At 36.2% G+C, this 72,089-nt stretch overlaps 1 protein-coding gene across 1 annotated transcript; it reads left to right on the forward strand.

The window, feature by feature from the left end:
• The first annotated feature begins 23,467 nt into the window (after positions 1-23,467).
• On the forward strand, positions 23,468-47,875 carry P2RY10 (P2Y receptor family member 10). Its single transcript, XM_007189001.2, has 3 exons — positions 23,468-23,485; positions 33,570-33,604; positions 46,840-47,875. Exons 2-3 carry the CDS (start codon positions 33,582-33,584, stop codon positions 47,873-47,875), a joined length of 1,059 nt encoding a protein of 352 aa, XP_007189063.1. The 5' UTR covers positions 23,468-23,485; positions 33,570-33,581.
• Positions 47,876-72,089: the final 24,214 nt, after the last annotated feature.

A 72,089-nucleotide genomic window follows, 5' to 3' on the forward strand; every position in this document is an offset into this window, starting at 1 on the left:
GAACAGGGAACCCTCTTACACTGTTGGTGGGAATGTAAATTGATACAGCCACTATGGAGAACAGTATGGAGGTTCCTTAAAAAACTACAAATAGAACTACCATACGACCCAGCAATCCCACTACTGGGCGTATACCCTGAGAAAACCATAATTCAAAAAGAGTCATGTACCACAATGTTCATTGCTGCTCTATTTATAATAGCCAGGACATGGGAGCAACCTAAGTTTCCATTGACAGATGAATGGATAAAGATGTGGCACATATATATAATGGAATATTACTCAGCCATAAAAAGAAACGAAAATGAGTTATTTGTAGTGAGGTGGTTTGACCTAGAGACTGTCATACAGAGTGAAATAAATCAGAAAGAGAAAAAATATACCATATGCTAACAAATATATAAGGAATCTAAAAAAAGAAAAAAAAATGGTTCTGAAGAACCTACGGGCAGGACAGGAATAAAGATGCAGATGTAGAGAATGGACTTGAGGACACGGGGAGGGGGAAGGGTAAGCTGGGACAAAGTGAGAGAGTGGCATGGACATATATACATTACCAAATGTAGAATAGATAGCTAGTGGGAAGCAGCCGCATAGCACAGGGAGAGGAGCTCAGTGCTTTGTGACCACCTAGGTGGGTGGGATAGGCAGGATGGGTGGGAGATGCAAGAGGGAGGAGATATGGAGATATATGTATATGTATTGCTGATTCACTTTGTTATAAAGCAGAAACTAACACACCATTGTAAAGCAGTTATACTCCAATAAAAAAATTTTTTTAAATATGCAATACCTATGAATTGACCTATATAATTAGACAAAAACCTGTACCCAGGAAACTGTAAGATACTGATGAAAGAAATAAATGATGACACAATTATTGGAGAGATATACCATGTGCTTGGACTGGAAGAATCAATATTGGAAGAATGACTATGCCACCTAAAGCAGTCTACAGATTCAATGAAATTTCTATTGAATTACCAATGGCATTTTTCACATAATTAGTACAAAAAATTTTACAATTTGTATGGAACACAAGGACCCCGATTAGCCAAAGCAATCTTGAGAAAGAACAATGGAGCTGGAGGAATCAGGCTACCTGGCTTCAGGCTATGTTACAAAGCTATAGTCATCAAATCAGTATGGTACTGGCACAAAAACAGAAATATACATCATTGGAACAGGAGAGAATGTCCAGAGATAAACCTCCACACCTTTGGCCACCTAATCTATGACAAAGGAGGCAAGAACACACAATTAAAGAAAGACAGTCTCTTCAATAAGTGGTACTGGGAGAACTGGACAGCTACATGTGAAAGAATGAAATGTGAACCCTTCTTGACATCATCCACCAAGATAAACTCAAAAGGGGTTAAAGACCTAAATATTTAAAGCCAGACACTATAAAACTCTTTGAGGAAAACATAGGCAGAGCACTCTTTGACATAAATCGAAGCAAGATCTTTTTTGACCCACCTCCAAGAGTAATGAAAATAAAAACGAAGGGACTTCCCTGGTGGTGCACTGGTTAAGAATCCACCTGCCAACACAGGGGACACGGGTTTGAGCCCTGGTCCAGGAAAATCCTACATGCCACAGACAACTAAGCCAGTGCACCACAACTACTGAGCCTGTGTTCTAGAGCCCACGAGCCACAGCTGCTGAAGCCCACATGCCTAGAGCCCATGCTCCACAACATAGAAGCCACAGCAGTGAGAAGCCCATGCACCGCAACAAAGAGTAGCCCCCTCTTGCCGCAACTAGAGAAAGCCTGCACCCAGCAATGAAAACACAACACAGCCTATAAATAAATAAATAAATAAATAAATAAATTTATAAAATAAATAAATAAATGTATAAAAAAGAATAAAAATGAAAATAAACAAATGGGACCTAATTAAATTTAAAAGATTTTGCACAGCAAAGGGAAACATAAACAAAATGAAAAAACAACCCTCAGAATGTGAGTAAATATTTGCAAAAAAAGCAACCAACAAGGGATTAATCTCTAAAATATACAAACAGCTCATGCAGCGCAATATCAAAAAAACCCCAAACAACCCAATCAATAAATGGGTGGAAGATCTAAATAGACATTTCTCCAAAGAAGACATACAGATGGCCAAAAAGCACATGAAAAGTTGCTCAACATCACTAATTATTAGAGAAATGCAAATCAAAATTACAATGTGGTATCACCTCACACCAGTCAGAATGGCCATCATCAAAAAATCTACAAACAATAAATTTTGGAGAGGATGTGGAGAAAAGGGAACCCTTCTATACTGTTGGTGGGCATGTAAATTTGTACAGCCACTATGGAGAACAGTATGGAGGTTCCTTTAAAACCTGAAAATAGAGCTCCCATATGACCCAGCAATCCCAATCCCACTCCTGGGCATTTATCTGGAGAAAATCTTAATTTGAAAAGGTACATGCACCCCAATGTTCATGACCACTCTTTCCTGATAAAAATTCTCAACAGATTAGGAGTAGAAGGAGACTACTTCAGCATAATAAAGGCCTTATACAAAACTCCCCCCCACAACTAACATCATACTCAATGGTGAAAGGCTGGCAGCTTTCCTCTAAGGTCAGGAACAAGACAAGGGTGCCTGCTTTCACCACTTCTATTAAACATATATTGGAATGCTTAGCCAGAGCAATTAGGCAAGAGAAAGAAACAAAAGGCATTCAAATTGGAAGGAAAGTAGTAAAGTTATCTTTATTCACAGACAATAAATTTTGTAGAGCACCTAAAGATTTCACACACACACACACACACACTACCTCTCAGAACTAATAAATAATTTCAGTAAAGTTGCAGAATATTAAATCAACCACTAAAGTTAGTTGCATTTCTAGACACTAACAATGCACACTATGAAAGGAAAATTTAAAAACAATTCAATTTACAATAGCATCAAAAAGAATAAATACCTAGGAATAAGCTTAATTATTGATTTTAAAAACTAGTACAATGAAAGCCACCAAATGTTGCTGAAAGAAATTAAAGAAGATACCAATAAATAAGTGGAAAGACATTCTATGTTCAAGGATTGGAAGATTTAATATTGTTGAGATGTTAGTACTACCCTATGTAGTCTACAGATTTAACACAATCACTATCAAAATCCTAATAATATTTTTGCAGAAATAGGAAAATCCATTGTAAAATTCATATGGCACCTCAAGGGACCCAACATTGCCAGAACATACTCAAAATATTTTTTAAAGTAGGAGATCTCACACTTGCTGATAACAAATCTTACTACAAAGTCATAGTAAACATAACAGTGTTTACTGGCATAAAGACAAACATTCAGACCAATGGAATAGAATAGAGAGCTCACAAATCAATCCTTATATATATTGTCAAATGATTTTTTGACAAGGGAGTCAAGACCACTTAATGAGGATAGATAATTCTTTCAGTGATTTGTTCTGGGAAAAGTGAATATCCATATACAGGAGAATGAATTTGGACCCTCATTTTGTACCATATAAAAATTTACTCAAAGTGGATCAAAGAGCTAAATAAAAGTAAAACCTAAAATTATAAAGCTCTTAGAATAAAATTTTAGGAACAAGTTCCTGACATTGGATTTTATGATCACTTTTTGGGTAAGAAACCAAAGCAAAGGCAAAAAAAATATTTTAAATAGATAAGTTGAATTTCATCAGAATTAAAAACTAGAATAGACACAACAATCAAGTGGGGGAAAAAGAACAAAATTGGAATTGGAAATTGAAAGACTCACCCTTCTCAATTTCGAATTTACCACAAAGCTACAGTAATTAAGCCTGTGTGGTGTTGATATAAGTATGAGCATATGGATCATTGGGATAGAACTTAGAACCCAGAAATAAATCTATACATTCATGATTAATTGATTTTCAACCAGAGGGCCCAAACATTCAACAAGGGAAAGAATGATCTTTTCAACAAATAATACCAGGACAACTGGATATCCACATGTATATGATGAAATTTCACTTCTTCCTTAAAACATACACAGAAATTAACTCTATGTGGATCATAAATATAAATGCAAGAGCTAAAATATAAAACTACTAGAAGAAAATATAACATAAAATATTCTTGATATTGGACATTTCAATGATTACTTGGATATGACATGACAATCACAGGCAACAAGAGTAAAAATAGACTAAATGAAAATGTGAACCTTTTGTGTATCAAAGGACACAATCAATTACCTTTAGAGTAAAAAGGTAATTCACAGAATGGGAAAATATTTGCAAATCATATATCTGATAAGGGATTAAAATCCAGAATATATGATTAACTCCTCCAACTCAACTGCAAACAAACAACACAATTTTAAATATTGCAAAGCACTTGAATAAAAATTTCTCCAAATACAAGTGACCAAATAAGTACATAAAAAGATGTTCATTGTCACTAATCATTAGGGAGATGCAAATCAAAACCACAAGGAGATACGATCTCACAACCATTATGAAGGCTACTATCAAAACAAACAGAAAAAAGTAAGTGTTGGCAAAGATGTGGAGAAATTGTCATTCTTGTGCATCAGTGATAGGATTGTAAATGGTGCAGCCAGGTTGTCAAACAGTATAATGGTTCCTCAAAATATTAAAAACAATTGCTATGGGTTCCAAAGATTTCACTGCTGGGTATATACCCAAATGAATTGTGAGCAGGAACTTGAAGAAATATTTGTACATACATATTCATAGCAGCATCATTTACAATAGCCAAAAATGGGAGCAACCCAAGTGTTCATTGACAAATAAATAGCTAAACAAAGTGTGGTAATATAAATACAATAGAATGCTACTTAGTTTTAAAAAAGAAGGAAATTCTGACACATGCTACAACGTGAATGAACTTTAAGGACATTATGCTAAGTAAAATAATCCTGTTACAAAAGGAGAAATACTCTGATTCCACTTGTATGATTATCTAGAGTAGTGAAATTCATAGAGACAGAAAGAATGGTGGTTTTCAGGGGCTGAGGGAGAGGAGAATGGGGAATTATCGTTTAATGTTTATAACATTTCAGTTTTACAAGATGAAAAGCGTTCTGAAGATGGATGGTATTGATAGTTGCTCAACAATATGAAGGCATTTATGTCACTGACTGAACTGTATACTTAAAAATGGTTAAGATGTTAAATTTTATGCTATATGTACTTTACTGCAATATGAGAAAAACTTTCAAGGTCATGAAAAACAAAGAAATACTAGAAAATTGCAAAATAGTATGGGAGACTAAGGAAACATGATGACTAAATGCAATATGGTTCCCTGGAATGGATCCTAGAACAGAAAAGGGACATTTGTATCAATAGTGGTGAAATCTGATTAATGTATGGTCTTTGGTTAATTATATGGTATGAATGTTAACCTCTTATTTTGACAAGTGTATCATGGTTATGATAATATTAATGGAAAATAGATGTAAGTTATCTAGGAACTCTGTACTATATCTGCAACTTTGTAAATTTATTTCAAAATTAGAAGTTTGTCTACAAATTATTTAAAAAAAAACATAGGAGAAAACCTTCAGGACCCAGGGCTAGGTAAAGAATTAGACTTAACACCAAAGGCACAATCCACAGAAAGGGAAAAGTGATAAGCTGAACTTCATTACAATTAAAACTTTTGTTCTGTGAAGGACCCTTTTTATAGAAAGATTAAAAAAAAACAAGCTACAGACTGGTAGTCTATATCTATAGAATATATATCCAACAGAAGACTATTACCTAGGACATATAGAGTTCTCAACACTCAACATTAAAAAAAAATAATTAAAAAATGGGAAAATGCTGAGCCAACACAACACTGAAGGGTGTATACAGGTAATAAATAAGGACCTAAAAAGATGTTCAACATCATTAGCCATTTGAAAAATGTAAATTAAAACCACAATGCAATATCAGAATGGTAAAATTAAAAATTAATAATAGCACAAAATTCTGGTGAGGAGGTAGAGAAATTGAATTGCACATATATTGCTGGTGGGGATGTTAAACAGTATAGTATAGCTTCTTTTGAAATAGTTTGGTGTTTTCTTATAAACTAAACTACATTTATCATACAACTCAACAATTGCACTTTGTAAAATTTGTTTAAAAGTCTATTCTTTCCTCATTGATTTTTCTTGACAACCTGGTTGAAAATCAATTATGACATAAATGATCATTTCTAGTTTCTCAACTCTATTCCATTGACCTATATATATGTCTATTGGTATGTCAGTTATCTTCATTACTGTAACTTTGTAGTAAGGTTTGAAAAAGGAAGAATTTCTTCATCCAAAGTTTGTCTAATTTTATTGATCTATTTCAGGATTGTTTTGGCTATTCTGGGACGCTTGTCTTTCCATATGTATTTTAGGATCAGCTTGTCAATTTGTGCAAAAAACAAACAACAACACTCCTGGGGTTATTAGTGATTGAATTAAACTTGTAGCTCAGTTTGGGGAGTATTGCCGTCCTAACAATGTTAGGTGTTCTGACCCATGAACATAAAGTGTCTTTCCATTTATTTACACATTCTTTAACTTATGTCAACAATATTTTGTAGTTTTCAGTGTATATATCTTCCATTTCTTTTGTTAAATTTACTCTTAAGTATTTTTCTCTTTAATATACTTGTAAAATAATTGTTTTCTAAATTTTTTTGGATTGCTCTTGTATAGAAATACAATTGAGATTTTTAAAAATATTGAGCTTTTATCCTGAAACTTTGCTGAACTTGTTTACTGGTTCACAAAGTTTATTAGTGAATTCCTTAGGATTATTTGTATGCAATATCAGGTTATGTGCAAATATAGTTTTACTTCTTTCTTTACAATCTGTATGCCTTTAATGTATTTTCCTTGTATAATAAATCATCTAGAAATTACATTAGAATGTTGAATAAATGGGGCAAAAGTGGACAAGCTTATGTTTTTGGTGATCTTACATGGGAAGCATTCAATCTTTTACCACTAAGTGTAATGTTAACTGTAGGAAGTTTTCGTAGGTGCCTTTTATCAGATTGAGGAAGTACCCATCTATTCTTAGGTTACTGAGAATTTTAATAATGAAAGGGTATGGAATTTTGTCAAATGCTTTTTCTGCATATATTAAGAAGATCATGTGTTTTTTTGTGTGTTTTATTCTTTTACTTATTGATTTATTTTCATATTTTGAACCAATTTTACATTCCCGGGATAAATTCCACTTGGCGGTGTTGTATAGTCCTTTTTGTATGTTCCTGGATTAGGTGTCCTAGTATTCTGTTGAGGATTTCTATATCTGTATTCATAATGGATATTGATCTATAGTTTTATTTTCTTGCAATGTTGTTGTCTGGTTTCTTTCAGGATAATATTGGCCTCCTTGTAAAATTAGTTGAGAAATGTCCTCTCATCTTCTATTTTTTTGAAATGTTTGTGAAGAATTTGTGTTAATTTTTAAAAAATGATTGGTAGAAGTCACCAGTGAAGTCGTCTGGGTCTGGGCTTTTCTTTATGGAAACATTTATATATTTATTTATTTATTCATTCATTTATTATTTATATTAAGTCTATATATGTTAAAAATTCAACACCACTTTGTTATTATTATCTATTTTTTGTCTTTTAAAAGAGCTGAAAGAGGAGAGCAAGTATATATCTATAGAATTTTTATATTATCCTTCTTATTTGCAATGTCTGGTTATTTTTGTTTCTTCTTGTGGATTAGAGTTACCATCTGATGTCATTTTTCTCACTCTATGTATCTGAGTTCCCATCTATCTCCTTTGTGCTGTTATTATGACATACATCTTTTCTGTATGTTATAGCCCAACAATACAATTATCTTAATATTGTCCTTTGCATTAATTAAAAAAATCAATTAAGAGATTAAAAGGTGAAGAAATATGCAATTATGTTATGTCTTTCATGTTTACCTACATTTACTGGTAATTTTTTTTAAATATATGGATTTAAATAATTGTCTGGTATCACTGGTGCTCTGTCTGAAGAACTTTAGTATTTCTTATATGGTGGGTTTACTAGTAATGTATTCTTCCACTTTATCTTAATTTCTTAAAGATAGCCTTTCTTTATATGTAATTTTTGGCTGACATGTTTCTCTTAACCAGTTTGAATATGTCACTTCACTGACTTTTGGCCTCTGTAGTTTCTGATGAGTTGTCAGCTTCTAATCTTATCAAGGGTCCTTTATACATGAGGTTCTGCTTCTCTCTTGCTGCTTTCAAGACATTCTTTGTTTTTGGCTTTTGCAGTTTGATTATGATGTGTCTAGTATGGATCTCTTTGAATTTATCATATTTGGAATTTATTGAGCTTTTTGGATATGTGGACTAATGTTTTTCACCAGATTAATGTTTTCAGCAATTATTTCTTTGAATATCTTTTCTGCCTTGTAGTCTCCTCTCCTATCTCTCATTATGTTTTCATTTGCATTCTTGATGGTGTCCCACAAGTCTCAGAATCTTGTTAATTTTTCTTCATTCTTTTCTTCTGTCTGTTTCTCAGAGTGGAAAAATCTCAATTGTTCAATCTTCAAGTTTAATGCTTTTTTTCTTCTGCCTGCACTATCCTGTTGCTTTGTATTTTTACTGAATTTTACTTCAGTTTTTGTACTTTTCGACTCCAGAGTTTCTATTTGGCCTTTAGAAAAATTCTCTTGATATTTTATCTTTGTTGAGACATCATTTTCACACTCTTCTTTAGTTCTTTCTAAAGATATGGTTCCTTTTAGTTTTTTGAACATATTTATAATAGCTGAATTAAGCTTTTGTCTAATATGTCTACTCTCTAGAATTCCTCAGGGAAAACTTCTATTGATTGCTTTATTTTTTCCTTGCATGTGGCATACTTTCTTGGTTTTTTATATTTCTAATATTTTGTGTTGCAAACTGGATATTTAAAATAATATATGGCTATCCTAGAACTTAGATTTTCTCCTCCTTTCAGTTTATTGTTATTACTGGTTGTTGTTGTTGCTGTTTGTTTGTTTACTGACTTTTTTAAACTAATTCTGTACATTTAAAAAAATAATTTTTATTTATTTATTTATTTATTTGCTGCATTGTGTCTTCGTTTCTGCATGCAGGCTTTCTCTAGTTGCAAAGAGCTGGCACTACTCTTCGTTGTGGTGCATGGGCTTCTCACTGTGGTGGCTTCTCTTTTTGCAGAGCACAGACTCTAGGTGCGCAGACTTCAGTAGTTGCAGCATACGGGTTCAGTAGTTGTGGCACATGGGCCCTAGAGTGCACAGGTTTCAGTTGTTGTGGCACATGGGCTCAGTAGTTGTGGTGCACGGGCTTAGTTGCTCAGCAGCATGTGGGATCTTCCCAGAAGAGGGATTGAACCCATGTCCCCTGCATTGGCAGGTGGATTCTTAACCACTGTGCCACCAGGGAAGTCCCTAATTCTGTACATTTTTAAGGCAAATTCTGTACATTCTTTGCTGTGTCTGGCTACTGAAATCTCTGTCATGTTAGCCTCATGATCATTGAATGATTGAACAGAAATTGCCTGGAACCAAAAAGGTCTCCCAGTTTTTGCTGAGAGCATCTGGGTGCATGTTGTGGCAACACTAGCCCGATAGTTTCAAATCTACCTTAGACTTCACTTCTTTCTTATCAGAGTTTTAAGTTTGATCAGAGGTGAGAGCTCATTGTCTTCTCAGGTCTTTCTTGAGCTTGTGCACAGCTCTGGGCATGCACATAGACCTACACATGTGTATACTTCTAGATTTTGAGAAATATAGTTCTAGATTTCTAGAAATTTTCAAAGTCCCTTTTGGACTTACTATTCCATAACTTTTCCTTCTAAACATTTTGATTAGGTTATTGTCTGTCCCAGTTGATATTTACCACTTGAGGCACATGTATTCTTAAATAATGACTGCTAATATTTCTGAAAAAATGTTCCAGGGAAAATGCTGTTCACACTGGGAGATCTCTGGATCAGTTTAAACAAGCCCTGCTGGTGGCATTTTCCAGGGAATGTCCAGACAGATCCAATAGTAATAATTCTCTGGGAATGTGGCTTTGGAAGGCCCCAAACCTTAGCCTGACCTTTCTAGTAGTGGCCAGGCTGCTGGTTTCCACTGTGGTTCCAGGTTATTCCAGGTTTTCAAGGGTGCTGCAGATCTCAGGAAAGAGTTACAGAAACAGAGCAAATTAAAACATCAGAAAGCTCACTATTCTTCACAAGAGTTAGCCATTTTTCTCTAAGAAATATTCCGTGGATTGTTGCAAGTCTTTAGTCAATTTCCAGAGTACTGAAAAAGTTGGTTTTGACACTTTTTCCAATGTTCTTATTGCTTTTATCCAGGAGAGCACTTTAAGAGGCCCTTATTCTGCCATTTTGAATCTATTGTACTTAGAATTAATCAGTCTTCTTAAATGTGTAGATTGATATTTTTCATCAAGTTTAGGACATTTTCATTCATTGTTTCTTTGAATAAGTTTTGGCTCCTTTATCTTTCTTCTTTGTTTCTTGTATTTAATTATGTGTCATGCACTTAATAATATCCCATATTTCTCTGAGGCTCCATTCATTTATCCTCCTTTTTTCTCTCTGTTCTTCAGATTGCATAATCTCTATCAGTCTATCTTCAGTTTTACTTATTCTTTTTTCTGCCAGTTCAGATATATTTTTGAGCTCCTGTAGTGATTTTTTTCTTTTGTTTTCACACATCTTATCTCCAGAATTTTCATTTTTAATATAATTTCAACAGTTTACTGATATTCTCTATCTTATGATAGAAGGAAAGTCGTCACACTTTCCTTCAATTCTCTCAAAATGTTTTCCTTTAGTTGTTTGAATATATTTATGATAGCTGTTTTGAAATATTTATCTGCTGAGTGCAACATCTTGCTTCCCTCAAAGGAAATTTCCATTGCTTGTTCTTTTTACTATTTATGGGACACATTTTCTTATTTCTTTGCATGTATCATAATTTTTTTAAACTGAACAATTTTAAATAATATGTTGCAGCAATTCCAGATGCTGAAATGGCCTCCTCCTTCGGCCTTGTTGTTTGTTTGTTTGATTGCTTAATTTTTTTAGTGACTTGGCTAAGTTAGTTCAGTGAAGTCTATTTTTATTGCAGTGTGAAGCAGAAATTTTTCTTCAGAAGACACAGCTTTAGGCATGCATATTGTCTTCCTTACCAGTAGGACCACTTTAGATTTTTAGCCTAGAAAATTTGGAGGATATCACATTAATCAAGGAGTAGACTCACAGAGGGCATCATATTCACTGCAGTTTGGGATGCATTGACTCTTAAAGGAAGCTATATTGTAGATAATTTTGATAAATCTATTCTGGAGTTATGTGTTTATCATAAGAGTACAGATTTTAATTTTGATGATATTACCAAGGAGCAGTAAAGAGAAAAGAAGAGAGGTTTAATGATGGTATGTTTTTTGGACACTGAAATTTAAGGCTTGAAGGAGGAAAAGGAACCAGCAATAGATTTTTTTTTCCAAAGAGCAATGAGAGAGGTAAGGCAGCTTCGATAATGCAGTTATGAAACCACAGAGAGCATTTCATGAAATGTGGAGAATGATAACTAACATTTGCTGCAAGTTTATTGTGTTAAGGCACTTTAAATGAGCAACTGAGCAATTACATTAAGTTCTCAGAATCGGCCTAAGAAGTAAATGAATTATCTCTGTTTTATAGATGAAGTCACTGAAGCTCAGATGAGTAATATAACTTACCTATGATAACCCAGCTAATATGTGGCAACAAAGGATTTGAACCTAGGTCTATCTGAACCTAGACCTAATTTCTTGTCCATGGTGTCTTCATACTGGTTAACCGTGTCAAATGTCAGAGAGTTCAAGAAGGTATTGAAGAACGATCCATCAGAATGGGTGATTATGATGCATTTGACAACTTTTAATAGACCAATTGTAGTACAGAAGAGGGAGTAGAAACCAGATTTCGGGGATTTGATTTGTAGAATGAGCATAGAGAATGTTGTTGGCATAAGGAAAATGGAATTATTCAAGCGAGGAAGAAAAAAGTTTAGCAGTATATGATTGAAATAACTTTGGAGCCAGGCTATACTGAGTTCAAATACTGTCTTTCCCAGTCATTTAATCTTGGGCTCATTAACTAACCTCTTTGAATGTCAGTTTCCTCATGTGTAAAATAGAAATTCTTATCTTGCAGTTTTGTTGTGAGGATTACAGATAATGGATGTAAAATACTTTATATATTAGGCATTTATTCATTGAAGGAATTGAGATAGGATTTAGGATGCAAAAGGGGCTAGTGTTATAAGAGGAGGTAGTCTAAAGTATTTTACCCAGTAGCTATTATTATTATTATTATTTCCAGTAGTGGTCCTTATGTTTTTGGGGAGATCCCATACTTCTTTCAGAATTTGATGGAAGCTTTGAATTGTCTTCTAGAAAATTTCATATACACACATGTTAAAGATAATTTCTGTGGCTTCACTCATCCAATGAAGGTTAAAAAATAATAATTTACATGTATTGAATGTTTACTATATGTCAGATACTACTATAAGTTCTTCATATACATTAACTTGTGTACATTTTAAGATGAAGAAATAGGCTCAGAGAGGTTAAGAAACTTGCCTAAGGTCACACAGCTAATAAGTAGGATGGTTAGGATTCAAACCCAAACCACTCTACTATGTTGCTTTATAAATTCATATGTTGAAAATGCCACATGTAAAATGACATTATTTGCAGAACAATTTTCAACAGCAAAAAATTATAAACCACCTAAACCACCAGTAGAGAAGAATTAAATTAATTATTAGACAGTCATAATTGTCAAAAATTATTGGTACCTCCTTATTTTTACAGATAGGCAATTATGTCTAAGATAATTTACTAAGTGGAAAATCAAGGGGCAGATGAATGTATATAGTTTACTACTTTCTTGTATTAAAAATGAGAGAAAACATATATATGTATGTGCTTGTATGTGCATAGAGTATCTGTGAAAGCGTAAATAAGAACCTAAATATGGTAGTTGCCTCTGAAGGAGGGAAGCTCAGTAAATCTTATCTCAGCCTGCATTTTATTCTATCACTAAGTATATACATCCCTAACTTTCTAAATTAGATTTTAAATTCCTTTTTTTTTTAAACATCTTTATTGAAGTATAATTGCCTTACAATAGTGTGTTAGCATCTGCTTTATAACAAAGTGAATCTGTTATACATATACAATATGTTCCCATTTCTCTTCCCTCTTGCATCTCCCTCCCTCCCACCCTCCCCATCCCACCCCTCTAGGTGGTCACAAAGCACCGAGCTGATCTCCCTGTGCTATGCGGCTGCTTCCCACTAGCTATCTATTTTACATTTGGTAGTGTATATATGTCCATGACACTCTCTTACCCTGTCACATCTCACCCCACCCCCTCCCCATATCCTCAAGTCCATTCTCTAGTAGGTCTGTGTCTTTATTCCCGTCTTGCCACTAGGTTCTTCATGGCCTTTTTTTTTTTTTCCCTTAGATTCCATATATATGTGTTAGCATACTGTATTTGTTTTTCTCTTTCTGACTTACTTCACTCTGTATGACAGACTCTAACTCCATCCACCTCATTACAAATACCTCCATTTCATTTCTTTTTATGGCTGAGTAATATTCCATTGTATATATGTGCCACAGCTTCTTTATCCATTCATCTGTCGATGGACATTTAGGTTGCTTCCATGTCCTGGCTATTGTAAATAGAGCTGCAATGAACATTTTGCTACATGACTCTTTTTGACCTATGGTTTTCTCAGGGTATATGCCCAGTAGTGGGATTGCTGGGTCGTATGGTAGTTCTATTTGTAGTTTTTTAAGGAACCTCCATACTGTTCTCCATAGTGGCTGTATCAATTTACATTCCCACCAACAGTGCAAGAGTGTTCCCTTTCCTCCACACCCTCTCCAGCATTTATTGTTTCTAGATTTTTTGATGATGGCCATTCTGACCGGTGTGAGATGATATCTCATTGTAGTTTTGATTTGCATTTCTCTAATGATTAATGATGTTGAGCATTCTTTCATGTGTCTGTAGGCCATCTGTATATCTTCTTTGGAGAAATGTCTATTTAGATCTTCTGCCCATTTTTGGATTGGGTTGTTCGTTTTTTTGTTATTGAGCTGCATGAGCTGCTTGTAAATCTTGGAGATTAATCCTTTGTCAGTTGCTTCATTTGCAAATATTTTCTCCCATTCTGAGGGTTGTCTTTTGGTCTTGTTTATGGTTTCCTTTGCTGTGCAAAAGCTTTTCAGTTTCATTAGGTCCCATTTGTTTATTTGTGTTCTTATTTCCATTTCTCTGGGAGCTGGGTCAAAAAGAATCTTGCTGTGATGTATGTCATAGAGTGTTCTGCCTATGTTTTCCTCTAAGAGTTTGATAGTGTCTGCCCTTACACTTAGGTCTTTAATCCATTTTGAGTTTATTTTTGTGCATGGTGTCAGGGAGTGTTCTAATTTCATACTTTTACATGTTCCTGTCCAATTTTCCCAGCACCACTTATTGAAGAGGCTGTCTTTTCTCCACTGTATATGCTTGCCTCCTTTATCAAAGATAAGTTGACCATATGTGTGTGGGTTTATCTCTGGGCTTTCTATCCTGTTCTATTGATCTATATTTCTGTTTTTGTGCCAATACCAAACTGTCTTGATTACTGAAGCTTTGTAATATAGTCTGAAGTCAGGGAGCCTGATTCCCCCAGCTCCATTTTTCGTTCTCAAGATTGCTTTGGCTATTCGGGGTCTTTTGTGTTTCCATACAAATTGTGAAATTTTTTGTTCTAGTTCTGTGAAAAATGCCAGTGGTAGTTTGATAGGGATTGCATTGAATCTGTAGATTGCTTTGGGTAGTAGAGACATTTTCACAATGTTGATTCTTCCAATCCAGGAACATGGTATATCTCTCCATCTATTTGTATCATCTTTAATTTCTTTCATCAGTGTCTTATAATTTTCTGCATACAGGTCTTTTGTCTCCTTAGGTAGGTTTATTCCTAGATATTTTATTCTTTTTGTTGCAATGGTAAATGGGAGTGTTTTCTTAATTTCACTTTCAGATTTTTCGTCATTAGTGTATAGAAATGCAAGAGATTTCTGTGCATTAATTTTGTATCCTGATACTTTACCAAATTCATTGATTAGCTCTAGGAGTTTTCTGGTAGCATCTTTAGGATTCTCTATGTATAGTATCATGTCATCTGCAAATAGTGACAGCTTTACTTCTTCTTTTCCGATTTGGATTCCTTTTATTTCTTTGTCTTCTCTGATTGCTGTGGCTAGGACTTCCAGAACTATGTTGAATAATAGTGGTGAGAGTGGGCAACCTTGTCTTGTTCCTGATCTTAGTGGAAATGGTTTCAGTTTTTCACCATTGAGGACAATGTTGGCTGTGGGTTTGTCATATATGGCCTTTATTATGTTGAGGAAAGTTCCCTCTATGCCTACTTTCTGCAGGGCTTTTATCATAAATGGGTGTTGAATTTTGTCAAAAGCTTTCTCTGCATCTATTGAGATGATCATATGGTTTTTCTCCTTCAATTTGTTAATATGGTGTATCACATTGATTGATTTGCGTATATTGAAGAATCCTTGCATTCCTGGGATAAACCCCACTTGATCATGGTGTATGATCCTTTTAATGTGCTGTTGGATTCTGTTTGCTAGTATTTTGTTGAGGATTTTTGCATCTATGTTCATCAGTGATATTGGCCTGTAGTTTTCTTTCTTTGTGACATCTTTGTCTGGTTTTGGTATCAGGGTGATGGTGGCCTCGTAGAATGAGTTTGGGAGTGTTCCTCCCTCTGCAATATTTTGGAAGAGTTTGAGAAGGATAGGTGTTAGCTCTTCTCTAAATGTTTGATAGAATTCGCCTGTGAAGCCATCTGGTCCTGGGCTTTTGTTTGTTGGAAGGTTTTTAATCACAGTTTCAATTTCAGTGCTTGTGATTGGTCTGTTCTAAATTCCTTAAGAGCAAGGACTTGTCTTATTCATCACTGAGTCCACCCAAACACAACCTAGCACAGGGTCTTGCAATTAGTGAATGCTCAATTAACATAGCTACTCTGAATTCAAATGAATAAAGGAAAGTACTCTGAATTCAAATGAATAAAGGATAGTAAAGACAGAGGAGATAGCAAAGAGAAAGCCAAAGGTACATTTGAAGACAGCCAAAAAGGCTCTACAGAGAACATGTAACCTTCATGTTAATGTTAGAATAATATGATATAGATGTTATCAGTTGATTCCCAGCATGAATGTGTAACTATGTCTATAGTTATTTAGTCATAACATTTTGACTGAATTTTTAAGCAATCACTTATGAATCCCTATGAAACATGATTTGAGACAAAGATTCTCAAGGTGTGGTCTACAGATCCCTGGAGGTGCTGAGACTCTTTCAGTGGGCCCTCAAGGTCAAAACTATTTTTGTAACAATACTAAGACATTTTTACTTTTTCACTGTATTGACATTTGCACTGATCGTACAAAACATATGGAGGGTAAAACTTCTGATGCCTTAATATAAATCAAAGCAGTTGTATCAAAGTATTCTAGTATTCTTCACTGCCATACATTTATGGGTAGAAAAAGCAGTTTCACTTAAGAATGTCCTTGATGCAGCAACAAAAAATTATTAATTTTATTAAATCTTGACCCTTGAGTACAAGTCTTTTAATGTTTTGTGTAAAAAATAGGAAGTATATATAAAGTACTTCTGCTGCACATCAAAGTATAATGGTTGTCTCAAAGAAAAGCACTTGTAAATTATTTAAGGTTTGTGCTGAACTAGACACTTTTTCATGGGACACAATTTTTACTTGAAAGAAGGACTGAAAGAAATTATAGTTGTTCAGATTTGGGTATCTGGCAGACATTTCTTAGAAATGGTCAAAGTAAACCTGTCGCTTCAAGGAAAAACAACTGACAAGTATTTGTTGCCAATATTAAAACTTAAGTTTTCAAGTAAATTAGAAATTGGACAACTTGCACCCATCATCATGTACTTGACAGCTTCCTATTACTTACAGACTTTTCTGATGAAATAAGTGGTGATTGTAGCAGATGTGGTGCGTTTTTGATTCTGTATAGTGAACTGTATCAAGAGTAGCATAACTCCATGAACCAATATGTTCCAAGAGACCAATTCAAGTTGTTACAAATAATGCACGACTAAAAGACCAATTCAAAATACAAGATATATCAATGAATTTTAATAAAATAGAGTAGGAAAAGTTCCTTGATGTGCTTTCAGAATCCACATTGCAATTATCCTGTAAAAGGCTACTACTAGTTTAGTTTTCGTGTTGTAACAAAGAATATGTACACTCAAATGAAAGGATTATTAAAATGCTCACCTTTTTTCATCTCATCCACATGAGACCATATTTTTTCTCCTAAATTACAACTGAAACAATATATCACAACAGATTGAATGAAAAAATAAATATATGAGAATCCAGCTTTGTTCTGTTAAAGAGGTTTGCAGAAATATAAAACAATGTAACCCTTCTCACTATTTTTTAGTAAATTAGTTATATCTCATAAAATATATGCTATTTATGTTAACATACAATGTATTTATTATTTTAAGTGGATTAATAAATTAGAACTTTTATCGAAGTATAGTTGATTTACAATATTGTGTTAGTTTCAAGTGTACAGCAAAGTGATTCAGTTATAATTTTCAGATTATATTCCATTATAGGTTATTAAAAGACATTGAATATAGTTTCCTGTGTTATACAGAAAATCCTTGTTGTTTATTTATTTTATGTATAGTAGTTTGTATCTGATAGTCCCATACTCCTGATTTGTGCCTCCCCCACACCCTCTTCCCTTTGGTAACCATAAGTTTGTTTTCTATGCCATCAATTTTAAATGCCTAATATGGGAAATATTGATAGCATTGACTTGAAACAAATAGACTGCCAGATATTTCTCCAACAAAATGGGTTTATCAGGATCAACAGAGAATTGCAATTTGGGGTCTGTAAGCATGAAGAGCCAAGTGCAAGTCCCCGCACAGAAAGGGAAGGAGAGTGTTTTACAGAGAGGAAAAGAAAGTTTGGAGGGTGATAGTAAACAGCGAGTCAATGGCTTTTCATTCACTGAGTACTTGCCAGGAAAGAAGAGGAGTCTTTCTTCTTCTTGCTGGGCTCAGTTGCAGTTGCAGAGCATGAGAGCTCCACCTTCTGGACTCCGAACTCTATTTAATTGAAGTTTTTGTTTATTAATTATTTACAATAGATACAACCCATATAAGCAAAAGCTTTTTGGGATCCTAAATAAGTTTTAAGAGTGTAAAGAGATCTGAGACAAAAAGCTTGAGAATTGCTTATTTGAGGAATTTGATTTAATTGCTGATTTGAGGAATCTTTTCTGCTTGTCAATGCCTGAAATTCCAGACACTTGGAATCCATTCTCATGTGTTTGCAGTGCCCAAAGCCTAAAAACCCTTCCTGTTTTAGTATTAAAGATATAATCACATCAAATTCTTTTGTGACAACAGAAACCCAGAGGGTCTGGAAAAGCACCCTATCCTTGGAGAGAAAGCTGAACAAAAAGGCCAGAAAAGGAAGGTAGGGCACAAATATAGCCTTCACCTATTCCATCATTTCTCAATGGTCAGTCCTAGTGATATTTATAAAGTTAGTAAACCTCCTAGCAAGGAACCCAAAATAAGAAACCTAAAGAAGAAATATCTTTCCTCATCCCTTGTCCTCTTGCCCATTGTTCATGGCTTTGACTATATAGAAACCAAACAGATGACCAAGAATTTTGGGAAAGCTTATCATTCATGTTAATTCACAACATGTATATACAACCAGCCAGTTAGCTGAAGGAACCCTCTTCTTATGGAAATTTTCTGAAATACATTTCTTTAGAAATTCACACCCTGTGAGACTAACCATTTCCCTTTTCAGGACTGTAGGTTCCTCACACGGGGTCTCAAGAAGTTGCTCTGTGCTAATATCTGTCTCCAAAACAAACCTCTAGGGTTCAGGGAAATTAACTCCTCTTCCAGTTACAAAGTAAGGTTTTCTCATTGAAGAAAGATACTTTAGTGTATGACTCAAATACGTTTTAGTGAAAAATATGCAAAAATTAAACCCCTTCAAAGACTGATTTATTCCTATTTGTGAAGGTTCGTTTCCTCTTTCATTTTACTGATTATAGTTTTAAGTGCTCTTTTAAGAAAACTAATTCTTTTGAAATTACTCTTTATCTTCATTCTTACTGTCATTGCCCTAATCCATGCTCTTATTACCTTAAATTTAAATTATTGGCATTTCCTTCAGTAGGGCTCTCCACCTCCTGTTTCATCTCTTCTCCAATGCATTCTGTGCACCTTTGTCTCAGCAATCCTTCATGGAGTGGAAGAAAAGAGGTTGGGCTCTGGAGCCAGACATACTTGGGTCTGAATCTTGCCTCTCTCACTTATTTGTTGTATGATATTAGGAAATTTAATTACCCTCTCTGTGTTTCATTTTGCTTGTAGGTAAGATAGGACATAATATTAGTCCCTACTCCTTAGGATTTTTCTGAGGATTAAGTGAGAGGATGTGTGTAAATTGCCTAGAATGGTGACTAGTACATAGAAAGTACACAATAAATAAGAGTTTTTAATCTCCCTCTCTCAGCTCTGTTTAAAACCCGTCAATGATTTCCTGTATCCTATGGCTTCTATACTCTTAAATTCTTCTTTGTATGGTTTCACCCTCTGAGTTTCTTTCCTGCTGTTCCCTAGCATGTCCTATGCTTTACTCAAAATTTTGTCCTCACTATCACACAAATAGTATGTTTACTCTTCATTTACATGCTTGGCAATATTTCTTCTCTCTCCTGGAGTCCCTTGACTTCCCCTTTCTCTTTAAGCTGGTATTTGCCAAATTTCAGATATGCATATGTCTCTCCATTGTTTTTGCTATGTCTACTTACCCTCTATACTATTATTTGTATGTGTGTTGTTTAATCACACTTTTTAAAACTTAGCTACCTACTTTAGCCTCATCCTAAGTAGTATTATGAATGGAATCATAGATGTGAAGTGCTAATTTTATTACATTTAAAGCCTAAAAACAAATGTATAACTTGAAAATGTTTAAACAGCAATTCCTTGTACCACCAAAAATAACCTTGCATGCCTCCATTGGGACATGTTTCACCCACTGGGAATACTACCGAAACCAAATTTGTCTATTGAGCAAAGACCAGCCAACCTTCCCCAACAGGTTTAACCCATACTGAACTCATCTTAACTTCCACACAATTTAATAGTAAATCATACTATTTATGCTCTCTATGTTATGTTTTCTAATTATTTTATGGAGTGATTAACCTGTCACTTAAACTGTATACTCTTGGAAGATAGAAGACATATTTTATGCTTCTGAATTCCACTCTTCCCACTCAGCATCCCCAAATTGATTGTTGTTATAGCTTCTTAAGTACTTATTGTAAGATTAGTTTTTAAAAGTGCAGGAATAATCTGTGTTTACAGAATCAGATATGGGAAACTCTTGAAGACAGTTTATCTAAAGCAATTAATACTCACTAGTTCTAATGCAAAAGGAATTGAGATCACAACTCACTCTTTCCTCTTTTTTTTCCACTTTTTGTTATACTATTGTTCCAGAAAGAATTGAAGATGGTTTAAAAGGATGCATACTATAGCAAGATAATATAAATAAAAAATAGGTGGAAAATAATAAAGAAAAATGGACAAGGATGTAAAATTAGAGCCATGAAAGAAAAGCACACCATAAAAATATCTCCAAACTTGCAGCCAACAGACTATAAATTAGTTCCAGGGTTTTCAGCAGATTATATAAAAAAAGACACATGACACAATTATCAGTATCTGTTAAGAATCGAATCAAACCAATTGCTTAGGAAAAATCTAGCTCTTCCCAATAGTAAGATCAGGAAGTATTCTTGGGTCCTCCTAGAAAACACAGTATATTGTAATAAATAATGCCCTCAACAACAGCTATCACACCTAATTTACTGTTACTGTTAGAGAAGACCTCAAAGCCTTTGAAGCACAGACTCATAAACTTTCTTAGGCCTAGGGAAGATATGATGTACCAGTTAAACTTTGAAAGGATACATAAGAGAGAAGGGAAGAGTTCAGAAGTATAGGCAAAGTGGGGCAGCTGTACTGTTTTTTAGACTTCTATGACTGGATATTTATTACTTGGTTTGAGATGATAATGATTCCTAGACTATCAGTCATACTCAAAAACTAAAGTCTCTCTTCTAAAAGTTAATTGGAGACGATTGTTAAATTATCGGCTTTTTTGGTTTGTCCACAGATTTACTCCTTTAATTAACACTAAAAACTTTACCTGAGTTGAAATGTTCTTTGCCTAAACTGGGTCACTGTCTTCTGAGCTACTTTTGCTTCCCTTTTTAGAACCAATGAAAGGAGAAGACACTTGCATGCAAGAGAGCAATGAGGTAAGCTGGCAAGCTATTTTCTTAGCAATGTTAAGATGTTGTCTGGGAAATGAAAGTGGGCATCCGTGACAGTAGCTAATTGTCAAGAAAGGGTTCCTTTTGTCCTTTTGTCCCAGGGTTTGGCTTTAAAGATCAACAGGTCTGGAACTTTCTTTGGCCAGAGAAGGATCATAGCCTAGGAAAACTGGCTTACACTGCCCAAACTCAGAAGGGATGGATTTGTAACAGAAAGCCAATTTAATAATTTATATTGAAGACCAGAACTGCCAAATGGACTGAAATGTGTGTTGGCCTATCAGTGTATTCTTTCAGTAAGGATGCCAAGTCAGAAAACTAAATTAACAACAGATTGGAGCTGGATAAGTATATGAAATCAGAATTAAGAAGGGGATTGCAAGGTCAGGCATGTTTCATTTGATATACCTCAGCCAGGATGGGTACCCTCTTCCTTTACCAGTTCTCACAAGTCATGACCTTTTCATCAATCAATTCAAGTTCTCAGTTCCTAGTGCTGAAAGTGTCTCTTTTCCATCTCTTGATGTCCTTGAAATTTATATTAGTGATCTCTGAGTGTTGGGTGTGGCTCTATCTAGTTCTTGAATGATTCTAGTTTTACAAGAAGAGCATGTTGCAGATCCAGGTTGCCCTTCTACAGAAATGTTGTCATCCACTTTAATCAGTCTTGTCCATAAATCCAGATGCTACTGTTTGATCTAACCCACAGTACTTTCTTTTCTCCTTTGTTATGGTTATTACCCAGAAGGCTCTTTGCTGCTCTAGGCCCTGGGTTCTGAATGTAGTTTCCACACATGCACAGAGAGGTTTGTGCTGGTTTGCAAGCCTTGTTTCTCAGAACTACTCTCAGACTTGGCTGATACTATAGTCCCCAAGTGTATGATCTTTCTTTACTTGCAACCTTATAAAGGCTCCACGGACAAAGACTAAACCTTAGTTCACTGGAGGGAGACTGAAATATATATGGTTCATTTATTTATTCATTCATTATTTGAATATTTATTTTTTTCATTAATTCCTTCACATTCATTCAACAAGCATTCATGAAAGTACATCATGCTGGACTGGTTGGAAATGCAGGGATGAGTCAGACATGGTCTTTGCCCTGAAGCAGTTTGCAATACACTAAGAGGATAAGAAATGTATAAAAATAAACAAACTACACATTAAATTATAAGCCTTGAGATGAGAGGTTGTGGAAAGGTACTCCAAATGCAGGGAATAGCTTAAGCAAAGGTAGTCTTACTACTGTTAGTTCTGACATGTATTTTTTTTTTTGGCACTACTTCATAAGTTTATTGAAGGGAAAGGTAATTTTTCTATAGCTTTATAATTAAACTTTTTTAAACCCTCACAATTTAAACATAAGTCAAAATTATAAATAGTACCTTCCTAAATCTACATTATCATTAAAACTCCCAAAGTTCAATAAAATAATAAATCACAAGTTGAACAAACTCAATTTAAGAAAATGTAATGGGAGTTGGAGAATATTCTCTGGTAGCTATTCTTGTGGTTTTCTCACTCTTTCTCTCTCAGGATTGAAGGAGTTGCAGTATTCTTGTTCTTAGGTAAACTCTCTTCTGATTTTGCCTCGGAATCCAATCCTACCATAGACCCTACTGGAATCTAGTGAGATGGATAGGCATGTGGGTTGTTGTTGAAAGAGATAGGGTAAGAAACAGTGAAACCATGAGGAAGGCTGGTATACAGTCATTATTTGGTGTTGAACACCCTTTAGCTCTCTGCTCTTTGAATTTCTTGCACGAATGAAGTAAAAACTAAATGAAACTTGAGTAATGTCTTCTGCTCAAGGGACTTACCTTTGGTCTGTGTAAATATGGTTTCTGTGGTGAGACACCAAATGCACTCAACTTCCTCTTTCAACAACAAATTTGTCAGTTATCAGTAAGCTCCGTGCCACCCAGACTTAGGCTTTTTCGCCCCCAGCTCCCTGCAAAGAAAGAAGCCCAGCAAGGCTCCAGGGTAAGTTATAGCTTAATAAATATGTGGGAATTGGTATAATTCCATGTGGGAAGATTGGTGCGGACATGAAGATCCGGGACAGAGACAGATGTGAGACCAGTGTCCAAATTGAAAATGGTCCCTGGTTTCTTATTTCAGACTTATTACAGCAGGAGCAATCGTGATTTCCCATGAGTCTGACTAGAGTACAAAGTTAGGGTTAACGCCATCAGTCCCCACCATTATTCCAGGAGCATGGAGTCTGTGATGCAGCTCAGTCTTTGCTGAGGGTTCTTTGTTTCTTCATCAACAAGGGAAGATGGCACAAAGTGGTATGAAAAGAGTATGGTCAGTGAGATTCATTGGGACAGCTTGACCTATTCAGTCAGAAAAAGAGGATTTGGATTTCTGCTCTGTATAAATTATCTAGTTGCTTAGTGAAGGAACATTTTTATGTATAAGCTCCTTGCTTTGGTAAGCTTAACTTTCACAGATACAGCAACAGATAGTAAATTCTCAGGAGAGAAAGAAAGAAAGTCAGATCATATATTTTGGAGCTGAAGGAGCTCTTAGAGATCCAAATCCCTCACCATACAGATGGGAAAACTGAGAGACAGTGAAGTGAAGACATTTAAGATCACCCAGCTAGTTAGTCGCAGAGCTGGAACTAGAACATGTGTCTTCTAAATTATGGTCCCTTTTTCCTACAGAAGCCGGTATCCCCCAGATAATACTGTAAATATATTTATAACTGTGTTGGATTTTAGGTTAGGAAAGGAGAAAATATCCCAGATGACAAAATCTGTTGAAATGATTTCAAAGTCTGTTCAGAGGCATTTCTCGATCCTTTGAAAGCTGCTTTTTGGCCCAAGTTCAGACCTACTGGATAGCAGAGACCAAAAAAGAGGCACCTATCTTTTCAGTAATTATTGTTCTTATTACATTGAGTGCTAGCAATCTCTCTGGTTCTGAGACAAGATGACTGAGTCAAAAGGAGACTTCCAGTTGGGTAATCCTTCAAGGTGGACTGTGCCACAACAGTTGGTACCAAGATCATTTGGATAGAATGATAACAAGCTTTATTGTGCTTTTTGGGTGGAGTAGTCTCAGTCCCAAGGATCCTGGGAACATTTTTATTTTGGTTTTTCAAATGGACGCGGGAGTCCTTACCATTTCTATTAATTGAGGAGTTTATCCCTTAGCTGTGACACAGTAAAATTATTCACTGTTGAAAATATGTGATAGGTTGATATATTGAGGCTGAAAATAGCCTGAACTATACTGAGAATCAAGTCATGCATTTGGGGTAATTATCTTTGGAATGGTTCCTTTTGAACAGAGGGCCTTCTTTGAACAAAACAGTTCCTTTTTGGGCTCAACTGGAAAAGTTTTTGTGTTCAAGTTGTGCAGACTGCTGAAATCCTGGCAGTGGTGGAGCACAGGGCTTCAAATGAGTAAGCATACTTCTGGATGGTTTTGGGTAGCTTTTCACAGCTAGTTGTGTTTGTGGTAAGTCAGTTGATGTCCTAAGAGGTAGGACAGTCTATGGACCTAATAAAGAGGACAGAACTGCCTTTGTGAAACCATCTTTTCTAACTGTTCCAACAATCAGAGCAATGACTGGCAGGAAGTCTATGCTTTATTTAAAAACTTTTGCTTAAAAAGTCTCTTATATTTCAGGTCGGGATATTTTATATTTAAGTGTTCATCTAGTATTGATTCACATGCATCACAGGCAGAGTGATGAAGTATATGAACCAACACACAGAGAGACAAAAAGTTTTGGTTCTAGCTCAAGTTCTGCCAATGATTCAGTTTTGACCTTGGGCAAGTTGCTTTATTTTTCTGGGTCTCAGTAGCCTCACCTATAATAAGGGGGGGGGGGAGGGGTTTGAAATAGATGGTCTTCAATTTCCTTCCTAGTAATACAAATGTTTGACTCTAGGCTCCTTGTGCCTGAGAAGAGCTGCATATCATGAAGTGGTAAATAATGGGACCATAGTAGGGAAATCTAACTACAGTGAACCTTCTGGAAATACAGTTTAGATCTCAAAGGGAACTCAGTAATCTTTGCTAAGGGCCATTATACTTCTTTCAGAGTAACGTCATCATGAGAGCTTCAACTTTTAGAGCACAGGCAAGTGTTTTGTAAATAATTTCCTTTTTTTTCAAATGATAAGATGCAAACATACAAGGGAGCGAGTTCTGAAATCTGATTTCCACAATGACAGTGTCGCTCAATCAATATTTCTCAATCTTTTAAGTGCAAAGTTCCATTTGAAAAACAAAAATCTCACTAAAAAGTTATTGTGGACTTGCTTAACTAGGAACCAGACCTTGGACTCCTAGAAAAACCTATCCCATCACATTGACATTTTCCAAATACTGTGGGCCCAACAGCCAAAAAGATTTTTAGATCTGCACTTTCAGCAGTTTGTATTATATGGACAATAATTTTGATTTCCAAATATATTTACTGTAATAAGGAATTTTCTTTTCAAGTAACACATGTTTTCCACTTTTCTACTTTAAGAATTATTACATTAGTCTTACTAAATATTTCTCACACCTATGCTTTTGGGGAGATTTTCTAAACTCAGAAAAGTACAGCATCCAACCAAAGGCTCATGGAGATTACTCTCTGTACAAGTAAAGTGGAAATGAACTGAGATTTATTTAACGTATACGGTGTACCAGACATTAAAATAAATACATTTTCTACTTAAAGATGTACATTTTCTATTTAATCTTTACAATGATATATGTTGCAAGCACTATGATCCTAATTTTATAAATGAGGAAACTGAAGCCAAGAGATATGAAGTGAGTCTTTTCAGGCTAGACAGCTGATAATTGTGTCAAGATATGAATCCAGGTCTGCCCAAAGAACACAATTCTTTCCATCTCCAAAATGCTGCCCCAAGTACAAAAATGATGAATAATTAGGCCTCCTTCTTACCTGATTAAAAATCCAGTAAAGATGCATGCAGGGAAGTTCAATTCCAACTTGAAGATATTAGTTTGTGAATAGTCTAATTGCTTTAATTCATTTTAAGGGCAAAATAATTTTCACTTCTAATTTATGGGAAAAATGTCTAGACTTGCAGAATAGATACAAACTTTTGTGTTTCTGACATCAAGCCAGGTTATTTACGGTTGATTTGAATTAATTCAGGAAATGGCAGAGTTCCAGATTCCAGTTGCTCTTCTTTGGCTGTGGTTATGAGTGATTGAATGAAGGACACCATGGTCATGGGTATAGGACTGGCTTGGGTAATTCATGTGAGACTTCTGTGGTTTAAATAAGAAGAAAAAGGGGGGAAAAAGACAAGTTACATTCCCAAATGGCCTGTAGATATTTTCCCCTGGAGAGTGGGAAGGGCCTCCATCAGCAACATTTCTCTATTTAATTTTCACTTCTCCTCCCAAGATGACAAGCCCACATACTGGCCCTATTATCAAAGAAAATAGAAGACACAAATTTGGCAGACATGTTCATTTAGTGGTATTAGTGACTTAATGATGAGGGGTGAAAAGAGGGAGAGGACCGAGAGGGTAAAACTTTATAGAGCTGTACTAGGACAAGAGCAGTTACTTTGATGCCAGAAGCCTATGTTCTACACTCTTCACTCTGCCACTTGCATAGCATTCAGGTAAATGTGATCACTTCTTGGAGTCTCAGTTTCCTGATCTGTAAAATGGGGATGACATCCTCTGACCTAATTTGTTCTATATCTATATCTATATATCTATATATCTATATATATATATATATATATACATTTAATAATGATTAACAGCAATTATAGATGTAATATGATGTGTAAAGTGTAAATCAGCAGGTAGGTTGAGATGGTGGCAGCTGTATCAATGATGGCAGTGGCAGTGCTGATGGTATTAGTTAAGGATGGGGGGGTTAGAGAAGCCAGGCCCGTAACGTCATGGCAAGTTAGAGCAGAAGGTAGTTAAGATGATCCAGTTCATATTGTCTTATTTTAATAATGAGGGAAATGAAACCCACATAAGGGAAAGAGATTAGCAGGACAACACAGAGACAGAATTTGAATAGTTACTAGAATCCAAGTGTTTTAGCTCCAAATCCAGTGTTCTTTTTAATAAATTCTACTGCTTGAGATTCCCCATCCTATCTGTCTTGTTATATTCAGCTCACTACTCTTATAAATACATTGTTCCAATACTCTATCCATAGATCTATTATGGTTTGGGTTCATAGGCAAAACTCGTTAAAAGATCCCTGGTTTTGATACTACCCTACACTGACACCTGGTGGGCAATCATTTGCCATATATGTATAGTTATAAAAATGCTAGAAATAGAACCAAGATTATTAGCTTCTTCATCTTTGAAGAATGGTCTTATCCACAGAAATGTTACCTTAAGGTATTTCTGTGCAACAAATTGTTTGCAGAGAAGAATTTTAGCTGTCTCTGCACATGAAGAGCCTCATTATGACTGGAATTGTAATAGCTGTGACTTTGAGAAAGAAACTTTATCCTGCTGAGCCTTCATTTTCTGATCCATAAAGGGGTATAATAATAATTAACTCAGAGTTCTCTCAAAGATCAAAGATAATATATTAACAGTGCTTAGCTAAAAACTGACAGGATGCATGTGTAAACTTTTTGGACTTAGTATTTCATTGAAACTTAGGAGTCTGGTACAAATTCTGATGCCACCATAAAATAAGTTCATTTTGGCTGCAACTTTGTGAAAGCACAGCATTGAGCTAGTTCGTTGGGAAGTGAAGCTGCTTTTGGGTAGACATTATTGGTACCTATGATGTTCTTGGACTCAGACATAGTATGAGTCATATTTAGTGACATGACATACCTTTGTGTTCTGAGACAAAATTTAGTTATTTCCATAAAGTCAAGGGTTTAATGACAAAATTCTCACTTAACTTTATGGGATTCCTGCTGGCTTTAAAATAAAAGGTTGGGATTACAGGCTTTGGAGCTTTTAGATTTGTTAGACTCCAACCTTATTATCCTTGCCTTGACCATATTTTCCTCAGTAACAAAGGGTGAAAAACTATTGCTGTTGTTCAGGAGAGTAGCTTATGGGAGAGACATTAGAAATAAAACTGCCTAAGGCTCTGCTAATATGTGCCTATTCTCCATACTCTTACCTTTATAAACCAATGTGTATGAACTGAGATCCTACTACATGCCTAACCCTCTGCTAAACAAAATGAGGGATATAAAAGTGTAAGATACAGTCTTCCCTCATTGAGACTACATTCTTATAGTGTAGCCTATAAGTCCAGTACAAATACAAAGAAGGAAGAAGTCAGAATAGGTTGCCCCATGCAAGGAAAAGATGAGAGTTGAGATGGGATCTGGAGAGAAGAGTAAAATATTTACTTCTGAGATGGGATCCAGGAGAAAGGAGTTTGATGAAGTTTTAGTCATAATTTTATACCAATCTTCATTATCAGGAACATCCTTAAAGCTACACATTGAAAGTGAATCTTGTTAGCTCAATCATGGTAGCTGATTTTCCTGCTCTGATTATTAGATTAGAAGTCTGTGCTGGTCATTCCCTTTAGGGTTTAGCTCCCATTACAGACCCCTCTTTCAAGAAAAGAGGCATCTCTATGAAGGTACTGGCCTTTGATGTAGGCAGTGTGTACCCTGGATAGAGCACTGAACACTGGATAAACCAAGAGGCATTTACTTCTTTAAGGATGGTATTGGAGGCACTGGGAATTTAGCCCTCATCTCTATCTGGGTGGTTCACAGTCATAGAACTAGGAGCTCAAGTATATACTAAAGATATGGTATTTTCACAGGTTATAATTTTGCCTGGGTTGTATTTTCTGTGTGGTCCTGCTTAGCTGAGTTGGTTATGCAACACCAGTGAGGTTAAGTCTTTAGGATTAATCCCCACATGTGCCAGTTAACATCAATTTTTTTAATAGTGCTATATATTTAGTCTTGTTCTAGGGTGAGAGAGAGAGAACAAAATTTAGGGCATAAGCCCTGACTTCACAAAGCTCATAGCCCAGTGTAGAGAGATTCATAAACAGATAAACAATAAAAGAGTTGTCATAAGGCAGAATATTTGCCCAATTAAAATATTTACTAAACGATTATGTGCTAATTATTCTGCTAGGTTCTAGAGATTTAAAGATGAGTAAGGCATGCTCTTTGGCTTCAAAAATGCTCATAGTTTAGTTAGAAATAAAGGGATATAAATGGAAACATTCTATAGCAGTGAGTGTATCATTAAAGCAATCCCTATGATGACATGGTAGCCCAGATTTGCCTTTTGATATATCATTTTGGCAGCAGAGTATAGAATAGATTTTAAGAGGGCAATCCTCAAAGCAGGTAGATCAAAGAGTGTTTTAATAATCCAGAGAGAGAGGAGGGAGGGAGAGTGGGAGAGGGAGAAAACTTGGTTGATTGAATGAGAGTGAAGGGATCTAGGATTATTTTAAGGCTTCTGGCTCTTGTAATTGGATAGATGGTGTGGATAAGTAAAAGGTCAGGGAGTATGATGAGTTTAGTTTTGAATATTTTTATTTTGAGATGCCTGGGAGACATTGAAATGGGAAATCTCCACTGAAAGTTAGACATATAGGTTTAATATCTGAGAGGAGGCCAACCCTGGACATTGAGACATAAGAGTCATCTGGATATGGGTGGTAACTGAAGCCATGAAACTGGGTGATGTTACTTAGCATGAGGGCACTGAATAAGAAAAGAATATGCAGACCTAAGGAAAACAAACATTTAAAGGATGTGCAGAGATAAAAGAAACCATAAAGGAGACTCGGTATGAATGGATAGATAGTTAAGAGGAGACTCAAGAAAGAGTTGTGGCTTAGAAGCCAACAGAAGAGAGCATTTAAAAAACATGGAAATGATCAGACTGTGTCCAAGCCGGCAGAGAAGCCCTGCCTGATTTAGCAATGTGATAGCACTTGTCACCTTTATTAAAGTAGTTTCAGTGAGGTTGTAAAGATATGCATGTCACCTTGGAGTGCATTAAAGAATGGATATAAAATGAGGAAAAGAAAACAGTCAGTGTCAAAAACTATTGTGAGACATTTATTTAAGAAGAGAAGGAAAATGACAAAGAGCTAGAATAAGATGCATTGACAAGAGAAGTATTATTTTGGGTGTTGGAGAGACTTGATGACAAATATCTAGCTGAGAGTGAAGGACAACATGATGATCTAGGAGTGAAAGGGAACAGCTAGTGAAAGAAGATCCTGAGAAAGATAAAAGGGATTAAGAGCATGGGAATTCATCTTGTGCAATAGGAAAGACAGCTGTGTTGGGAAGGATGCAGTTGTAGATAAGATTGTGTGGGTTGGGAGGGGACAATGGATGAAACTGAGTTGTTTCTCACCCAATAACCTCAATTTTCTTGTGATTTAAGAGGTAAGTTTCTCTGTTGAGAAAGTTGGGGGATGGGAGAACAGGAGAGAGGAAATTTTAGAAGAGTTGTGAAGATGCTGCATAGGCAATAGGAGAAGAAACTAATCAGGCATGTGCAAAAAGAGGCTGGAGCAAAATATCTTAGGCTGGAGATCATACACTTCTAGTTTTAGCATTTCAAATAGATACTGGTATTTTTAATAGGATCATTCAGCAGTTTGGATAGTAAAAAGAAAATGGATTGTGGACTTGATCTGGGATTAAGACCTTGCCAGGCTGGTACAGCAGAAGAATGATGAGCAAAGAAGTTGAGGGTTCTTGTGTGAGAATAGTTAATTTGACCATTTAATGTAGTCTGCGTAAGAGAGGAAGTAAGATGAGGGCAGGTGCCAGATTGGGCCAGGAGAAATGGTGAGATTTAGAAATTTAAGGTCTCTGGGAGTGTCTGGTGCAAGCTAGCATAGTGCAACTTGCAGTGAAGTTCACTGATTTTAATGTTAGAGAAAGCAAACCATCTGAAAAGTCAGGAATTTATGAAGCTTGGCAGAGAGTACAAATTTGAAAAGTTCTCGAATAAGGAAGAGTTTACTTTTGACTCAGAGTGTCAGTAATAGTGAATGCTGTGAGCTGCTAATCTGAAAGGGCTTTGGAAAAGTACAAAACTGTGATATCCTTGTATAACATTTCACATGTTTTATAAATGAAGTTATCTTTGACTCCTCAAGCAGTCTCCCAAACTGGTCAATTCCATATCTGACTTTTACTTGAAATTCTAATATTCATGCCATACCAGGTCAGAGCTTTTTTTTTACTTCCTTGACTGTTATAATAGTAGGATGATCAATTATTCTGTTTGTCCTGGACTGTCACTGAAAATCTTACGTGCTGGGAAACCCTCAGTCCTAGGCAAACCTGGACTGTTGGTCACCCTACACACTCACAATTAATTTGGACTTCCTGTCTCTGGTCTCCTAATCCATCTTCCACACTGTTGCCAGAGTGATCTTTCTAAAACACAAGTATAGTAATATCACATCTCTTCCCAGAATCCTTCAATAATTCCCCATAAAACCCTCCATGATCTAGTTGCTTCTACCTTTTAAGTTGCTTTTCCCTTCCACTACCTTCTCCCACTCTAACCTCCTATTCCACCTTCCCCACCAACTCATCCTGTTTTCCAGCTGGTATAGAACACCTATTCTTCCTTTCTATGGGTCATTCATTTTTATACTTTGAGAACTTTGAATGCTATTCATTCACCTCTGAAACTCTTTTTTCATCCTTTTTTTCCTACAGCCTTCCCACTCCAGCTGCTTATTAAAAGTGAATTTATCCTTCAGGATGAGCTCTAATACTCCTCTTCTGTGCAGGATTCATTTCTACTTTCACAGAAATTTCTTTGTTATCCCTTTCATGGTACATTTAAAAATCCATTATGGTTAGTTATTCTTATGTATTTTTCTCCTTAAATGACTATAAACTTCTTGAGGACGACAATCATGTATTATTCTTCCTTGAAATTTCCCACCCCACTACACTATCTTCATCAATTAACATATCAAATACACATATAGCAGAATGTCCCTTTGCTGGATAAAATTATGAATTGCTAAATCCCAGATGAATGGTATTGATAATACCAAGTTCAGCCTTTCTTAAAGAGATGGGACTTGACCACAGCTTTGAAGGGCAATTTAGATTTAAATACAATAGTGTATAATTCAGGCAAAGTAAGGTTAACTTTTATCTCCTCCCCAGCCGCCATCAGCATTTTTCGCTCTAACGCTGTCCCTGTAGTGACAAATAAAAGAATGCAGATAGCTTGACACAAGTGCCATCTTCTCTGGCTCGAGGTGCTCTATCTCTCATAATTTAATAGAAGCAGCCTGACATGGTTGAAAGAACGTTAAGTAAGAGGCGTACAAACCTGACTTCTGGTCCTAGTTTCACCATATTTTAACCCTGTGACTTTGGACAGGGTACTGAGTTGTTCTTGAATGCATCTTTTTGTCAGCTAAACAATATGGTAGGGGTATTACTGATATCTGTCCTGCTTACCTCACAGAGATGATGCTGTGCCAACATGAGGATTTCTTATCACCTATGCCATTCACCTCAGTTCTTGTCATGCATTGGTTGTGATGTTGGAAATTTAAAAACTATTTTCTCCACCAGACCAGAAGTTTCTCAGGGACAGAGATTATAGCGGATGATTCTATATTCTCCATAGAACCTAGCACAGAATTCATAGTATGATGCTTATTAAATATATGTTGATTGAGTTTTGGCCTCCAAGGCAGCCAGAGCCCTCAAAAGACCAAGGAAAAAAGTAAATACACAAGTTATTTTCCTTTTATGCTTAATTTCCATGTGGAAAATTAAGCTCTGGGGACTACAGATGTTGCTTCTCACTCTTGTTCCAAGTCCCGCATGTAGGTGGGTAGGAAGCCATTTGCTGATGAGATGAGGCAGGTATATCTTTCATTTGCAGAATAACAATCAACAAAAATAAAGGGTTGAGAAGCTTTTGGAAGCAGATTACAAGGACTACCCTCTCCCTGAGGTCTAGATAATAGTGTTGAGGTCTAGATAATAGTGTTGATGGTACTCTGAGATGTTGGGCTGTGCTGGTTTCTACCTACAGGATATGTCTGACCACCTCTGATTCTAAATTGAATATTTTGCTCTTTTCTCAGGCTTCTGAAGGCATGTCTTTTCTGAGTTGTAAAGGGTAAGTGCAGCAAATATTGATAATAGCCCAAATCAGAAGACAACTTTTGAGGGAAATAGCAAGCAGCAGAGATATTGGGCTGGCCAAAAATTTCGTTTGGGTTTTTCCATAAGCTCTTACCCAATATATTAGTTGACATATCAGGGTTTGCATTTGTACTTAATGATTCCAAATAAGGACTTTAAACTATTTTGTATGCAATTGAATCCAATTATATCACTTTTCTTTGGGTGCTTACTAAGTCACAGGCTAAGTCTTGGCTATATGGTCATGAACAGAAAAGATCTGTTTATGGCACTAATAGAGCTAACAGCACAGTGAACGAAATAGTCAATAAAAAGTGAGCAAACATCTAAATTACAAGTGTTGATGCTATGAAGAGAAATTGCACGGAGTGTGAGAGTATGTAATGCTACGTAGGATGACCTAAATAATAGTGGCAGTGAAGATGTCTCTGACCTGCAAATTGAGGTTAAAGGAGCCAGACATGTGAAAAAGAAGGAAGATAGTTCCAGACAGAGGAAACAACGTGTGCAGAGGTTTTTGTCAGGAAAAAAGCTTAGCTTATTCTAGAAACTGAAAGCATCTCAGTGTAATTGAAACAGTAGTGAATGAGGAAAAGAATGGCATGAGGTGATGTTAAATGACACAGGAATGGCCTTCAAGCCATGGTGAGAAGTTTGGCCTTAATACAATAGAGAACCAGCAAAGGATTTTAGACAGGAGAATGACAAGATATTTCAAAGAAAAACCACTTAGGCCACAGTGGGGAAGAGGTTAGAAAGGGTTAAGAGATGACATAGTCCCTGCCATCAAGGAGTACAAAATCTAGTTAAACAGAAAGACATGCTAACAGAATTTCAATGTGTGTGTAGTAAGTACCATGACAGAGGTAAGGGAGTATGGAGACAAGCATGGGTTCCAATTCTTATATACCACCTCTACACTATGCAAGTTTTGTGACTTTGGCACAACTTATTTAACCTCTCTGGGTCTCAGTTTTCTCATTTGTAATATGGAAATAATCATTGAGTTGCTATAAGGGTTAATGAGATAATATGTGCTTAGCCTGTAAATAAATGGTAGCTCTCAATAAGCAGTAGCCATAATTAATGTTAATGTTAGACACAGTATGGGAATGAACTGCAGGAGACAAGACTGGGGTGCAGGGAGTCCAGTAAGGCATCTTCTACAATAATCAAGAGGAATGATGACAGTGGCCTGGGTTAGAATGGCAACAGTGTAAGGGGAGATGGATTGGAGATAGATTTGAGAGCTTTAAAGGAGACAGAATCACCTGGTTTCTGATTAGATATGGGTGAAATATAGTGATAGGAGTTGGATGAATTCCCAGTTTCCATCTGTAGTGTCTGGGAAGAGAGTCATGGCACAGACAGAGAAAGGGAGCTTAGACTCAAGAGTGAATCACCAATCTTGTACCCTTTCCTGAGACAGAAACCAAAAATATGTCTAGATTGAAGGGAAGAGGGGCTAGTATCACAGGGGGCACGAGCCAACCAGAAATAGTCAATAATAGAGCCAGAGCCAAAGAGAGAGACACAGAGACAGAAGCAGGGGCAGAGACTGAGAGAAGGAACATGTTCTGACTTTGGCCCTTCCATTCAGCCTTCTCTTGTTAGTGGCTTCTTTGGTTGTTCTCCTTTCTAAAATTCCAGTAGTGTCACAGATTGTTAACAGGAAGCTAAATGTTCCCTGAGCGAATTTATATTTTCACCCTACCCCCAAAAATTCCCCCAGTCTCCCATTACCATGGGGGTTTTACATTTAATTGTCACCAGACATATTTGGGGAAAAACCCTTCCTACCTCCTCTTCAGTCTGGAGAAGAAAAAAGATTTTGGAAAGCAGGTCATGCAAATCTCTAAACTTGAAATAAACTGAATTGCAGAAGCATAAGAAACCACAGAAACAAATTAAATTGTGAACATGAACTCTATCTTGCTGTTCTGGCCTAATAGGACTCTGTTATTTAGCACAGAGGTATGAAAACAACCTGTCCCATTAGTAAGTGAAATTTTCTGTACCAGTGAAGCAGAAACAAATATCCATGTTTGTAAAGTGCAGAAGTGGAAGTGTGAATTTGGTGGGTGTGAGCTGTTTTTAGTTCTTAGAACTGTAATGCACTTGATGTAGCCTCCCTTGCTCTCTCACAAGCCTATGCACAGATAATAGATAATAGTAGAAACAGGATCAATACTGAAGTAAAATGGAAATAATCACTGGGCTGCTATGAGGATTAATGAGATAATATGTTCGATAAAATGTGAGATAATATGTGAGATAAAAGTGGGTGGTAAGGAGGGGTGAGTGACATGTTTGGGGACAGATGTTTAGTTATATCCTGATGGCATAGCTAGAGTAATTCTAATGTTACAAGATCATAAGGTCCTACTATGGGGTTAGAAAGGTTCTGCCATAATGTGCCCTCCAGATATCACAATGATCCTCATTCTATTAAAAAGTCCCTCCTGAGCAGGGAGAGGCAAGTGGTAGAGTGGAAATAGCACAGACTTTGGAGCAAGTCAAGCATGGTAGTAAATTTCATTTTTTAACTTTGTTCCTAAGACAATTTACTGAATCTCTCTGAACCTCAGTTTCTCTTCTGCACTATAAGAATAATAATAGTAACTTAACGATGGTTGTGAGAATTGAATTATGTAATGCATGTGAAAAATTCCATTGCAGATTCTGGGGTACATCACTGATAGACCATTATAATTATTTCCTTTCTTTTCACCTGTGAGTACCCCTCTACCTTTGTTCTAAGTCATACATACACAAGTAAGATGACTGCATGACTCTTTAGGATATATCACAGATAGGTCAAATAGGGAGTATAAGAGGAGGGAAAATGAAAGTACTCTTTAGAGTAATGGTAGCTTATAAAGTTGACCCTCTTTTATCTGTGAATTAATCCTTTGGGGTTCTGTTCTTTTATCACATTTCTATTCCCTGGAGTAGGACTTAGAATGGTATAGGAAGTCATTCTGCTACTTATGAAGAGAATCTAAAAGAGGCCACTCCTTTGTTTTTGTAAACATACTTAAAACAAAACAAAACAAAAACAATACCAACAACAAAACTCCACCTGAGGAAAACCTCAGTACTTTATTTTTTTCCAATTCTAGCTCTAAAGGCAATAAACATTCCTGCAGTATGGACAGAAGCTATGTTTGTAAAATTTGTCTTTGAGAGGAAAACAAATGATGGACAGAAGGATGTGTGTAAAGATTAACCACATTTTCCTCCTATTTGAAGTCCCAGATCTTTCATTTAGTAGATTTGTGGCCTTAATAAATCCCTCTCTGGGCCTTGCTTCTTCTACCTGTATCATATGGTGGCTGAATTAAATGTTTTTTAAAGGTCCTCTTCAGTCTAAAATTCTACAAATAAAATAACAAGGTTGTTGCTGTCCTGCCATTCTTATTTGCAAACAGCCTGCAAAAATCCATGGCCAGACCTTGAGAAGCCCTAAAAATTATTGTATATTTTCCATGTCTTACATATAATACACAATAAAAACTATACTAAAGCATAAAATAAATTAAGGAAGTCCGAAAAACTTTCTCATTATGATGAATAATGAAAAAAATATTAAATCTTAAATTGTTTCAAAAAAATGATTTTGGTGGCCTATTTTGCTGGTACCTTAATCAATGTTCACTGTGGCTGTTGGATAATCTGCCAAGACATGATGTCACACCAGTACAGAATTCCCCTTAGATAGAGAATAGGTCTCTTCCCTTCCCAATCACATAAGGGAAAATATCCTGGTTCAGCTTCTAAATCCATATATTACTGAAAAATTTCATGTAAATTTGGAATGAAACCTAAGCTAAGAGAAAGAGAGAAAATGCATGAAAACCACCAGCTATTGTGATAGAATAATAAGGAGGTAATATTCCCAAGCCATGAAAATCAACCAGGATACTGGTAATGCAGGCTAAAGGAGGCAGATCTGTTTTCAAGGTGCTGTGGTGCCAAGTTAGGAAGTCAGGACCCAGTGAGCAAGGTGGCAGACTAAGAAGAGGCAAGAAGACCTGAACAACAAGACTGGATTTCTACCATTGCAATTGGGAAGTAGTGAACAGTGGTCATCCCAAACAGAGCTTGAGGCAAGAGAAGTCTTGATACAAAAGAAACAGACTCAAATATCACATTCTTTTTCTGTGGTTAGAAAAACAGAATATTTCAGGACTTCCTTACCTGCAAGACACAGCTCTGACAATCTGGTAGGGCAAGGCAGTTGGATGACAATTCCATGGTTCTTTAACTGATTCACTGGGTGACCTTGGATCAATAGTATATCTTCCTTGAGCATCCTCTTCTTCATCTGTAAACAAATCCCTTCTAATTTTAATATCCTATGACTCTGTAGGTATAAAAACAAATCTGGTGATACCTCATCGTAGTTTTGATTTGCTTTTCTCTAATAATTAATGAGGTTGAGCATCTTTTCATATGCTTGTTGGCCATCTGTATGTCTTCTTGGAGAAATGTCTGTTTCGGTCTTCTGCCCATTTTATGATTGGATTTATTTTTTTAGTTGAGCTGTATAAGCTGTTTCTGTATTTTGGAAATTAAGCCCTTGTCAATTGCATCATTTGGAAATAATTTCTCTCATTCCATAGGTTTTCTTTGTGTCTTGTTGATGGTTTCCTTTACTGTGCAAAAGCTTTTAAATCTAATAAAGTCCACCTTGGTTGCTTTTGTTTCCATTACTCTAGTACATGGATTTGAAAAAAACTATTGCTACGATTTATGTCGAAGAGTGTTCTGGCTATGATTTCCTTTAGGAGTTTTATAGTATCTGGCCTTACATTTATATCTTTAATCCATTTTGAGTTTATTTTTGTGTATGGTGTTAGAGAATGTTCTAATTTCATTCTTTTACCTGTAGCTGTCCAGTTTCCCCAGAAACAATTATTAAAGGGATTGTCTTTTCTCCATTGTATATTCTTGTCTGCTTTGTCATTAGGTTAATTGACCATAAGTGCGTGGGTTCATTTCCGGGCTTTCTATACTGTTCCATTGATTTATATGTTTACTTCATGCCAGTATCATATTGTTTCATTACTGTAACTTTGTAGCATAGTCTAAAGTCAAGGAGTATGATTCCTCCAGCACCTTTCTTTTTCTTGTTTTTATAAAAAAATCTTTATTGGAGTATAATAGCTTTACAATGGTGTGTTAGTTTCTGCTTTATAAAAAAGTGAATCAGTTATACATATACATATGTTCCCATATCTCTTCCCTCTTGCATCTCCCTCCCTCCCACCCTCCCTATCCCACCCCTCTAGGTGGTCACAAAACACAGAGCTGATCTCCCTGTGCTATGTGGCTGTTTCCCACTAGCTATCTATTTTACGTTTGGTAGTGTATATATGTTCATGCCACTCTCTCACTTTGTCACAGCTTACCCTTTCCCCTCCCCATATCCTCAAGTCCATTCTCTAGTAGGTCTGAGTCTTTATTCCGATCTTGCCCCTAGGTTCTTTGTGACCTTTTTTTCTTCTTATATTCCATATATATGTGTTAGCGTACTGTATTTATTTTTCTCTTTCTGACTTACTTCACTCTGTATGACAGACTTTAGGTTTATCCACCTCACTACAAATAATCGAATTTCGTTTCTTTTTATGGCTGAGTAATATTCCATTGTATATATGTGCCACATCTTCTTTATCCATTCATCTGTTGATGGACACTTAGGTTGCTTCCATGTCCTGGCTATGGTAAATAGCGCTGCAATGAACATTGTGGTACATGACTATTTTTGAATTATGGCTTTCTCAGGGTATATGCCCAGTAGTGGGATTGCTGGGTCGTATGGTAGTTCTATTTGTAGTTTTTAAGGGACCTCCATACTGTTCTCCAAAGTGGCTGTATCAATTTACATTCCCACCAACAGTGCAAGAGGGTACGCTTTTCTCCACGCCCTCTCCAGCATTTATTGTTTCTAGATTTTTTGATGATGGCCATTCTGACCAGTGTGAGATGATATCACATTGTAGTTTTGATTTGCATTTCTCTAATGATTAATGATGTTGAGCATTCTTTCATGTGTCTGTTGGCAATCTGTATATCTTCTTTGGAGAAATGTCTATTTAGGTCTTCTGCCCATTTTTGTATCGGGTTGTTTGTTTTTCTGATATTGAGCTTCATGAGCTGCTTGTAAATTTTGGAGATTAATCCTTTGTCAGTTGCTTCATTTGCAAATATTTTCTCCCATTCTGAGGGCTGTCATTTCATCTTGTCTATGGTTTCCTTTGCTGTGCAAAAGCTTTTAAGTTTCATTAGGTCCCATTTGTTTATTTTTGTTTTTATTTCCATTCCTCTAGGAGGTGGGTCAAAAAGGATCTTGCTGTGATTTATGCCATAGAGTGTTCGGCCTATGTTTTCCTCTAAGAGTTTGAAAGTGTCTGGCCTTACATTTAGGCCTTTAATCCATTTTGAGTTTATTTTTGTGTATCGTGTTAGAGAGTGTTCTAATTTCATATTTTTACATGTACCTGTCCAGTTTTCCCAGCACCAGTTATTGAAGAGGCTGTCTTTTCTCCACTGTATATTCTTGCCTCCTTTATCAAAGATAAGGTGACTATATGTGTGTGGGTTTATCTCTGGGCTTTCTATCCTGTTCCATTGATCTGTATTTCTGTTTTTGTGCCAGTACCATACTATCTTGATTACTGTAGCTTTGTAGTATAGTCTGAAGCCAGGGAGCCTGATTCCTCCAGCTCCGTTTTTCTTTCTCAAGATTGTTTTGGCTATATGGGGCCTTTTGTGTTTCCATACAAATTGTGAAATTTTTTGTTCTAGTTCTGTGAAAAATGCCAGTGGCAGTTTGATAGGGATTGCATTGAATCTGTAGATTGCTTTGGGTAGTAGAGTCATTTTCACAATGTTGATTCTTCCAATCCAAGAACATGGTATATCTCTCCATCTATTTGTATCATGTTCAATTTCTTTAATCATTGTCTTATAATTTTCTGCATACAGGTCTTTTGTCTCTTTAGGTAGTTTTATTCCTAAGTATTTTATTATTTTTATTGCAATGGTAAATGGGACTGTTTCCTTAAATTCTCTTTCAGATATTTCATCGTTAGTGTATAGGAATGCCAGATATTTCTGTGCATTAATTTTGAATCCTGCTACTTTACCAAATTCATTGATTAGCTCTAGTAGTTTTCTGGTAGCATTTTAGAAATCTCTATGTATAGTATCATGTCATCTGCAAACACTGACAGCTTTACCTCTTCTTTTCTGATTTGGATTCCTTTTATTTCTTTTTCTTCTCTTATTGCTGTGGCTAAAACTTCCAAAACTATGTTGAATAATAGTGGTGAGAGTGGGCAACATTGTCTTGTTCCTGATCTTAGTGGAAATGGTTTCAGTTTTTCAGCATTGAGGACGATGTTGGCTGTGGGATTGTCATATATGGCCTTTATTATGTTGAGGAAAGTTCCCTCTATGCCTGCTTTCTGGAGGGTTTTTATCCTAAATGGGTGTTGAATTTTGTCAAAAGCTTTTTCTGCATCTATTGAGATGATCATATTATTTTTCTCCCTCAATTTGTTAATATGGTGTATCAATTGATTGATTTGCATATATTAAAGAATCCTTGCATTCCTGGGATAAACCCCACTTGATCATGGTGTATGATCCTTTTATTGTGCTGTTGGATTCTGTTTGCTAGCATTTTGTTGAGGATTTTTGCATCTAGGTTCATCAGTGATATTTGCCTGTAGTTTTCTTTCTTTGTGACTTCTTTGTTTGGTTTTGGTATCAGGGTGATGGTGGCCTCGTAGAATGACTTTGGGAGTGTTCCTCCCTCTGCTATATTTTGGGAGAGTTTGAAAAGAATAGGTGTTAGCTCTTCTCTAAATGTTTGATAGAATTCGCCTGTGAAGCCATATGGTCCTTGGCTTTTGTTTGTTGGAAGATTTTAATCACAGTTTCAATTTCAGTGCTTGTGATTGGATTCTTCACATTTTCTATTTCTTCTGGATTCAGTCTCGGAAGGTTGTGCATTTCTAAGAATTTGTCCATTTCTTCCAGGTTGTCCATTTTATTGGCTTATAGTTGCTTGTAGTAATCTCTGATGATCCTTTGTACTTCTGCAGTGTCAGTTGTTACTTCTCCTTTTTCATTTCTAATTCTATTGATTTGAGTCTTCTCCCTTTTTTTCTTGATGAGTGTGGCTAATGGTTTATCAATTTTGTGTATCTTCTCAAAGAACCAGCTTTTAGCTTTTTCTTTGCTATCATTTTGCTTCATTTCTTTTTCATTTATTTTTGATCTGATCTTCATGATTTGTTTCCTTCTGCTAACTTAGGGGCTTTTTTGTTTCTCTTTCTCTAATTGCTTTAGGTGTAAGGTTAGGTTGTTTAATTGAGATGTTTCTTGTTTCTTAAGGTAGGATTGTATTGCTATAAACTTCCCTCTTAGAACTGCTTTTGCTGCATCCCAAAGGTTTTGGGTTGTCGTGTTTTCATTGTCATTTGTTTCTAGGTATTTTTAAATTTTCTCTTTGATTCCTTTAGTGATCTCTTGGTTATTAAGTAGTGTATTGTTTATCCTCCCTGTGTTTGTATTTTTTACAGTTTTTTTCCTGTATTTGATATGTAGTCTCATAGCGTTGTGGTCGGAAAAGATACTTGATATGATTTCAATTTTCTTAAATTTTTCAAGGCTTGATTTGTGACCCAAGATATGGTCTATCCTGGAGAATGTTCCATGAGCACTTGAGAAGAATATGTATTCTGTTGTTTTTGGATGGAATGTCCTATAAATATCAATTAAGTCCATCTAGTTTAATGTATCATTTAAAGCTTGTGTTTCCTTATTTATTTTCATTTTGGATGGTCTGTCCATTGGAGAAAGTGGGGTGTTAAAGTACTCTACTATGATTGTGTTATTGTAGATTTTCCCTTTTATGGCTGTTCGTGTTTGCCTTATGAATTGAGGTGCTCCTATGTTGGGTGCACAAATATTTATAATTGTTATATCTTCTTCTTGGATTGATCCCTTGATCATTATGTAGTATGCTTCTTTGTCTGTTGTAATAGTCTTTATTTTAAAGGCTGTTTTGTCTGATATGAGAATTGCTACTCCAGCTTTCTTTTGACTTCCATTTGCATGGAATATCTTTTTCCATCCCCTCACTTTCAGTCTGTATGTGTTCCTAGGTCTGCAGTGGGTCTCTTGTAGACAGCATATATATGGGTCTTTTCTTTGTATCCATTCAGTCAATATATGTCTTTTGGTTGGAGCATTTAATCCATTTACATTTAAGTTAGTTATCAATATGTATGTTCCTATTATCATTTTCTTAATTGTTTTGGGTTTGTTATTGTAGATCTTTTCCTTCTCTTGTGTTTCCTGCCCAGAAAAGTTACTTTAGCATTTGTTGTAAAGCTAGTTTGGTGGTGCTGAATTCTCTTCCTGTTTGCTTGTCTGTAAGGGTTTTAATTTCTCCATCAAATCTGAATGAGATCCTTGCTGGGTAGAGTAATCTTGGTTGTAGGTTTTTCTCCTTCATCACTTTAAATATGTCCTGCCACTCCCTTCTGGCTTGCAGAGTTTCTGCTGAAAGATCAGCTGTTAACCTTATGGGGATTCCTTCGAGTGTTATTTGTTGTTTTTCCCTTGCTGTTTTTAATATGTTTTCTTTGTATTTAATTTTTGACAGTTTGATTAATATGTGTCTTGGGGTGTTTCTCCTTGGGTTTATCCTGTATGGGACTCTCTGTGCTTCCAGGACTTGATTAACTCTTTCCTTTCCCATATTAGGGAAGTTTTCAACTATAATCTCTTCAAATATTTTCTCAGTCTCTTTCTTTTTCTCTTCTTCTTCTGGGACCCCTATAATTTGAATGTTCATGTGTTTAATGTTGTCCCAGAGGTCTCTGAGACTGTCCCCAGTTCTTTTCATTCTTTTTTCTTTATTCTGCTTTGCAGTAGTTATTTCCACTATTTTATCTTCCAGGTCACTTACCCGTTCTTGTGCCTCAGTTATTCTGCTATTGATCCCTTCTAGAGAATTTTTAATTTCATTTACTGTGTTGTGCATCACTGTTTGTTTGCTCTTTAGTTCTTCTATGTCCTTGTTAAACGTTTCTTGTATTTTCTGTATTCTATTTTCAAGATTTTGGGTCATCTTTACTAACATTATTCTGAATGCTTTTTCAGGTAGACTGCCTATTTCCTCTTCATTTGTTAGGTCTGGTGGGTTTTTGCCTTGCTCCTTCATCTGCTGTGTGTATTTCTGTCTTTTCATTTTGCTTAACTTACTGTGTTTGGGGTCTCTTTTTTGCAGGCTGCAGGTTTGTAGTTCCCGTTGTTTTTGGTGTCTGTCCCCAGTGGCTAAGGATTGTTCAGTGGGTTGTGTAGGCTTCCTGGTGGAGGGTACTAGAGCCTGTGTTCTGGTGGATGAGCCTGGATCTTGTCTTTCTGGTGGGCAGGTTCATGTCTGGTGGTGTGTTTTGGGGTGTCTGTGGGCTTATTATGATTTTAGCAGCCTCTCTGCTAATGGATGGGGCTGTGTTCCTGTCTTGCTAGATGTTTGGCATAGGGTGTCCAGCACTGTAGCTTGCTGGTCGTTGAGTGCAGCTGGGTCTTGGTGTTGAGATGGAAATCTCTGGGAGATTTTCGCTGTCTGATATTACGTGGAGCTGGGAGGTCTCTTGTGGACCAGTGTCCTAATCTTGGCTCTCCCTCCTGAGAGGCACATCCCTGATGCGTGTCTAGAGCAACAATAACCTTTCATCCACATGTCTCAGAATAAAAGGGAGAAAAATTAGAACAAAGAAAGAAATAAGATAAAATAAAATAAAATAAAGTAAAATAAAGTAAAATAATATTATTGAAATAAAAAATAAAAAAGTAATTATTAAGAAAAAATTTTTAAAAGCAATAATAATGAAAAAAACATAAAAGACAGACAGAACCCTAGGACAAATAGTAAAAGTAAATCTATAAAGACAAAAATCACACACAGAAGCATACACATACACACTCAACAAAAGAGGCAAAGGGGAAAAAATAATATATGTTGCTCCCAAAGTCCACCTCCTCAATTTGGGATGATTCGTTGTCTGTTCAGGTATTCCACAGATGCAGGGTACATCAAGTTGATTGTGGAGATTTAATCCGCTGCTCCTGAGGCTGCTGGGAGAAATTTCCCTTTCTCTTCTTTGTTCACACAGCTCCCAGGGTTCAGCTTCGGATTTGGCCCCGCTTCTGCGTGTAGGTCGCCTGAGGGTGTCTGTTCTTCACTCAGACAGGACAGGGTTAAAGGAGCAGCTGATTTGGCGTCTCTGACTCACTCAGGACAAGGGAGAGGGAGGGGTACGGATGCGGGGCGAGCCTGCGGCGGCAGAGGCCGACATGGCGTGGCACCAGCCTGAGGTGCACCATGCGTTCTCCCTGGGAAGTTGTCCCTGGATCACGGGACCCTGGCAGTGGCGGGCTGCACGGGATCCCAGGAGGGGCGGTGTGGATAGTGACCTGTGCTCACACACAGGCTACTTCGTGGCTGCAGCAGCAGACTTAGTGTCTCATGCCCGTCTCTGGAGTCCATGCTGATAGCCGCGGCTCGCGCCCATCTCTGGAGCTCACTTAGGTGGGGCTCTGAATCCCCTCTCCTCACGCACCAGGAAACAAAGAGGGAAGAAAAAGTCTCTTGCCTCTTCGGCAGGTCCAGACTTTTTCCCGGACTCCCTCCCGGCTAGCCGTGGCGCACTAGCCCCTTCAGGCTGTGTTCTCCCAGCCAACCCCAGTCCTCTCCCTGTGATCCGACCGAAGCCCGAGCCTCAGCTTCCAGCCCCCGCCTGCCCCAGTGGGTGAGCAGACAAGCCTCTTGGGCTGGTGAGTGCTGGTTGGCACCGATCCTCTGTGCGGGCATCTGTCAGCTTTGCCCTCTGCACCCCTGTTGCTGTGCTCTCCTCCATTGCTCCGAAACTCCCCCCTCCGCCACCTGCAGTCTCCTCCTGTGAAGGGCCTTCCCAGTGTGTGGAAATCTTTCCTCCTTCACAGCTCCCTCCCACTGGTGCAGGTCCTGTCCCTATTCTTTTGTCTCTTTTTTTTCTTTTTTCTTTTGCCCTACCCAGGTACGTGTGGAGTTTCTTGTCTTTTGGGAGGTCTGAGGTCTTCTGCCAGCGTTCAGTAGGTTTTCTGTAGGAGCTGTTCCACATGTAGATGTATTTCTGATGTATTTGTGGAGAGGAAGGTGATCTCCGTGTCTTACTCTTTCACCATCTTGAAGCTCCTCCTCCAGCACTTTTCTTTCTCAAGATTGTTTGGCTATTCTGAGTCTTTTGTGTTTCCATGAGGTATCACCTCACACTAGTCACAATGGTTATCATCAAAATGTCTACAAATAATAAATGCTGGAGAGGGCGTAGAGAAAAGGGAACCCTCCTACACTGTAGGTGGGAATGTAAATTGGTACACCCACTATGGAGAACAGTATGGAGGTTCCTTAAGAAAATCAAAAATAGAGTTATCATATGATCCAGCAATCCCACTTCTGGGCATATATCCAGAAAAGCCAAAAACTCTAATTCAAAAAGGTACATGCACCCCAATGTTCATAGCAGCACTATTTCCAAAGCCAAGACATGGGGGCAACCTAAGTGTCCATTGACAGATGAATGGGTAAAGATGTGGTTGTGTGTGTATATATATATATATATATATATATATATATATATATATATATAAATCTTAGCCATAAAAAGAATGAAATAATGCCATTTGTAGCAACATGCATGGACCTAGAGATTATCATGATGAGTCAAGTAAATCAGACAGAGAAAACCAAATATGATATGATATCACTTCCATGTGGAATCTAAAACAATGGTACAAGTGAACTTATTTACAAAACAGAAATAAACTCACAGACATAGAAAACAAACTTACAGTTACAAGAGGAGAAAGGGAGAGAGGTATAAATTAGGAATTTGAGATTAAGGGGTACAGACTGCTGTATATAAAATAGATAAAAAACAAAGACCTACTGTGTAGCACAGGGAACTATATTCAATATCTTGTAATAACCTGTAATGGAAAATAATCTGATATAACTGAATCACTTTGCTGTACACCTGAAACTTTGTAAATCAACTATATTTCAATTTAAAAAAAATCTGGGTGTCAGCTAAAGAACTGGTTAACCATTATACCCTTTTTCTTTTGTTTTGTTTTGGGCAGGGATCATAACTTCACGGCTTACCTTGATGAATATACTGAAATATTCAAGATGGGCAGCAACAGTACCAGCAATGCTGAGACTCAATGCAATGTCACTAATTTGACATTTCAATACTCCCTCTACGCCACCACCTACATCCTCATATTCATCCCTGGTCTACTGGCCAACAGTGCAGCCTTGTGGGTTCTGTGCCGCTTCATCAGCAAGAAAAATAAAGCCATCATTTTCATGATCAACCTCTCTGTGGCTGACCTTGCTCACGTGCTGTCCTTACCCCTCCGGATTTACTATTACATCAGCCACCATTGGCCTTTCCAGAGGGCCCTTTGCCTACTGTGCTTCTACCTGAAGTATCTCAACATGTATGCCAGCATTTGTTTTCTGACATGCATCAGCCTTCAGAGGTGCTTCTTTCTTCTCAAGCCTTTCAGGGCCAGAGACTGGAAGCGTAGGTATGATGTGGGCATCAGTGCTGCCGTCTGGGTCATCGTGGGGACTGCCTGTTTGCCATTTCCCATCATGAGAAGCACAGACTTAGCCAACAACACTGAGTCCTGCTTTGCTGATCTTGGTTACAGGAAACTGAATGCAATGGCTTTGGTTGGGATGATTACAGCTGCTGAGCTGGCAGGATTTGTGATCCCAGTAGTCATCATTGCATGGTGTACCTGGAAAACCACTATATCCTTGCGACAACCACCAGTGGCTTTCCAGGGAATCAGTGAGAGGCAGAAAGCACTGCGGATGGTTTACATGTGTGCTGCAGTCTTCTTCATCTGCTTCACTCCCTATCATATTAACTTTATTTTTTACACCATGGTAAAGGAAACCATCATTAGCAGTTGTCCCATTGTCCAAAGCTCACTGTATTTCCACCCTTTTTGTCTATGCCTTGCAAGTCTCTGCTGCCTTTTGGATCCAATTCTCTACTACTTCATGGCCTCAGAGTTTCGTGACCAACTATCTCGCCATGGCAGCTCCGTGACTCGTTCCCGCCTAATGAGCAGGGAGAGTGGTTCATCAATGATTGGTTAAAAATAAAATAGCTCTTTGATTATGGCTTTGTTTAACTATGTTTCCTGGCTTTTTCCAAAGGTGAAAATGACCAGCCAGACAATTTCGTTAATTGAACTTTGGGAACAACAGAAATAGTTGTGGTCACAGGGGTGTGATGGTGGAGGGAGAGTGTGAAAAATGTGGGAGAGGAAGGGAAGATGGGAGTTGTATGTTTCCTCTTTGAAATTCAAGGCACTTTCTTACTTAAGAGATCTAGATCAAGGCTTTACAGATGTTTTAAACAAATGGAAATTGGATATTTTATCTTAAACCTTTCTTTAATAAATGTGATGTTGTTAATGATACAATAAATGCATGAATCTTTTCCAGAATTTAAAAGCAAATCTCTTTCATACGAAGACCATTATTTGTGAATGAGAGCAAAATATCTCCAGTCTTTCTAAGTGATAAATGCACAGGCAAGGGGGTGTGAATGTTGAAGCAACATGTGCATCAATTTTAGGACACAAACCTCTTATTGAATAAAGGGCATAGGAATTTGTTCATTCATTGAAAATATATTGGATGTCTATTGTATTCTGAGTTACCACTTTCTTGGGTACTTTCACATATAGCATCTCATCTAGCTCTTCTAATAAAGTTGTGGAAGATTCCAATACAAATGAATAAATGGAACCTCAGACAGATGAAACAACTTCCCTGGAAATAATCAGTGGTGAGTCAAAATTTGTCCTGAATACACCACATATGCTTAAGTTATTGCCTCTATTTGTGTTATTATTACTAGGTTAATGCTAAACTTGGTTTGAATGGTGAAAACACAGACTAAAGATAAGCCATCCAAGACCAAGACCATTTCTATACAATTTGTCGAAGATTATTTGAAAAGTCTGTGGCTTGTGGGGATGGTGTGTCAGGCTTCAGGATGCAAGGTATCAAATAATAAATAGGTTGTTCTAATACTGTTCCAAACTACAGAGTCCTGATGATCAGGGGTATAAGACACACAAATAGTTCATTATTAACACAAAATATACTTTAAGTCTTAATGTTGGTAATATAAACCCATAAATGGAAGAAAGAAAAAAATCTATAAGGCTGGAAGATAAGCATTCTGTAAAATTTAGATTTTTTTTGAGTTCACCCAACCTTTCTTCTTAAACATTACTATGCATCACTCTGAACAGATTTGTGTTTATTAAGAAACTTCTCTGTGAGCAGAGCTTACAGAATTGTATTGGAAGCATAATATTATCACATCATGAATGAATGGGAGAAAAGTATATGTCCTCTTTCTGGCAATCTTATCTTCATTTTTTTTAAAGGTTATGGCTACTGTTTCAGAATTACTATGGAGGTTTTAAATACAAGCAATCCTCAGATTCTCAGGTTGGCATTTATGAAGCTCAATCCATCACTCTCATTTTTTTTTTTATTCCTGCAGTTTAAGTAGCATAGACACTTGGTGTGCAGGGAGGAGAAGGGAAGTGGTAGTCCTCAGATATCCACTTGAATACAATGTCTATGGAAAAGGAAGTAGGGACAACTGAAAAAGGAGGAATTAAAAGGGAAAAAAACATGTTTTCTAGGGAAGAAGAGAGTTCTGTAATTGTAAAGTAATGAAACTGTTTTTTTTTTGTGCTTTATTAACCAGCATCTAAAGGCATAGCCTAAAGAGGGTTTCCAGATATGCATAGGCAACCCTACTCTAAGGAGATTATTTTGAAAGAAACCCACTTGGAACTACACATCCTGTTATCTTTGTGAACAAAAGGAACCTCAGTTCTAAATAGTCACACTTCATATTCCCTCCTTTCACGTTGTTGACAAGAGGCTGTGCTTCAAGCACCAGATTTGTGGGTTAGTGAACAAATTAAATTTCATCTGTCCACCATTAAAGAGGAATCTTTGGGCCTCTTCTCACATGTGAATCTCCATTGTAATGAGAGAGAAAAAGATAACTTCAAAACAAGCAATGATTCGTTCTTGAATTTTAAAGGCTGGTTTGCCTTATATAATGTTAGGGGGAAAGGTGACAGTGCTTGATATAATGAATTAACAGCTCAAGAAATAGATGAGGCTACTTTAAGGTATTACAATGACCAGTTTGAACAAGGACATTCTGTGAGACAAAGAGGATAGCAGAACATATATCCTTGAATCAGCTTTTCAAGAAGTCACCCAAAAAATCTGTACATTTCCCAAAAATCTCTGTAAGAAGCCTATCACAATCCAGTTATAAACCATTCAGAATCTCATAACCTTAATGAAATACTCTTTAGTTTTGTGATAGTTTTGGTTTAAAAAAAGGAAGGGATTTTGAGGAATATAGTAAAGTTGTACAATAATCTATATGATCTTAAATGCAGTTTATGCATGATTGGTTATGCTGTTTACTTTTAGAAAGCTTTAATTACTAGCACAGACTATAGATATAGCATTTATCATAGATTAAATTGATAGATAATCTTTATGGAACATGAGGTCATTTTTATAAAAAAAATTAAGCATCATTCTCTTATTTGAAAATTGAACTCACTTATTACAAAACTGCTTCTATAAGAAAATCAGTTTCTCCTCACATGCTTTTGCATGTTTTCCAGGAATGTAACCCACCATAAAAGTAAGGTACTGCTTAAATAGAAATTTTAAACCACATTCCTCTTTTAACTAGTAAGTAGTTTGGGTGTCATATTAACTCTTTAGAGGTAATACTGTGCCTTTAAGTACATTAGAAACACAATATGTAATTACAAGTAAAAGTATGCTATTATTCTCTAAGGCTTTGAAAGAGTTAATTAATCTCCCAAAGTTCCAAATTTACCATCAATTAATAATTTAGTTATTTTCACTTCCTGACGTTTTAATAATTAACCACAGTTTTGTTTTTGGAACAGGAAATAGGTTTCTTTTTTTAAATATAGGTATTACTTTTTGTCCAAGTAAACTGTGCAGAATTTGTAAAGTAGGGAGGGAACAGTTGGTTTACAGAAGCTGAATTTCAAACTGGATACTAAGGAGAAAGATGGAGAGTAGCAAAGTTTCAGGAGCTGGTATCATAGACTAGCAGATTTCCTGATCTTCTGGAGTTGAGGGAGGGCAGATTTCCTTGATCTGAGAAATTTCATTTGAACTTGGTCTTACATGATAGAAAAGTTTGAAAATTGTTTTTTAAATACCAAAGAAGAGTAAGCATTCTTATTGGAAATCCTCCTGAGCTAAGGAAGGAAAGAGAAAAAAACTGGAAGGTGACTAATACTGAATACTATAGTTTGGCTAGAACTATATGAGGGAGCAATAAGTAATGAGGCTATAATGAGGCTATGTAGAGGCCTAGTTCTGGTTCAAGTCCCTGAACCCACCTCATCCTAGGGACACACCAAATCTACAAATATATACTGAAGAGTTTCCTTTGAAAAAAGCCAAAAAAACCAGTGGAGGAACCACTTCACATTGAAAAGTGAGACAGAAACCACATTGAAGAAGGTAGGAAAGGCTAAGACACAACCTCCTCATAAACCCCACCCCCACTATGGTGACCCACAATCAGGAGGGAATTCAAAACACAGATCTTCAACTTGAGGAGCAAAGGGTCTGTATCTGACGTTGGGCATCCCAACTTTTAATGCCCACATCTGAGAGATGAGCCCCTCCCAAACATCAGGCTTTCAAGACCAACAGGACTCGAGCCCACAACATCAGTGGGGATATGGTGAACTTAAAAATGGCTCTTAAAGGCCTCACATAGATCTCACCTGCTCCAGGGCCCAGCACAGAAGCAGCCCTTTGAAAAGTGCTTAGACTTTCTGTGAAAGGGACTCAGTTGCAAATTCTAAAGCATCAGTCTGAGGGTCCTGCTGGGATACTCTCTGGGGATGGAGGCTGGTGGATATCATCTTCCATGCTCTTCCTCTGCCTTGCTAAAGCAGGAGCCATGTGATTTTTTCTTTTTCTTTTTCCTTTAAAAAAAAATTCTTTTTTTTTAACGTTGCTTTTTTTAATATATTTTTTCTTTTTGGCTTTCATTTTCCTTTCTTCTGTTTTCTTTTCTTCTCCTTTTTTTCTTTTCTTTATGTTTTCTGTCAGGTGGAATCTTTTTTTTAACATATATTTTTATTTTTTTAACGTTTTTATTGGAGTATAATTGCTTTACAATGGTGTGTTAGTTTCTTATTTATAACGAAGTGAATCAGTTATACATATACATATATCCCCATATCTCTTCCCTCTTGCATCTCCCTCCCTGCCACCCTCCTTATCCCACCCTTCTAGCTGGTCACAAAGCACCAAGCTGATCACCCTGTGCTGTGCGGCTGCTTCCCACTAGCTATCTATTTTACATTTGGTAGTGTATATATGTCCATGCCACTCTCTCACTTTGTCCCAGCTTATCCTTCCCCCTTCGCATATCCTCAAGTCCATTTTCTAGTAGGTCTGTGTCTTTATTCCCGTCTTGCCCCTAGGTTCTTCATGACTTATTACTTTTTCTTTTTGTTTAGATTCCATATATATGTTTTAGCATACAGTATTTGTTTTTCTCTTTCTGACTTATTTCATTCTGTATGACAGACTCTAGGTCCATCCACCTCACTACAAATAACTCAATTTCGTTTCCTTTTATGGCTAATATTCCACTATGTATGTGTCACATCTTCTTTATCCATTCATCGGTTGATGGACACTTAGATTACTTCCATGTCCTGGCTATTGTAAATAGAGCTGCAATGAACATTTTGATACATGACTCTTTTTGAATTATGGTTTTATCAGGGAATAACACCCATTTATGATAAAAACCCTCCAGAAAGTAGGCATAGAGGGAACTTACCTCAACATAACACAGGACATACATGACAAACTGACAGACAACATCATCCTCAATGGTGAAAAACTGAAACCATTTCCACTAAGATCAGGAATAAGACAAGGTTGCCCACTCTCACCACTATTATTCAACATAGTTTTGGAAGTTTTAGCCACAGCAATAAGAGAAAAAAAAGAAATGAAAGGAACCCAATTTGGAAAAGAAGAAGTAAAGCTGTCACTGTTTGGAGATGACATGATACTATATGTAGAGAATCCTAAAGATGCTACCAGAAAACTAGTAGAGCTAATCAATGAATTTGGTAAAGTAGCAGGATACAAAATTAATGCACAGAAATCTCTTGCATTCCTATACACTAATGATGAAAAATCTGAAAGTGAAATTAAGAAAACACTCCCATTTACCATTGCAACAAAAAGAATAAAATACTTAGGAATAAACCTACCTAAGGAGACAAAAGACCTGTATGCAGAAAATTATAAGACACTGATGAAAGAAATTAAAGATGATACAAATAGATGGAGAGATATACCATGTTCTTGGATTGGAAGAATCAACATTGTGAAAATGACTCTACTACCCAAAGCAATCTACAGATTCAATGCAATCCATATCAAACAACCAGTGGCATTTTTCACAGACCAGGAACAAAAAATTTCACAATTTATATGGAAATACAAAAACCCCAAATAGCCAAAGCACTCTTGAGGGAAAAAAATGGAACGGGAAGAATCAGACTCCCTGACTTCAGAGTATACTACAAAACTACAATAATCAAGACACTACGGTACTGGCACAAAAACAGAAATATAAATCAATGGAACAGGATAGAAAGCCCAGAGATAAACGCACGCACATATGGTCACCTTATCTTTGATAAAAGACACAAGAATATGGAGAAAAGACAATGGAGAAAAGACAGCCTCTTCAATAAGTGGTGCTGAGAAAACTGGACAGCTACATCTAAAAGAATGAAATTAGAATACTCCCTAGCACCATACACAAAAATAAACTCAAAATGGATTAAAGACCTAAACGTAAAGCCAGACACTGTCAAACTCTTAGAGGAAAACATAGGCAGAACACTCTATGACATAAATCACAGCAAGATCCTTTTTGACCCACCTCCTAGAGGAATGGAAATAAAAACAAAAATAAGCAAATGGGACCTAATGAAACTTAAAAGCTTTTCCACAGCAAAGGAAACCATAGACAAGATGAAAAGACAGCCCTCAGAATGGGAGAAAATATTTGCAAATGAAGCAAGTGACAAAGGATTAATAGCCAAAATTTACAAACACCACATGCAGCTCAGTATGAAACAAAAAAACAACCTGATGCAAAAATGGGCAGAAGGCCTAAATAGACATTTCTCCAAAGAAGATATACAGATTGCCAACAAACACATGAAAGAATGCTCAACATCATTTATCATTAGAGAATTTCAAATCAAAACTACAATGAGATATCATCTCACACCGGCCAGATTGGCCATCATCAAAACATCTACAAATAATAAATGCTGGAGAGGGTGTGGAGAAAAGGGAACCCTCTTGCACTGTTGGTGGGAATGTAAATTGATACAGCCACTATGGAGAACAGTATGGAGGTTCCTTAAAAAACTAAAAATAGAACTACCATACGACCCAGAAATCCCACTACTAGGCAGGTGCCATCTTTACATTTCTCTTCTGACCCTCTGCAGACAGTGGGCACTGTCTTTGCACTCACCTTCTGGCATGTTCTAGAGTGCTAGTATCTTCCAGAGCAGTGTTTCTACACACATCTGGTGACATAGTTTTTATATCTAACTGAATTTTGCAATTGCCACCAAGGGGAAGTCCTTTAATCACCTAACTGGAGATCAGGAGTCTTGTCATCCGGGATGCCATGGGACTGTGACAACCAAAGAAAGATTTCTTGGTAGACTACCACTCCCAGGTCAGTTCACAGATTTCAGACCTCCAGTCTTTCTGAGAAAGAGGCCTATTTGCTTGTCCAGGAGTTTTGACCTGAGGGGTAGGCTTCTGTTTTGGCACATACATAGGGGCCTATGGTGGTATTCTCAGGGAATAGAGCTTAGTGGATTCAATATTTACACTTTCCCTCTGGCTCACTCCAGCTCACAGATATCTTTCAGAATAGAGCTTATACCTTCCTTGGTTTTATAGCTGATTTTTATAGCTGCTGCCAGAAGACACATCTATATCACCTCGCTCAGGTGGTCAGTGGGGCTTACACTCACAGGTCCCACAAGATTGTAACCAATGGAGAAAGAGTCCTTAAATAGATACCACTCTCCAGGGCACAGAAAAAGGCAACAGATCAAAGAGTTCAGTTTTTCTGTGAAAGAGGCTTTATTAGTTTATCATCATAGCTGCAGCCTGAGTGAGAGGATTCTAATTAAACACACATTTAAGGGCTGACTGTAAACTTTTCCTGGGACCTCAGAGAGTAGGCACTTTGTGCTCTCCCCATGCCATGGTCCAGAGTGCCAGCATTTCTCATAGCAGAGCACTTATATGTGTCTTGTGCCCCAGGTTTTAGGTCTGACCCCTTATTTTTGCAGCTGCTGCCCAGGGATACTCCCTTGATTGCCTAGCTCTGGTGGTCAAGGGGGCTTGTATTCCTGGGGCCTAAGAGACTGTGACAATCAGAGAAAGAGTGCTTGGCAGAATACCACCCCCAGAGAACTTCACAGATAACAGACTGAAACACACCCTCAGCCTTTCTATGAAAAAAGCCTACTTGTTTGTCTTGGAGATTCTGTTTTAAGGGCAGGATTCAGGTTTTGTACACATCTAAGAGTTATTGAGATGCTCTCAGAAAATGTAGGCAAGGGGCCATGTTTGTGCCCTCCTGGTACCTCACTACAACTCACTAGTATCTTCTAGAAAGGAGCTTATAAGAGCCTCGATTCTTGTGACTGCCTCCCAAGGGACACCTCCTGATCACCTGGTTCTGGTGGCCAATAGGGCTTATGTTTGCAGTTTCACAAGACTATGTATATTTAAACTCTAAAAGCTGCTTCCTGAGGGTCTGGCTTCGAATCAGTATGAATTTGGTACTGACTGAGATCCTCCACTTAGGGACACTGCCTGTCCCAAAGGTCAGGGCACACCTTCAACTACTGGGAGCTATTAAAAATAAAATGGGCTGCTTAAACAATCAAAAAGGTTTGGGAGACAACCAACAACTAGAGTAGGGTTGAATGATAAGTTTTATGTCCTACACAATTTCAACCCTAGAAGACTGGAAGAGGTGGCTGTTTAATCCAATACATAGAAAACAAAACAGAAAGTCAAGGATAATGAACAAACAAAGGAATATGTTCCAAGTGAAAGAGCAAGATAACTCAGGGGGAAAAGAAACCTTAATTAATATAAATAAGTAATTTACATGTTAAAGAGTTAAAAGTGATAATCATGAAGATGTTTACCAAAATCAGGAGATGAATGGATGAACACAGTAAGAACTTCAACAAAGAGATAGAAAATATGAGAAAGTACTAAGCAAAAATCACAGAGGTGAAAAATACAATAGCTGAACTAAAAAAATATGCTAGAGGGATTTGAAAGAGAGTAGATAAAGAAGAAAAGATCAATGAACTCAAACAAAGGGCACAGGAACTCACCCAATCAGAGCAGCAAAAAAAAAAAAAAAAAAAAAAAAAGAAAAACATGAAGATAGTTTAAGGGACTTATGAGACAACATCAAGCAAACTAACATTTGCATTACAGGAATACCAGAAAGAGAAGAGATAGAGAAAAGGGCAGAAAAATTATTTGAAGAAAGGATGTCTGAAGACTTCCCTAACCTGAGGAAAGAAACAGATGTACAGATCCAGGAAGCCCAGAGAGTTCCAAATAAGATAAATACAAACAAAACCACACCAAGACACATTAAAATTAAAGTGTCAAAAGGTAAAGACATGGAGAAAATTAAAAGCAGCAAGAGAAAACAACTGGTCACATACAAGGGAAATCCCATAAGACTAGCAGTAGATTTTTCAGAAGAAACTTTGCTAACCAGAGGATGTGGCATGATATATTCAAAGTACTGAAATTAAAAAAAAAATATGTCCAACCAAGAATACCTTATCTGGCAAAGTTATCAGTCAGAATTGAAGGAGAGATAAAGTTTTCTAGCTACGGGAGTTCATTACTACTAAACTGGCCTTACAATATATGTTAAAGGGACTTCTTTAAGCTGAAAAGAAAAGGCACTAATTAATAACAAAACATATGAAAATATAAATCTCATTGTAAAAGACACACACACATATATACATACAAACTAGTAGATTAACCACTTATAATGCTAGAATGAAAGTTCAAAAAGAAAAATTAGCAAAAATGTTTGTAACTATAATAATTAAAGAATACACAAAATAAAAATATGGAAAATGTGACATAAAAAACATAAAACATGGGGGAGAGTATAAAAGTGTATAGTTTTAGAATGGGCAGAAGACCTAAATAGACATTTCTCCAAAGAAGATATACAGATTGCCAACAGACACATGAAAGAATGCTCAACATCATTAATCATTAGAGAAATGCAAATCAAAACTACAATGAGATATCATCTCACACCGGTCAGAATGGCCATCATCAAAAAAATCTACGAACAATAAATGCTGGAGAGGTCGTGGAGAAAAGGGAACCCTCTTGCACTGTTGGTGGGAATGTAAATTGATACAGCCACTATAGAGAACAGTATGGAGGTTTCTTAAAAAAGTAAAAATAGAACTATCATATGACCCAGCAATCCCACTACTGGGCATATACCCTGAGAAAACCATAATTCAAAAAGAGTTATGTACCACAATGTTCATTGCAGCTCTATTTACAATAGCCAGGACATGGAAGCAACCTAAGTGTCCATCAGCAGATGAATGGAGAAAGAAGATGTGGCACATATATACAATGGAATATTACTCAGCCGTAAAAAGAAACGAAATTGAGTTATCTGCAGGGAGGTGGATGGACCTAGCGTCTGTCATACAGAGTGAAGTAAGTCAGAAAGAGAAAAACAAATACCGTATGCTAAAACATATATATGGAATCTAAAAAACAACAACAAAAAATGGTCACGAAGAACCTAGGGGCAAGACGGGAATAAAGATGCAGACCTACTAGAGAATGGACTTGAGGATACGGGGAGGGGGAAGGGTAAGCTGGGACAAAGTGAGAAAGCGACATGGACATATATACACTACCAAATGTAAAATAGATAGCTGGTGGGAAGCAGCCACATAACACAGGGAGATCAGCTCGGTGCTTTGTGACCACCTAGAGGGGTGGGATAGGGAGGGTGGGAGGGAGGGAGACACAAGAGGGAAGAGATATGGGGATATATGTATATGTATAACTGATTCACTTTGTTATAAAGCAGAAACTAACACACCATTGTAAAGCAATTATACTCTAATAAAGATGTTAAGAAGAATAAAAAGTATACTGACTATAAGAGATTCACTTCATATGTAAGAACATATGCAGGCTGAAAGTGAAGGGATGGAAAAATACTTCATTCAAATGGAAACAAAAGAAAGCTGGGGCAGCTCTACTTATATTGGACAAAAATAAACATTAAAACAAAGATTGCAATAAGAGGGAAAGAAGGATATTACATAATGATAAAGGGGTAACTCTAACAAGAGTACATAACATTTGTAAATATTAATTCACCCAACTTAGGATCACCTAAATAAATAATGCAAATATTAACAGAATTAAAGGAAGAAATAAGAAATAAAACAATAATAATAGGAGACTTTAATACTCCACTTACTTCAATGGATGGATCATCCAGCCAAAAAATCAATAAGGAAACATTGTCTTTAAAGGACACTTTAGACCTGTCAGACATAACAGATATATACAGAACATTTCATCCAAAAGCAACAAAATAAACATTCTTAGTGCACACGGAACATTCTCCAGGATAGATCATAAGTTAAGCCACAGAACAAGTATTAACAAATTTAAGAATACTGAAATCATATCAAACATCTTTTTCAACCTCAAAGGTATGTGATTAGAAATCAACTACAAGAAGAAAACCAGAAAATTAAAAATATGTGGAGATTACGTAATACTGAACAACCTATGAGTCAATGAAGACTTCAAAAGAGAAGTCAAAAAATACCTTGTGACAATTAAAATTGTAAATAAAATATATCAAAACTTATGAGATATGAAAAAGTAGTTCAAACAGGGAAGCTCATAGCAATAAATTTTTACCTCAAGAGACAAGAAAAATCTCAAATAAACAATGTAAATTTACACCTCAAGGAATTAGAAAAAAAGAACAAATGAAGTCCAAAGTTTGTACAAGAAAGGAAATAATAAAAAAAGATCAGAGCATAAATAAAGTAGAAACTAAAAAATACAATAAAAAATATTAATTAAACCAAAAGCTGGTTCTTTGAAAGATAAACAAAACTGACACACCAAGAAAAAAAGAAAGAGAACTCAAATAGATAGAATCAGAAATGAAGCAGGAAATGCTACAACTGATACCCCAGAAATACAGAAGATCAGAAGAAACTACTATGGATAATTATGCCAACAAACCGGACAACCTAGAAAAAATAAATTCCTAGAATTAAACAATCACCCACAACTAAATCATGAAGAAATAGAAAATATGATAGATAATTACTAGTCAGGAGATTGAAACAGTAATCAAAAACCTCCCAACACATAAAAGTCCAGGAAGATATTGCTTCACTGATGAATTCTACCAAACATTCAAAGAAGAATTAATGTCTATATTTCTCAAACTCTTCCAAAAAATAGAAGTGAAGGGAACATTTCCAAACCCATTTTACATGGTGAGCTTTACCTTGATACCAAAAACGTACAAGGAAGCCACAAGAAAATTACAGGCCAATGTATATAATAAACATAAATGCAAAAATCCTTAACAAAATACTAACAAACCATATTTAACAGTACATTAAAAGGATCACACACCATGGTCAAGTGGGATTTATGCCAGGGATGCAAGGTTGGTTCAAATTTTGCAAATCAATGAGATACACCACATTAACAAATGAAGGATAAAAATCTTATGATCACCTCAATAGAGGCAGAAACAAGTATTTGACAAAATAAAAATCAATTTATAATAAAAACTCTCAACAAAATGGGTATAGAGGGAATGTACTTCAACATACTAAAGGCCATATATGACAATCCTACAGCTAACATCATACTCAATGATGAAGAGCTAAAATCTTTTCTTCTAAGATCAAGAACCAGACAAGAAAATCCCTAAAGTCTCCACCCAAAACCATTAGAATTAATAAATTCAGTACAGTTGCCGCATATAAAATCAATACACAAAAATTGGTTGCATTTCCATGAACTAATAATGAATTATAAGGAAGAGAAATTAAGAAAACAATAACATTTACAATCTCATCAAAAATAATAAGATGTCTAGGAATAAAATTAACCAAGGAAGTAAAAGACCCCTATTCTGAAAACTATAAGATATTGATGAAACAACAACATTAACAAAAACTTGAAGAAGACACATATAATTGGAAAGATATTCCATGCTCATGGATTAGAAGAATCACTATTGTGTAAATGTATGTACTACCCAAAGCAATCTACAGATTCAGTACAAGCCCTATCAAAATTCCAATGGCATTTGTGAAACCTAACTCAAAATGAATTATAGACTTGAATGTGAGATTGTATCTGGATGGCAGAGTAGGAGGACATGAAACTCACCTCTCCCCACAAACACATCAAAAATACATTGACATGTGGAAAAATTCTAATGGAAAACTAACTGGAAACTGGCAGAAGAACTATACAACCAAAGCTGCAAGAAGGATTTCCACATAACCAGGCAGAAAGGAAAAAAGGCATAGGGTCAGGACCTTTGCCCCTGGAAGGGATATGAAAGGAAGAGAAAGTCTGCACAGGCAGACACTAGCCCTGGGGAGTGAGTAGGTTGAGCCACACACTGGGTGTCTCAGTCCTGGGGTCCTACACAGAGGAGGTAAACCTCCTTGGCTGCTGGGACAGATAAAAAGGCTGGAGAAGCCTAGATTCTACTCATGAAGAATGCACAGGTGCTGACTTGTCAACAAACAGTGTGGAGAGAGCTCTGCACTGCCAGATGCCACCTTGCCACACTCCCCAATCCAAGCCAGGTTAACACCCTGGCCTCACTCATTCCACACCACAGCTTGGTGCTGGATCTAGGGCAGCTGGACCCTGGGAAAAGACTAGCAATGCAGAAGTGGCCTGGGGGCCTGGTGTGTGGTCAAGGTGGGGCCGCAGCGGCCATTGTCAGTACTTACTTGGGTGGTGCCTCTACAATCCCTGTGACCAGCATTGTTTATCTCCCAGCCTATTGAGTGCTCTGGCCCCACCCGCTCCACACTACAGCTTGGTGCTGGATCTGAAGCAAACAGGTCTTAGGAGAAGACTTGATCTAGGGACACAAAAGTCCTGGGGGACTTGGATGTGGTCCAGGTAGAGGAGCAGTGGTCATTGTTGGTAGTTACATGGGTAGCAACTTGGGAGCCACCACGACCATCACACTGCAGGCTGTTTCCTAGCTAAGCAAGTGTTCCGGCCTCACCCACTCCACACCACATCTTGACACTACATCTGGGCAGATGGATCCTAGGATAAGACTGCCACAGAGGCAACCCAGATCTATGAGGTCACTTCAATACCTGCAGCCACAATCCCCAGTTCCCACCTAGCAAATACCCAAGTCCTGCCCACTACACACCACAGCCTTGCACTAGATTTGGAACAACTACAACAGGGAAAGATATGTAAACTTTGTCTGCATCTGAGCAGAGCCATGAATACGTATAAAAGTGGTAAATCAGTCTTCTCTGAGTGCACTGGCCTCACTTGCTTCAGCACTCTCCTCCTTTGGGGCAGGACACTCAATAAAGGGGAATGATGTCTGATCGAGCCTGAACCTCAGGGCTTCTGATCCAAGGACAGCAGAGCAGATCCCACCCCTGAAAGGGTGGCAACAGCCATGGAGCAGAGAAGTCCGACCTCATTCACTGCATAGGCTTTAGACCTTCCAACACCAACCACAGCCACTATCAAGATGATAGTGGCCAGAACACTCTGAGGAAAGATGTGGCTGACATCCATATCAAAATCAGCTCTCACACCAAAGACACTGGACACACAGAGCCTACATAGGAATGTTCTCACATAAAAACACCCCTTTGAGACCACAATTGATAACTGTTTCTCTTAAATTCATAGAGACAGAGAAAGTTAAGTAAAATGAAAAGGTAGAGGAACCACTCCCAATTAAAAGAGTAAGAAAAATCCCCTGAAAGAATAATGAAACAGAGATCACTGATCGACCAGACACTGAGTTCAAACAGGTGGTATTAAAATTCTAACTGAATTAAGAAAAATTACTGTAACAAGGAACTAGAAACTATAAAGATGAATCAATCAAAAAAAGACAATTCAACCACTGAGATAAAAACCAATCTGGAAGTAATGAATAGCAGACTAAATGTCACAGGGGAATGAATAAGTGATCTGGAAGTTAGAATAATGGAAACCACACAATCAGATTAGCAGACACAAAGAAAAATGAAAAAAGAAAAAGAAAGCAACATACAAAATTGATGGGATAATATGAAATGTGCTAACCTACACATAATAGGTGTTCCAGAAGGGGTAGAGAGAGAGAGAGAAGGGAATTGAAAATGTATTTGAAGAAATTATGGATGAAAACACCCCAAGTCTAAAAATCGAAACACATATCCAGGTACAGGAAACACAGAGAGTCCCAAACAGGATGAACCCAAACAGACCCACACCAAGACATATCATAATTAAAATGGTAAAATTAAAAATAAAGAGAGGATTCTAAGGGCAGCAAGAGAAGAACAAAGAGTCAGTTACAAGGGAACCCCCATAAGGTTATCAGCTGATTCCTCTGCAGAAACTTTTCACACCAGAAGGGAGTAGCATGGTATATTCAAAGTGCTGAAAGGGGAAAATCTACAACCTAGGACACTCTATCTAGCAAAATTACCATTTAGGATAGAAGGAGAGGTAAAGAATTTCTCAGACAAGTAAAAATTCAGCAATACTAAGCCTAACCTAAAAGAAATATTGAAGGATCTTCTCTAAGTAGAAAAGAAACAAGAATTTATAGAAAAGAGAAAATCACAATAGAAAAGGCAAATATATAGTAAGGATCGAAGATCACTTAACTAAGCTACTATATAGATTAAAAAACAATCAAAACATTGTAAAAGCAATTATAACTACAACAAACAGAAAAAGGATAAGCATGAAGATGTAAAATAGGACATCAAAAATCACAAAATGTAGGGGAGAGGTATATAAAACCATAGATATTTTAGAAAGTATTTGAATTTGAATGACAGTTTAAAGCAAGTAGATATAGTCATGGGTAAACATACTTGAACTCCATGGTAACCATAAATAAAAAACATACAATAGATACACAAAAACAAAAAAGAAATTAAAGCATAATACAAAAGAAAATCATCAAAACACAAAAGTTAAAACAAAAAAAGAGTAAAAAATGAACAAAGAAGAACTACAGAAACAACTGGAAAAAAAGGGTTAAAATGGCAATTCATACATACCACTCAATAATTACTTTAAATGCTCAGATTAAAAGACTGAGCATTGGATTTAAAAAAAATGGGATATAATATGCTGCCTGTAAGAGATTCACTACAGTGTGAACGACATAAACAGACTGAAGGGGAGGGGATAGGAAAAGGTACTTCATGCAAATGGAAATGATAAGAAAGCGGGGGTAGCAATACTCATATTAGATGAAATAAACTTTAAAACAAATGTTATAAAGAAAAACAAAGAAGGGCATTATATAATGATAAAGACATCAATACAAGAAGAGGATAATAACACTCATTACCATAAACACACCGAATATAGGAGCACCTAAATATAGAAAGCAAATACTAACAGACATAGAGGGAGAAATTGACAGGAATACAATAATAGTAAGAGACTTTAATTCCCACTGACATCAATGGACAGATCATGCAGACAGAAAATCAATTGGCAACAGAGGTCCTAATGACATAATAGACAAATTGAACTTAATTGATATCTAAAGGACACTATATCCAAAAAAAAGCAGAATACACATTTTTTAAGTGTGCAAGGAATGTTCTGTAAGATAGACCACATAGCAGATCACAAAGCAAACCTCAACAAATTTAAAAAGAGGATAGAAATTATATTAAGCAACTTTTCTTACCACAATTGTATGAAACTAGAAATCAACTACAGAAAGAAAAACAGGAAAAGAACAAACATGTGGAGATTAAACAAAATGCTACTAAAAAACCTACAAGTCACTGGCAAAATCAAAGAAGAAATAAGACAATACCTTGAGAAAAACGAAAAGGAAACACAACTTTACAAAATCTGTGGGATGCAGCAAAAGCAGTTCTAAAAGGGAAAGTTCATAGGAATACAAACCTTCCTCAAGAAATAAAAACAATCTCAAATAAACAACCCAACTTACCACCTAAAAGAGTTGAAAAAGAAGAAAAATCAAAGCCCAAAGTCAACATAATAAAGGGAATAATAAAGATCAGAGAGGAAATCAATGAAATAGAAATAAAAAACACAATGGAAAAGAATCAATAAACCCAAGAGTTGGTTTTTTGAAAAGATAAACAAAATTGGCAAACCTTTAGCTAGGCTCACTAAGAAGAATAAAGGAGGACCCAAATAAACAAGAAATGAAAGAGAAGAAATAACAACCAATACCACGGAAATACAAAAAATCCTAAGAGAATACTATGAACAATTTTATGCCAACAAATTGGACCACCTAGAAGAAATGCACAAGTTTCTAGAAACATACATCATGCCAAGGAGGTGAAAGACCTATGCTCTGAAAACTAAAAAATATTGATAAGGAAATTGAAGTTCATTCATAGAAATGGAAAGATATCCCATGCTCTTGAATTGGAAGAATTAATAGTGTTAAAATGACCATACTACCCAAAGCAATCAACAGATTTAATGCAAACCCTTCCAAATACCCATGATATTTTTCACAGAAACAGAACAAACAATCCTAAAATTTATATAGTATCACAAAAGACCCATAATTGCCAAATCACTCCTGAGAAAAAAGAACAAAGCTGGAGGTATGGCCTTTTGAGACTTCAGTCTATACTACAATGCTATAGTAAAACAGCATGGTACTGGAACAAAAACAGGCACATAGATCAGTGGAACATAATAGAGAGCCCAGAAATAAACCCATGCATCTATGGTCAATTAATCTACAACAAAAGGGCAAGAATATACAATGGAGAAAACACAGTTTCTTTAACATTTGTGCTGGGAAAGCTGAATAGACAAGAGTAAAGCAATGAAATTAGAACATTCTTTCACACTGTATAAAAAATAAACTCAATGGTTTAAAGATCTAAATGTAAGACATGACACCATAACACTCCTAGAAGATAATATAGACAGAACACTCTTTGACATAAATCATAGCAATATTTTCTTAGATCAGTCTCCCAAGGGAAAATAAATAAAATCACAAATAAACAGATGGGACCTAATCAAACTTAAAAGATTTGCACAGCAAAGGAAACCAGTGACAAAATGAAAAGGCAACCTACAGAAAGGGAAAAAACATTTGAAAATCATGTATTTGATAAGTGGTTAATATCCAAAATATATTTAGAAACTCATACAACTCAGCAGCAAATAAACCCCAAATTATCCAATTTTAAAATGGGCAGAGGATCTGGATAGACATTTTTTTGAAGAAAACATACAAATGGCCAACAGTTACATGAACAGATGCTGAATATCACTCATCATCAGTGAAATGCAAATCAAAACCACAGTGAGATATCACCTCACACCTATTATAATGGTTATTATCAAAAATACAGGAAATAACAAGTATTGGCAAGGACGTGTGGAAAGGGGAATCATAGTACACTGTTGGTGAGAATGTAAATTGGTTGAGCCACTATGGAAAAGAGTATGGAAGTTCCTCAAAAAATTAAAAATAGAAGTACTGTGGCTTCTGCAATTCTACTTCTGTGTACTTATCTGAAGAACATAAAAACAATAACTGGAAAGTATATATGCACCTTCATGGTCACTGCATCATGATTTACAATAGTGAAGGTATGGAAACAACCTAAATGTCCATTGACAGATTAATGAATAAAATGTGAGAAATATATATTATTAAGACATAAAAAAACAATGAAATCTTGCCATTTGCACCAACATGGATGGAACTTGAGGAAATTATGCTTAGTATAAGTGAGATAGAGAAAGACAAATACTATATGATCTCATATTCGGGCACCCCTCCAAAAAAAACAAGCTATAATTATAGAGAACAGAATGGTGTTTGCCAGAGGTGAGGGTGGGGTAAGAATGAAGTGTTGATGAAATGGGTGACAGGAGGCAAAAGGTACAAAATTCCAGTTATAAAATATATGTCATGGGGATGTAATGTACAGCACAGTAATTATGGTGCATAATACTATATTGCATATTTGAAAGTTGATAAGAAAGTAGATATTAAAAGTTCTCATCACAAGAAAAAAATTTTGTAACTATGTATGATGATGAATGTTAACTAGACTTATTGTAGTGATAATTTTGCAGTATATACAAATATTGAATTATTATGTTGTACACCTGAAACTAATATAATGTTGTTTTCCAGTTATATGTCAATTTAAAAAATAGAGGCCTATAACATGGAGGAACTTGAATGCACTTTTGTGTGGTGAGTGAGGAGGTGGATCATAAGAATTATGAAAACAAAATACCTTATATCTAACAGGTCTTGAGAAATAATGATAAAATATAAGAATGTGAGGGGCTTTATATGGTTTGTCACAATCAATCCTCACAATTCCATGATAGGTATGATAATTATCCTCATTTGCTAGATTACAAAAAACAAAACAAAAAACACAAGATAGAGAGGTTATGTAATTTGGTCAAGGATATACAGCTAATAATTAGTGATAGGGCTGGGAATTTTTTAATCCTGGAAGTCTGAGTCCAGAGATTATGTGTTTAATCACTGTAGCATTAGTCTATAACTTAATTCAGTAAAATATATTTCATGGGAAGCATTTACATTTTAAGATGTTTTTCCCTTTTAATAAAAAAATATGTATCATACACTCAGAATGTTGTGATACATGCCTTTGGATTTTGTTCACATTTTCCAACATCCTAAAAACTCATTTTTGTCTCTACCTTCTTTCTAAATGCTTATTTCAATCTCTTGTGTGGGAGCAAACCTTGGAGATGAGTGTAAAGAAGTATATGATATTATGAATGGCCTCAGCCATAATTGTATACAAATGCATAAAAGAAAAACTTGAAAAACAACATTGAAATATTAAATTTGGTTATCTTTGGTAGACTTGCTTATGAATAGTTACAATTTTCTACTTTAATTTGTCTGATTTGCCAGAATTTCTTTAGTATACATATTGGTTTTAATCAGAAAATAGTACTATAAAGCATGACTTAGCAATTAGGTAAATGAAGAAAAATACAATTGCTTCAGAACAAATAACATTTTGAGATGTACTAAAAAAGACAGTAAGGCATAATGGATAGTTGGTAGACATTACATCACATAGAAAGGGAGTGTAGGTTATGAAACATCCATGGAATGTATTATATACTAGATTATATACTAGATCTTATAGGAAACCTGAGATGAAAAAAGCAGTAATTATGAATGTGACCTTATGAGACCAAGGTTAGAATTACCAAGAATGTAGATAGTAGAAAATAAAAAGGACACTGAATAACCAACATAAGATAATGTAAGGCAATGTTATGATATCTAATGCAAATCAATTTTAAAATTCATTGAAATTGATGATTTTCTATTAAAAGAATTATCCAAATGAAATAAGAATAGAAAAATGAAACCATATAACATTTTCTCACACCATATACAAAAATAAATTCAAAATGAATTAAAGACCTAAGTGTAAGACCAGAAATCATAAAACTCCTTGAAGAAAACATAGACAGTACAGTCTTTGACATGATTCTTAGCAATATTTTTTGGATCTGTCATCTTGGGCAGGTGAAACAAAATTAAAAAATAAACAAATTGGATGTAACTAAATACAAAAGCTTTTGCACAGTGAAGGAAACCATCAACAAAACAAAAAGAAAACCTACGGAATGAGAGATGATATTTGGAAATGATACTTCTGATAAGGGGTTAATATCCAAAATATATAGATATCAATACCCAAAAAACAAAACGATTAAAAAATGTGCAGAAGATGCAATTAGTCACTTTTCCAAAGAAGACATACAGATGCTCAATAGGCACATGAAAAGATGCTCAATATCACAAAGCATTAGGGAAATGCAAATCAAAACCACAATGAGATATCACCTTAAATCTGTCAGAATGGCTATCTTCAAAAGACAGCAAATAATAAATGTTGGCAAGGATGTGGAGAAAATAGACCCCTAGTTCACTGTTGGTGGGAATGTAAATTGGTACAGCCTGTATGGAAAAGAGTATGGACGTTCCTCAGAAGATTAAAAATAGATCTACCATATGATCCAGCAATTCCACTCCTGGATATTATCCAAAATAAATGAAAACATTAATTTGAAAGGGTATATATACCCCAATGTTCATAGCAACACTATTTACAATAGCCAAGACATGGAAACAACCAAAGTGTCCATTAACAGACTAATGGATAAAGAAGATGTGATATACATATATAAAATGGAATATTCCTCAGCCATAAAAAAACTAAATTTTGCCATTTACAACAACATGGATGGGTATTATGCTTAGTGAATTAAGTCAGAGAAAGTCAAATACTGCATGTTTTCACTTATATGTGGAATCTGAAAAATAAAACAAATGAAAAAAATAACAAAATATAAATACACTCATAGCTACAGAGAACAAAACAGGTGCTGGAAGAGGTGTGGGGAGGGGGCAAAATAGCAGAATGGGATGAATAAGTACAAACTACTAGGTATAAAATAAACAAGACATCCCACACCACTATTGTCAATTAATCTACGACAAGGAGGCACATATATACAATGGAGAATAGACAGTCTCTTCAACAAGTGTTGCTGGGAAAATGGAATAGTCACATGTAAAACAATTAGATTAAAATACTCCCTTGCACCTTCTAGAAAAATAAACTAAAAATCATTTAAAGACCTAAATGTAAGAACAGAAATATAAAACTCCTAGAAGAGAATATAGGCAGAACACTCCTTGACATGACCTGCGGCAATATATTTTTTTGGATCAGTCTCTTAAGGCAAAAGAAATAAAATCAAAAGTAAACAAATGGGACCTAATTAAACTTAAGAGCTTTTGTACAGCAAAGGAAACCAATGGCAAAATGAAAAGACAACTTATGGAATGAAGAAAATATTTGCAAATTATGTGACCAATAAAGGGTTAATATCCAAAATACATGAGCAGCTCATGCAAATCCATATCAAAAAAAAAAACAATCCAATCAAAAAATGGGCAGAAGACCTGAACAGACATTACTCCAAAGAAGACATACAGATGGCTAACAGACAAATGAAAAGATGTGCAACATCGTTAATGATCAGAGAAATGTCAATGTAAACAATGATATATCACCTCACACCCGTCAGAATGGCTATCATCAAAAAGTCTACAAGTAACAAATATTGGACAAGATGTGAAGAAAAGGGAACCATTTTACACTGCTGGTTGGAATGTAAATTGGGGCAGCCATTCTGGAAAATAATTTTAGAGGTTCCTTAAATACCAAAATAGAGGTACTATATAACTCAGCAATTCCACCCCTGGGTATATATCCAGAAAAAAAGACTAATTCAAAAAGATACACACTCTCCCCCAGTGTTCATAGAAGCCCTATTTACAATAGACAAGACATAGAAGCATCCCAAGTGCCCAAAAGATGATTGGATTAAGAAAATATGGTGTATATATATATATATATATACAATGGGATATTACTCAGCCATAAAAAAGAATGAAATTCTGCCTTTTGCAGCAAAGTGAATATCAGTGAATATTATGCTTAGTGAAATAAGTTATATAAATAAAGACAAATACTGTATGATATCACTTGTATGTGGAATCTAAAATATAATACAAAGGAATGTATATCCAAAATAGAAGCAGAAACACAGATTTAGAAAACAAACTTGTCAATACCAAAGGGGATAGGGAAGGGGGTAGGGACAAATTAGGAGTATGGGATTAACAGATACAAACTACTATATATAAAGTCGATAAGATACAAGGATACACAGTATAGCACAGGGAATTATAGCCATTTTCTTTAATATTCTCTAACAGGGTATAATCTAAAAAAATACTCAATCACTATGCTATATACCTGAAAGTAATGTAATATTGTAAATCAACTATACTTTAAATAAATAAAGGAAGGAAGGGAGGAAGGAAGGAAAGAGAAAAAGAAAGAAAGAAAGAAAGAAAGAAAGAAAGAAAGAAAGAAAGAAAGAAAGAAAGAAAGAAAGAGAAATTACAACAGTGTAATGCACAGCACAGGGAAGGTAAACAATATTTTATAATAACTTTATTTTATTATTTTATTTATTTTTATTGGAGTATAATTGCTTTACAGTGTTGTGTTAGTTTCTGCTGTACAACAAAGTTAATCAGCTATATGTATACATATATACCCTCCCTCTTGAGCCTGCCTCCCACCCCCAATCCCACCCCTCTAGGTCATCACAGAGCACAGAGCTGATCTCCCTGTGCTATACAGCAGCTTCCCACTAGCTATCTATTTTATACATGGTAGTGTATATATGTCAATGCTACCCTCTCAATTCATCCCACCTTCCCTTTCCCCCCGTGTTTCCACAAGTCCATTCTCTACATCTGTGTCTCTATTCCTGCCCTGCAGATAGGTTCATTAGTACCATTTTTTATATTCCATATATATGTGCTAATATACAGTATTTGTTTTTCTCTTTCTGACTTACTACTCTGTATGACAGACTCTAGGTCCATCCACATCACTACAAATGACCCAATTCAAACTTTTTATGGCCGAGTAATATTCCATTGTATATATGTACCACTACTTCTTTATGTATTCATCTGTCGATGGAAATTTAGGTTGTTTCCATGACCTGTCTATTGTAAGTAGTGCTGCAATGAACATTGGAATACATGTATTTTTTTGAATTACGGTTTTCTCAGGGTATATGCCCAGTAGTGGGATTGCTGGGTCATATGGTAGTTTTATTTTTGTTTTTTTAAGGAACCTCCATACTGTTCTCCATAGTAACTGTATGAATTTACATTCCCACCAACAGTGCAAGAGGGTTCCCTTTTAGCCACACCCTCTCCAGCATTTATTGTTTGTAGATTTTTTGATGATGGCAATTCTGACCAGTGTGAGGTGATGTCTCATTGTTGTTTTGATATACATTTCTCTAATTAATGATGTCGAGCATATTTTCATGTGTGTGTTGGTGATCTGTATGTCTATTTTGGAGAAGTGCCAATTTAGGTCTTCTGCCCAATTTCTGATTGTTTATTTTTTGATATTGAGCTGCATGAGCTGCTTGTATATTTTGGAGATTTACCCTTTGTCAGTTGCAAATATTTTCTCCCATTCAGAGGATTGTCTTTTCATCTTATTTAGGGTTTCCTTTGCTGTGCAAAATCTTTTAAGTTTAATTGGGTCCTATTTATTTATTTTTGTTTTTATTTTCATTATTCCAGGAGGTGGGTCAAAAAGGATCTTGCTGTGATTTATATCAGAGTGTTCTGCATAAGTTTTCCTCTAAGAATTTTATAGTGTCTGGCCTTACATTTAGGTCTTTAGTCCATTTTGAGTTTATTTTTCTGTATGGTGTTAGGAAGTGTTCTAATTTCATTCTTTTATATGTAGCTGTCCATTTTTCCCAGCACCGCTTATTAAAGAGACTGTCTTTTCTCCATCGCATATACTTACCTCTTTTGTCAAAGATAAGGTGACCATAGGTGCATGAGTTTATCTCTGGGTTTTCTATCCTGCTCCATTGATCTATATTTCTGTTTTTGTGCTAGTACAATACTGTCTTGATTAATGGAGCTTTGTAGTATAGACTGAAGTCAGGGAGACTGATTCCTCCAGCTCCATTTTTCTTTCTCAAGATTCCTTTGGATATTCCAGGTCTTTTGTGTCTCCATACAAACTGAAAAATTTATTGTTCTAGTTCTGGGAAAACTGCCATTGCTAATTTGATAGGGATTGCTTTGAATCTGTAGATTGCTTTGGGTAGTATAGTCATTTTCACAATGTTGATTCTTCCGATCCAAGAACATGGTATATCTCTC

The sequence above is a fragment of the Balaenoptera acutorostrata genome, chromosome X (assembly GCF_949987535.1).
Source record: "Balaenoptera acutorostrata chromosome X, mBalAcu1.1, whole genome shotgun sequence".
NCBI classification, from domain to species: Eukaryota; Metazoa; Chordata; class Mammalia; order Artiodactyla; family Balaenopteridae; genus Balaenoptera; species Balaenoptera acutorostrata.

What these genes read in the sequence shown, in the direction of transcription:
- P2RY10 (XM_007189001.2), top strand. Translation starts at nt 33,582, where the DNA reads ATGTCTTTTCTGAGTTGTAAAGG. An exon ending in TCTTTTCTGAGTTGTAAAGG is followed by an intron (nt 33,605 to 46,839) that starts GTAAGTGCAGCA and finishes TGTTTTGGGCAG; the next exon opens with GGATCATAACTTCACGGCTT.